The sequence below is a fragment of the Mus musculus genome, chromosome X, assembly GCF_000001635.26.
Source record: "Mus musculus strain C57BL/6J chromosome X, GRCm38.p6 C57BL/6J".
Classification (NCBI taxonomy): domain Eukaryota; kingdom Metazoa; phylum Chordata; class Mammalia; order Rodentia; family Muridae; genus Mus; species Mus musculus.
The window spans coordinates 116,815,984-116,888,072 of NC_000086.7; the positions used below are offsets into that span (position 1 = coordinate 116,815,984).

At 36.1% G+C, this 72,089-nt stretch overlaps 3 pseudogenes; 2 read left to right on the forward strand and 1 right to left on the reverse strand.

Annotated features, from left to right (window-relative positions):
* Gm19152 (predicted gene, 19152) lies at positions 13,664–14,350 on the reverse strand (annotated as a pseudogene).
* Gm52475 lies at positions 55,837–56,011 on the forward strand (annotated as a pseudogene).
* Gm16373 (predicted pseudogene 16373) lies at positions 70,889–71,384 on the forward strand (annotated as a pseudogene).

A 72,089-nucleotide genomic window follows, 5' to 3' on the forward strand; every position in this document is an offset into this window, starting at 1 on the left:
ATGAGGCTACATTCATGCTGATGCCTAAATCACACAAAGACTCAATGAAAAAGATAATTTCAGACCAATTTCCCTTATGAATATTCATGCAAAAATAGTTAATAAAATACTTGCAAACTGAATACAAGAACACATCAAAATCATCATCCACCATAATCAAGTAGGCTTCATTATAGGAATTCAGGGATGCTTCAATGTCAGAAAATCCATCAACATAATCCACCATACAAACAAACAGAAAGAAAGTGAACACATCCTACTAGATGTTGAAAAATGTTAGACAAAATCCAATACCCCTTCATGATAAAAGGCTTGGAGAGAGCAAGGAAACAAAGGGCATAACTAAACACAGTAAAGTGAATATACTGCAAGTCAATAGCAATCGTGACATGAAATGGAGAGAAGCTTAAAGCATTTCCCCTAAAATTGGAAACAAGACAAAGCTATCCACTCTCCTCATATCTCTTTAACATAGTACTTGAAGTTCTACTAGAGCAATAAGAACACGAAAGGAGATCAAGGAAATACACATTGGGAAAGAAGTCAAGGTATCACTATTCACAGCTGATATGATAGTATTCATAATGGATACCAAAAATTCTTCCAGGATAAATTCTACAGGAGATAAACACCTTTAGCAAAGTGGCAGGATACAAAATTAACTCAAATAGATCAGTAGTCTTCCTTTACACAAGTGATAAACAAGCTGAGACAGAAGTTAGGGAAATAGTACCCTTCCCAATAGTTACAAATGACCTAAGATACCTTGTTGTAGCTCTAACCAAGTAAGTGAAATACCAATATGACAAGAATTTCATATCCCCAAAGGAAAAAAAAAGTGAGGAAGATATCAGAAGCAAACACCTCCCTTGCTCATGAATTGGTAGAATTAACATAGTGAGAATGGCTATCTTACTAAAAGAAATCAATAGATTCAATACAATTCCTTCAAAATTGCAACAGAATTCTTCAAAGGTCTAGAAATAACAGTTCTCAATTTCATATAGAAAAACAATAACCCAGCATAGCCAAAATGATCCTGAACTGTGAAAGAATTTCTCAGTTATCACAATCCCTGGCCTAAGGCTATACTACAGAGCAACAGTAATAGAAACTGCATGGTATTGTTATAGAAAGAGACAGGGGATCAATGGAATTGAATCAACTGGATCGAATCAGAAATAAATCTACACACCTATAGACACTTGATGTTTGGCAAAGAAGCTAAAACAATACAATTGTGGTACAGGGAGAAATTTTCAATAAATGGCTCTGGACTAACTACAGGTCTGCATGTAGAAGAAAACAAATAGATCCATATTTATCACTTAGCATAAAATTCAAGTCCAAATGGATCAAAGATCTTCACATAAAACCAGACACATTGAATCTAATAGAACAGAAAGTAGGAAACATCATTGAACACTTGACACAGGTGAAAATTTCTTAAACACAACACCAACATCTCAGGCACTAGGATCAAGGATTATTAAATTGGACCTCATGAAATTGAAAAGCTTCTGTAAGGCAGAGGACATTGTTAACAGGACAAAATGGAATCCTACAGATTGTGAAAAGACCTTCACTCACCCTTCATCTGAAAGAGGGCTTGTTGCAAAATATATAAAGAACTAAAGAAGAAGTAGTCAATTTCGAAGATAGACTTCAAAAACCAAAAACCAAACCAAAAGAAAACAAACTAAACCAACTAACCAAAAGCAAAATAATGCAATCAAACAATTGAGTACCAAACTAAAGAGATAATTCCCAACAGATGAATCTTGAACAGTCTAGAAACACAGTCACTTAAAGAAACATTCAACATATTTAGTCTTCAGGGAAATACAAATCCAAACAACATTGGGATTCCACCTTATACCACTAAGAATGGCTAGGATCCCAAACTCAAGGGACAGCACATGCTGGCAAGGATGTGGAACAAGGAGAAAATTCTTCCGTTGCTGGTGGGATTGCAAAATTGTATCACGACTCTGGAAATCAATCGTGTGGTTTCACAGAAAATTGGAAATGGCTATAGCTGAAGACCAAGCTATATCACTCCTGGACATATACCTAAAAGATATTCCATTAACCCCCCAAGGAAACATGTTCCACAATGTTCATAATAGGTTTATTCATAATATCTGATAGCAATGCAGATCTCTCATCTGAAAAATGGATACAGAAAATGTGGTTTATTTATATAATGGAATACTATTCATCTATTAAAAATAAGGACATTATTAATTTTTCAGGTAAATGCAAGGAACTAGTGTGAGGTATCCCAGACTCAAAAGTACATACATGGTATATATTCACTGATAAGTGGATGTTAGCTAAAATGTTCTGAATACCTATGAAGCATGCCAGAGGAGGAAGGCCTGTGATGGTTTGTATATCCTTGGACCAGGGACTGGCACCATCTGGAGGTGTGGCATTGTTGGAATAGGTGTGACCTGGTTGGAATGGGTGTGTCACTGTGGGTGTGGGTATAAGATCTTCACCCTAGTTGCCTGGAAGTCAGTCTTCCACTAGCAGCCTTTGGATGAAAACATAGAACTCTCAGCTCCTCCTGTGCCATGCCTGCCTGGATACTGCCATGCTCCCACCTTGATGATAATGGACTGAACCTCTGAAACTGTAATCTAGCCCCAAGTAAATGTTTTTGTTTGTTTGTTTGTTTGTTTTATATATAAGACTTGCCTTGGTCATGATGTCTGTTCACAGCAGTAAATCACTAAGACAGAGGCCCAAGTGAGGATGCTCGAATCCCACTTAGAAGCAAGGATAATGTAATCATGGGAGAAAGAGGGAAGGAGGGACTTGGGTGGGAGAGGAGATTGTGAGGGGGCCAGATCAGGCTTCTGGAGAGACAGAGAAGAATCTCAGAGTGTCAGGAAAATGAATGTATTTATGTAGCTGTTGGGAGTGGGATATGTTTGGGTTTTCTAGGAAGTCTCAGAGACCCGGGTTGAAGGAGGCTCCCTGTAGTCAATGTAGATGATAATAGCCAAAAGGCAGAGCACTGGGAATATGGAACCTGAAGAGGTCACCTCAAGTAGCCAGGCAAGACCCCTGACCTGCACAGGATTAGATTCATTAATATTTCTATATGGGTTGGAAAGTATTTATGAAGTCCTGCCATTTCATGAAGAGCAGACAGTCTATGGTTTTAGAGCTTTATTGTAGAAAGGCAGGGGAAAAGAGAAAAGGTAGAGAGAGACCAGCCATGGCTAAGAGGAGAGAATAAAGGCTAGAGTAAGATGGAGAGTAAGAGGAAGAGTAAGGAAAGTAAAAGCTTTAGAGAGTGAGGAGGGGCCAAGCAGCCCCTCTTATAGTGGGCTCTGTTATATTGCTGTTGCTGGGTAACTGGGAGGAGTCTAGCCTGAAGGTCAGAAGCTTGGGATATTGTCTACATGACCACTAGCCACATGCTTCTCCTGTGGAGGCTGTGGGGACGGTAACTTTGGCAGGAGCCAGGGGTTCAGAAGACTTGAGGGAACGCCTTCCATCCCATTTAGGTGAAAATTAACACCACTGGGTTTCACCGGGGTTCACTCAACTGGCGACCAAGCTATTTGTGCATAGCCCATTGACCCACTAGTTGGGTATACATGATAGAGGGAGAGAGAATGCCTTTTATGACAAAGTTCCCAGACTAATCTACTATAGTCATAATGTCATTAAGTCATTCACCAGTTAGAATAAGACATTTTGAGACATTTGCTATAACACTTATCTGCTTCATATTAATTTTTGTCTCCTTTAGTAAATACTGATAAACTATATTTGTAGGAGTAATTTTAAGCCTCCACATTTGAATGCAAGCAAAATTTGTAAATACTTAACCACTAATTTTATTTCTAGAGTTTTAAAAGTGCTGAGAGTTTTTGTCAACACCAAGTGAGTATTATCAAACTAAATGTTGGTGCTTGTAAACTTTAAACAGTGAAATTGCAAATAAAAAAGCAATATCATTATATAACATGCTGCAGATACACAAGTAATATACAATTATGGAATTTTATTCCAGAGCATAATATAATGTTCTTTCTCCCTACTTTCCAAAAATAGATTTTGTAATGGCTATGCTTTATCCAGAAACCTGCTGTTATATTTCCAAAGTCATTTTCTTTAAAAAGCTATAATCCAGCTTGTGCATAATATTTCCAATATAGAAACATTTCACTACAGAAGTTTACAATGGTAAAATAATAGATCAAAGCTAACATTCTTGTAACTTTCAAACTGCCACAGAAACACCAAAATGGGAATGAATTTAATTATTAAAGAAATAGGCAAAAAGCAATGTTGACATGCTGGGTATGAATTCCTAATGTTTGAGAAATAATCAGAAATTTTTTTTTAGAAATATATTCTTTAAATTAAATAATCTTTTCATGTTGTCTAAAAGGAACTGTTTTGTATCACTGTAATTTCTTTTAATTGCTCTTGCAATTTAAACAGTTTCATAGTGCAAACTCGTCATCTGTACTCATGTTTCAGTAACAAAACAAATAGTTATATCCCTAAACCTTCCAGTTGTATTATAATTATAATATTCTATAAGAAAACTATAAAATGAACTGGTTGAGGTCAGCTAGAAAACATGACTCTACTCAAGGCAAAATACGCTAATGATTTTCCAATAACTTTTAAACTTCAATATGAGAAGCTGCCTGAGGTTATATCAACAATATCTGATAATCTACAGGTGATTTTAGGCTTAGAGCTGTTGGTATATATCATGGGTATCCAAAAGCATTTTCAAACATTCTCAGTAATAGCTTATGTAGAATACCCAAGATATAAGATACAATTTGCAAAACACATGAAACTCAAGAAGAACGAAGACCAAAGTGTGGACACTTTGCCCCTTCTTAGAAATGGGAACAAAACACCCATGGAAGGAGTTACAGAGACTATGCTGGGGCCTAGCAAACACAGAAGTGGATGCTCATAGTCAGCTATTGGATGGATCACAGGGCCTCCAATGGAGGAGCTAGAGAGAGTAACCAAAGAGCTAAAGGGATCTGCAACCTTATACACCTATTTGCAAAACACATGAAACTCGAGAAGAACGAAGGCCAAAGTGTGGACACTTTGGAACAACAATATGAACTACCCAGTACCCCCCCTGGAGCTCGTACCCCCCTGGAGCTCGTGTCTCTAGCTGCATATGTATCAGAATATGGACTAGTCGGCCATCAGTGGAAAGAGAGGACCATTGGTCGTGCAAACTTTATCTGCCTCAGTACAGGAAGTGGGAGTGGGTAGGTGGGGGAGTGGGTGGAGAGAGGGTGGGGGACTTTTGAGATAGCATTGGAAATGTAAATGAAATAAATACCTAATTAAAAAAAACAAAATAAAAAAAAGAGAAAGTCTGAAAAGATTCCTGTTTCATGTCTCCTATTTTATCAATTTGTTATTTTACTTTTTTTTCTTTTATTAGATATTTTCTTTTATTACATTTCAAATATTATCTCCTTTCCTAGTTTCCCCTGCAAAAATTCCCCATTCCCTCCCCCTCCCCCTGCTCCCCAACCCACGCACTCCCACTACCTAGGGCTGGCATTCCCCTATACTGGGGAATAGAACTTTCACAGGATCAAATGCCTCACCTCCCATTGATGACTGACTAGGCCATCCTTTGCAACATATGCAGCTAGAGCCACAAGTCCCACCATGTGTTTTCTTTGATTGGTGGTTTAGTCCCAGGGAGCTCTGGGGGTACTGGTTAGTTCATATTGTTGTTCCTCCTATGGGGCTGCAAACCCCTTCGGCTCCTTGGGTACTTTCTCTAACTCCTTCATTGGGGACCTTGTGCTCTGTCCTATGGATGATTGTGAGGATCAACTTTTGTATTTGCAAGGCACTGGCAGAGCCTCTCAGAAGACAGCTATATCAGGATCCTGTCAGCAAGCTCTTATTGGCATCTGCAATAGTGTCTTGGTTTGGTGGTTGTTTATGGGATGGATCCCCAGGTGGGGCAGTCTCTAGATGGTCATTCCTTCAGTCTCTGTTCCACTTTGTCTCTGTAACTCCTCCCACGGGTATTTTGTTCCCCTTTCTAAGAAGGATTGAAATACCCAAACTTTGGTCTTCCTTCTTCTTGAGTTTCATGTGTTTTGCAAATTGTATCTTGGGTATTCTGAGCAACATCCTTAATCATCAGAGAAATACAAATCAAAATAACCCTGAGATTCCACTTCACACCAGTCAGAATGGCTAAGATAGAAAACTCAGGTGACAGCAGATGCTGGTGTGGATGTAGAGAAAGAGGAACACTCTTCCATTGCTGGTGGGATTGCAAGCTGGTACAACTACTTTGGAAATCAGTGTGGATGTTTCTCAGGAAATTGTACATAGTACTACCAGAAGATCCAGCAATTCAATTCCTGGGCATATATCCAGAAGATGTTCCAACTTGTAATAAGGACAACATGCTCCACTATGTTCTTAGCACCCTTATTTATAATAGCCAGAAGCTGAAAAGAAACCAGATGTCCCTAAACAGAAGAATGTATACAGAATATGTGGTACATTTGCACAGTGGAGTACTACTCAACTACTAAAAACAATGAATTTATGAAATTCTTAGACAAATGGATGGATCTGGAGGATATTATCCTGCAGATAGGTAACCCAATCACAAAAGATCAGACTCACTGATAAGTGGATATTAGCCCAGAAGCTCAGAATACCCAAAATTTTTCTGTTTTTTTTAAAAATATTTTTTATTACATATTTTCCTCAATTACATTTCCAATGCTATCCCAAAAGTCCCCCATACCCTCCCCCCCATTTCCCTACCCACCCATTCCCATTTTTTTGGCCCTGGCTTTCCCCTGTACTGGGGCATATACAGTTTGCATACCAATGGGCCTCTCTTTCCGGTGATGGCCGACTAGGTCATCTTTTGATACATATGCAGCTAGAGTCAAAAGCTCCGGAGTACTGGTAAGTTCATAATGTTGTTCCACCTATAGGGTTGTAGACCCCTTTAGCTCCTTGGGTACTTTCTCTAGCTCCTCCATTGGGAGCCCTGTTATCCATCCAATAGCTGACTGTGAGCATCCACTTCTGTGTTTGCTAGGCCCAGGCATAGTCTCACAAGAGACAGCTACATCTGGGTCCTTTCAACAAAATCTTGTTAGTGTATGCAATGGTGTCAGCGTTTGGAAGCTGATTATGGGGTGGATCCCTGGATATGGCAGTCTCTAGATGGTCCATCCTTTCGCCTCAGCTCCAAACCTTGTCTCTGTAACTCCTTCCATGGGTATTTTGTTCCCAATTCTAAGGAGGGGAATAGTGTCCACACTACAGTCTTCTTGAGTTTCATGTGTTTAGCAAATTGTATCTTATATCTTGGGTATCCTAGGTTTTTGGCTAATATCCACTTATCAGTGAGTACATATTGTGTGAGTTCCTTTGTGAATGTGTTACCTCACTCAGGATGATGCCCTCCAGGTCCATACACTTGGCTAGGAATTTCATAAATTCATTCTTTTTAATAGCGGAGTAGTATTCCATTGTGTAAATGTACCACATTTTCTGTATCCATTCCTCTGTTGAGGGGCATCTGGGTTCTTTCCAGCTTCTGGCTATTATAAATAAGGCTGCTATGAACATAGTGGAGCATGTGTCCTTCTTACCAGTTGGGGCATCTTCTAGATATATGCCCAGGAGAGGTATTGCTGGATCCTCTGGTAGTACTATGTCAAATTTTCTGAGGAACCACCAGATTGATTTCCAGAGTGGTTGTACAAGCCTGCAATCCCACCAACAATGGAGGAGTGTTCCTCTTTCTCCACATCCACGCCAGCATCTGCTGTCACCTGAATTTTTGATCTTAGACATTCTGACTGGTGTGAGGTGGAATCTCAGGGTTGTTTTGATTTGCATTTCCCTGATGATTAAGGATGTTGAACATTTTTTCAGGTGCTTCTCTGCCATTCGGTATTCCTCAGGTGGGAATTCTTTATTCAGTACTGATCCCCATTTTAAATGGGGTTATTTGATTTTCTGAAGTCCACCTTCTTGAGTTCTTTATATATGTTGGATATTGGTCCCCTATCTGATTTAGGATAGGTACAGATCCTTTCCCAATCTGTTGGTGGCCTTTTTGTCTTATTGACGGTGTCTTTTGCCTTGCAGAAACTTTGGAGTTTCATTAGGTCCCATTTGTCAATTCTCGATCTTACAGCACAAGCCATTGCTGTTCTGTTCAGGAATTTTTCCCCTGTGCCCATAGCTTCAAGGCTTTCCCCCACTTTCTCCTCTATAAGTTTCAGTGTCTCTGGTTTTATGTGAAGTTCCTTGATCCACTTAGATTTGACCTTAGTACAAGGAGATAAGTATGGATCGATTAGCATTCTTCTACACAATAACAACCAGTTGTGCCAGCACCAATTGTTGAAAATGCTGTCTTTCTTCCACTGGATGGTTTTAGCTCCCTTGTCGAAGATCAAGTGACCATAGGTGTGTGGGTTCATTTCTGGGTCTTCAATTCTATTCCATTGGTCTACTTGTCTGTCTCTATACCAGTACCATGCAGTTTTTAATCACAATTGCTCTGTAGTACAGCTTTAGGTCAGGCATGGTGATTCCACCAGAGGTTCTTTTATCCTTGATAAGAGTTTTTGCTATCCTAGGTTTTTTGTTATTCCAGATGAATTTGCAGATTGCACTTTCTAATTCGTTGAAGAATTGAGTTGGAATTTTGATGGGGATTGCATTGAATCTGTGGATTGCTTTTGGCAAGATATCCATTTTTACAATGTTGATCCTGCCAATCCATGAGCATTGGAGATCTTTCCATCTTCTGAGATCTTCTTTAATTTCTTTCTTCACAAACTTGAAGTTTTTATCATACAGATCTTTCACCTCCTTAGTTAGAGTCACGCCGAGTTATTTTATATTATTTGTAACTATTGAGAAGGGTGTTCTTTCCCTAATTTCTTTCTCAGCCTGTTTATTCTTTGTGTAGAGAAAGGCCGTTGACTTGTTTGAGTTAATTCTATATCCAGCTACTTCACCGAAGCTGTTTATCAGTTTTAGGAGTTCTCTGGTGGAATTTTTAGGGTCACTTATATAAACTATCATATCATCTGCAAAAAGTGATATTTTGACTTCCTCTTTTCCAATTTGTATCCCCTTGATCTCCTTTTGTTGTCGAATTGCTCTGGCTAATACTTCAAGTACTTTGTTGAAGAGGTAGGGAGAAAGTTGGCAGCCTTGTCTAGTCCCTGATTTTAGTGGAATTGCTTCCAGCTTCTCTTCATTTACTTTGATGTTGGCTACTGGTTTGCTGTAGATTGCTTTTATCATGTTTAGGTATGGGCCTTGAATTCCTGATCTTTCCAAGACTTTTATCATGAATGGGTGTTGGATCTTATCAAATGCTTTTTCTGCATTTAACGAGAGGATCATATGGTTTTTGTCTTTGAGTTTGTTTATATAATGGATTACATTGATGGATTTCCGTACATTAAACTATCCCTGCATCCCTGGAATAAAACCTACTTGGTCAGGATGGATGATTGCATTAATGTGTTCTTGGATTCGGTTAGCAAGAACTTTATTGAGTATTTTTGCATCGATATTCATAAGAGAAATTGGTCTGAAGTTCTCTATCTTTGTTGGATATTTCTGTGGTTTAGGTATCAGAGTAATTGTGGCTTCATAAAATGAGTTGGGTATAGTACCTTCTACTTCTATTTTGTGAAATAGTTTGTGCAGAACTGGAATTAGATCTTCTTTGAAGGTCTGATAGAACTCTGCACTAAACCCGTCTGGTCCTGTGCTTTTTTTAGCTGGGAGATTATTAATAACTGCTTCTATTTCTTTAGGGTATATGGGACTGTTTAGATTGTTAACTTGATCCTGATTTAACTTTGTTACCTGGTATCTGTCCAGAAATTTGTCAATTTCGTCCAGGTTTTCCAGTTTTGTTGAGTATAGCCTTTTGTAGAAGGATCTGATGGTCTTTTGGATTTCTTCAGGATCTGTTGTTATGTCTCCCTTTTCATTTCTGATTTTGTTAATTAAGTTGTTGTCCCTGTGCCCTCTAGTGAGTCTAGCCAAGGGTTTATCTATCTTGTTTATTTTCTCAAAGAACCAACTCCTCATTTGGTTAATTCTTTGAATAGTTCTTCTTGTTTCCACTTGGTTGATTTCACCCCTGAGTTTGATTATTTCCTGCCATCTATTCCTCTTGGGTGAATTTGCTTCCTTTTTTTCTAGAGCTTTTAGATGTGTTGTCAAGGTGCTAGTGTGTGCTCTCTCCAGTTTCTTCTTGGAGTCACTCAGAGCTATGAGTTTCCCTCTTAGAAATGCTTTCATTCTGTCCCATAGTTTTGGGTATGTTGTGGCTTCATTTTCATTAAACTCTAAAAAGTCTTTAATTTTTTCTAAATTCCATCCTTGACCAAGATATCATTGAGAAGAGTATTATTCAGTTTCCACGTGAAAGTTGGCTTTCCATTATTTATATTGTTATTGAAGATCAGCCTTAGTCCATGGTGGTCTGATAGGGTGCATGGGACAATTTCAATATTTTTGTATCTGTTGAGGCCTGTTTTATGACCAATTATGTGGTCAATTTTGGAGAAGGTCCCGTGAGGTGCTGAGAAGAAGGTATATCCTTTTGTTTTAGGATAAAATGTTCTGTAGATATTTGTTAAGTCCATTTCTTTCATAACTTCTGATAGTTTCACTGTGTCCGTGTTTAGTTTCTGTTTCCACGATCTGTCTATTGATGAAAGTGGTGTGTTGAAGTCTCCCACTATTATTGTGTGAGGTGCAATGTGTGCTTTGAACTTTACTAAGGTGTTTTTAATGAATGTGGCTGCCCTTGCATTTGGGGCATAGATATTCAGAATTGAGAGTTCCTCTTGGAGGATTTTACCTTTGATGAATATGAAATGTCCCTCCTTGTTTTTTTGATAACTTTGGGTTGGAAATCGATTTTATTTGATATCAGAATGGCTACTTCAGCTTGTTTCTTTAGACCATTTGCTTGGAAAATTGTTTTCCAGCCTTTCACTCTGAGGTAGTGTCTGTCTTTTTTCCTGAGATGGGTTTACTGTAAGCAGCAGAATGTTGGGTCCGCTTTGTGTAGCCAGTCTGTTAGTCTATGTCTTTTTATTGGGGAATTTAGTCCATTGATATTAAGAGATATTAAGGAAAATAATTGTTGCTTCCTTTTATTTTTGTTGTTAGAGTTGGCATTCTTTTCTTGTGGCAGTCTTCTTTTTGGTTCGTTGAGGGATTACTTTCTTGCTTTTTCTAGGGCGTGATTTTTGCCCTTGTATTGTTTGTTTGTTCGTTTGTTTGTTTGTTTTTTCTGTTATTATCCTTTGAAGGGCTGGATTCATGGAAAGATAATGTGTGAATTTGGTTTTGTCGTGGAATTCTTTGGTTTCTCCATCTATGATAATTGAGAGTTTGGCCGGACATAGTAACCTGGGCTGGCATTTGTGATCTCTTAGTGTCTGTATAACATCTGTCCAGGCTCTTCTGGCTTTCATAGTCTCTGATGAAAAGTCTGGTGTAATTCTGATAGGCCTGCCTTTATATGTTACTTGACCTTTCTCCCTTACTGCTTTTAATATTCTATCTTTATTTAGTGCATTTGTGTTCTGATTTTTATGTTTCTGGAGGAATTTCTTTTCTGGTCCAGTCTATTTGGAGTTCTGTAGGCTTCTTGTATGACAATGGGCATCTCTTTCTTTATGTTTGGGAAGTTTTCTTCTATTATTTTGTTGAAGATATTTGCCGGTCCTTTAAGTTGAAAATCTTCATTCTCATCAACTCCTATTATCCGTAGGTTTGGTCTTCTCATTGTGTCCTGGATTTCCTGGATGTTTTCAGTTAGGATCCTTTTGCATTTTGTATTTTCTTTGATTGTTGTGCCAATGTTCTCTATGGAATCTTCTGCACCTGAGATTCTCTCTTCCATCTCCATGCATTCTGTTGCTGATGCTCGCATCTATGGTTCCAGCTCTCTTTCCTAGGGTTTCTATCTCAAGCGTTGCCTCACTTTGGGTTTTCTTTATTGTGTCTACTTCCCTTTTTAGTTCTAGTATGGTTTTGTTCATTTCCATCACCTGTTTGGATGTGTTTTCCTGTTTTTCTTTAAGGACTTCTAACTGTTTGGTTGTGTTTTCCTGTTTTTTTTTAAGGACTTGTAACTCTTTAGCAGTGCTCTACTGTATTTCTTTAAGTGAGTTATGAAAGTCCTTCTTGATGTCCTCTATCATCATCATGAGAAATGTTTTTAAATCTGGGTCTAGATTTTCGGTTGTGTTGGGGTGCCCAGGACTAGGTGGGGTGGGGGTGCTGCGTTCTGATGATGGTGAGTGGTCTTGATTTCTGTTAGTAGGATTCTTACATTTGCCTTTCTCCATCTGGTAATCTCTGAAGCTAGCTTTTATAGTTGTCTCTGGTTAGAGCTTGTTCCTCAGGTGACTCTGTTAGCCTCTATAAGCAGACCTGGGAGGCTAGCTCTCTCCTTAGTTTCAGTGTTCAGAGTATTCTCTGCAGGCAAGCTCTCTTCTTGCAGGGAAGGTGCCCAGATATCTGGTGTTTGAACCTGCCTCCTGGCAGAAGTTGTATTCCACTCACCAGAGGTCTTAGGATCCCATGGGGATTCCTGTGTGGGTCCTCGCGTGTGTCGGGAGACTCCGCTGGCAAGACACCCTGGTGCTCAAGTGGACTGGAAGGGACTTGTGCCCCAGGTCAGGTTGGGTTGTCTGCTTCCCTAGTTAATGCAGTCTCAGGTTCCTCGCGATTGGATTGGGGCAGATGCTGTGTTCCGCTCACCAGAGGTTTTAGGATCCCATGGGGAATCCTTTGTGGGTCCTTGCAGGTGTCGGGAGACTCCGCTGGCAAGGCACCCCGGTGCTCGAGTCGATTTTTCTGTTTTTTAAAGGTAGGATTTTTTAAGGTTAGACTCTTCCTTCCTAAATGGCAACCCTATTTAAATAGGGACTTGTCTCAGAGGCACAGAGTGTCTCAATGAGTGAAAGCAGTGTGTCACACCCAAAAGGAACCATTTTTTTCCTATAAAGGAAAGTCAACTGCAAAACAGAATCTCATTTTTTTCTTCCATGCTCCATGAATTGTGATAGGTGGTAAAGGTTGGAAACATCATGATGGGTGTTGTGGCAATCAAGTCTCCTTACTATCCTCTTGTACATGGCATTGGACAGTAACAAGACTTTGTTAGTGATAATTCAAAAAGTCTTCCCTTGCCCACTCAGTGTTCAAATTGCCCTGTTTTATATGCCAAGTAGCCGTATAGTTGGGTCACCAGGTAGAACTATATCCAATTTTCTGAAAAACTACCAGATTGATTTCCAGAGGGGTTGTACAAGTTTTCAATACCACAAGCAATAGAGAAGTGTTTTCCTTTCACTACATCCTTGACAGAATGGGATGTTGCTTTTGTTTTTTATCTTAGACTTTCTAATTGTTGTCAGGTAGAACCTCCTCTCATAGGAGAATGGGAGGAGTATAGGGGAGGTTCATTTTAAGGTGGGGCTGGGGGCAGTACTTCATGTTAAAAAGAATAACAAAACACAAACCAGCAAATAAACAATGAAAAATAAAAGTACTGATTTTTCCAGTTTCACCCAGGAAGGAAATTTCTGACCTGTCCATGGTTCACCTTGTCTAGCCTTGTCTACTCTCTAAATTTCCTAAAAGGATTCCCAACATCTACTTTCCTCAGATCTATGTATTTATGTGGCTATGTATTGGTCATATTCTGAGCCTCTCTGTAGTGAGCAACCACAAGACTCTTGTGAGTATTGCCTTCATATAGATCATCTTAAAGTAGTTCCTCTATTATATTCTTACTGACATTAAAAGGGTACTTCTATGCTTGCTTTGATACAAATAATCCTCTCAGTTCCCTTTGAAGTAGATGTCATAAACAAGGACCAGATGAATGGTTGGATTCACTAATTCCAGCAGCAGGAGCCACAATTCTACCTTATCTTTGGCTACCTCGGTATGTTTATTTGACTTTAAGAGTCCTCTGTCAAGCTCTTTCATGTAAGAATGAAATACTTTACATAAGAAAATATTTTAAATATAAGATGAATATACAAGTTATTTATGAAAATAACCTTTTGACCATATAAAGCATGTTTTGTGTGTCAAGCTTGTACATGTTGACAAAAAAATTCTTGATACCCTTGTGAACATATTTACCTCCATTGTCACTGCATTTACTTGAATGAAGTGGCATAGATATCAGGGTAAGACTGGTTTCTTTTGTATCTATATAGAGCATGTCCAGAACCAATTAGGTGCTCATAGATGAGAACGAGATATTTTAGGATCGTATATTGTTATATCTTCTATCATTTAAATGTCAATTTTTAGAATTGTGTCTAAAGAAATTATTTTTATTTCTTGTTATTTTTGACATCTCTTTAAGGATTCTGCTTAGGTTTCAATACTTATAATTGGTATTGAATAATTCAGAAATATATGTCCATCGTATCAATTACTATTCTTTTGGGTGATAAGACACTATGACTAAGACAACTTTATAGAAGAAAGAGTCTGAGTTAATGATCTCAAAGGAATAAGAGTCTGTCAAGGCAGGTAAGCTTGTCAGCAAGTGGTAAGTGTGGCTACAGGAACAAGAAGTTTTAAATTCACATCTTCAATGCAAGCACAAAGCAGACAGAGAATACTAGAAATGGTGTGAAACTATATGACCACAAAGCCCATCCTCAATGATGTACTTCCTCCAGCAAGGTAGTACCACCTTAACCCTCCCAAAAAACGACATCAACTAGGACCCAATCATTTAAATACTAGAGTCTGCTTGCATACATTTTCCTTTCAGTCACCACATGCATTAAATAGGGGAAACAAAAACAAAACAAAACAAAACACAAAATAATCAAAACCTAAACCCAAAACAAAAATCCCTAAAATTCAAAGTCCCAAACAGAAGAAGAAACAAAATGGTAGAATGTTTTAAATTTCATTTATAAAAGTTAAAAATAAAACAACTTTGCTATGTAAGGACGCTTTTAAAATCAACAAGTAAACTATGTGCATCCCAACAGAATATGTAGTGAAGAAATAAAAGGCCATTAATATTTGGAGAAAATGCATAGTGTAATAAGAAAACAAAGCAAAATAATTGCATTGTGTGCATCCTGTTAACAAAAGAAATACACAAAGCATACTTTTGAAAACAGGTAGCATTTACTACAAAGGTAAATGTTCCTGTGGGAGAAGAGTAGAAAATGGCAAAATGAAACATTGTATAAAGCACACTTTAAAGAGATGAGAATTTTCAAAGGTCATTGTTTATCACATTCTCAAAGGGTAATAGTAGATCAAAGGAAAGAGATCACTGTCCTTATTTACATTTTGAGAAATATTTATTCTCATTCTTAAGCCCCTAAAAGAGACAGCTCAAATTAGGGATATTTTCCTGTCCAAGTGACTGACAGGCATATCTGGATTCAATTTGTATTAAAAACAAAAAACAAAAAACAAAAAACAAAAAACAAAAACAAAAAACAAAAACAAAAACAAAAACAAAAACAAAAACAAAAACAAATACCAACACCAACAAAAAGAAGACAATGTTATGCCTTTGTGGTTTATCAGAGAGCTCCTGCCATACAATAATCAAATAAGGTAAGAACTCCTAGTAATATGTTTAGATAGTTATGAATTAATGTCCTCTGAGTAGTTTTTGATATCATGTTTCTCCTATAAGGACCATACAGATAGATTAGTTATCCCTCCAATCAGTAGTTAGAATGCAGCAGTTAGAATCTTTGCTTCTATATGTTCTTGATTATAAGGAAGAAGTCCAACTCAGATGTTCTCTAGTTTTACTAGTATTTGTTTACCTAACAATATGAGGGACTGAAAACATATGTGGAATTAAAAAGAAATTCTCATTCTTTAAAATAAACACCATAGTGACACACACACACACAAAAATGAGAACTTGAATGGGCAACAGAATGCCTAATGCATTGAAAAATTCAGTTTTGTTTTTCATGTTTGATCTCAACTACTTTATAGTGGTATGGGAAGTTTTTAGAGATCTAATATCATTAATTTTATCATATTTTAATTTTTTCAGTAAGCATTATTACACTAAAAAATCAAAGTTACTTATTGTATATTAGATAATATGTGGTTGGTTTTAAATTTTCTTTTAATATTTAAACACATTTTTATGAGGCTAAATTAACAACCTCCATTGTGACCTCAGGGGCTTCAATTCTCCCTTACTGATACTGATGAGACATTTTACATGTCAGTTCTAGCCTAATGTATTTGACAATGAATGTACATGCTTATATTAAAGGCAAGTCGATATTACCTATCCTCAATGCTATTGCATACAATAAATCTTTATCTTCATAACATCTCAAATGCATTTTCTTTCTTTCTTTCTTTTTTTATTAGATATTTTCTTCATTTACATTTCAAATGCTATCCCCTTTCCTAGTTTCCTCTCTGAAAGTCCCCTATACCCTCCCCCACTCTGCTCCCCAACCCACCCACTCCTGCTTCCTGGTCCTGGCATTCCCTTCTACTGGGGCATATAATTTTCACAAGACCAATTGCCTCTCCTCCCATTGATGGCCGACTAGGCCATTCTCTGCTACATATGCAACTAGAGACACAAGCTCGGGGTGGGGGGGGGGGAGGTACTGGTTAGTTCATATTGCTATTCCTCCTTTAGGGTTGCAGGCCCCTTTAGTTACTTGAGTACTATTTCTATCTCCTTCATTGGGTGCCCTGTGTTCCATCCAATAAATGACTGTGAGCATCCACTTCGGTATTTGCCGGGCACTGGCATAGTCTTATAAGAGATAGCTATTTCAGGGTTCTGTCATCAAAATCTTGCTGGCATATTTCTCAAGAAGAAAAGCAAGCTTAGATATTTTGCTACACCACAGCTGTTAAAGGCTTTCATACTTGTGTGTGCTGAACAATTCAAAGATTGTTAGGTTTTGTTCAGGAAAGTTGAAAGCTGAATGCCTTTCTTTCATAACAGTAGCTTTTACTAATCAGAACTCTGTGTTCTACTCATAGCAGGTAATATTCCTCTTCCTGATTGTTTTGATAACTTACCTATCCCTTTCCCTCTGCAACTGCTTCTTCATAACATATAGTAGTAGCAAACAAGAAACAAACAAACAAAATTGTTTCTTCATGTTGCCTGCTAAGGATTTCTTATGCCATTCAAACCCATTCTTGGAAGAGTAGTAGGGAAGTCACCTATAAGCAAATAGATATTCATTACTTTCTATTCTTTGCTTTTCAATTCTTTTATTTTTTAAAAAAAGTGTCAACTAATCTGGACCCTTGATGCTATAGAGACTAAACCACAAAGCAAAGGGCATATACAGGCTGGACCAAGACCTCCCCATTCATATGTAGCAGATGTGTAGCTTGGTCCTCATGTAGTCCCCGAAAAACTGGAACAGGAGCTATCCCAAAAGCTTTTGCCTGTCTGTGGGATATGGTTTCTGGCTGGGCTGCCTTGCTTAGACTCAGTGGAAGTGGATGTTCCTAGCCCTTCCTTGATGTGCCAAGGTGGGGAGATGGGTGAGTGGGGTGATCCAAACTCTGAGAAGAGAAGGAGAGGGAGGATGGACTCTGGGAAGGGTGGACTGTAAGGCAGTCAGCGATCAGATTGTAAAGTGAATAAAATTAGTTGAGAATATAGGAATGTATATGTATGTGTGTGTGTGTATATATATATATATATATATATATATATGTATATATATATATATATATATATATAATAAGTCAGGAAATATTTTCAAAGTGGAATGTGATACTTTTCTTGAACCTCTAAAGTGTTTTGAATCAGGTAGAATTCTGACATAAAGCTAGTAGCAAATTAGATTTGAAAGCCTTTGATTTGCTGTAGTTTAGACAGAATGAGGTCTTCCTCTGTATCTAATTCATTCAGTGTTTACACTTTCTGAGATGACATCCATACAGGTTAGCATGAAAATGTCATAATCAATAATAAAATATTAACAAAAAAGTAGACACTTTAAAATGAAAGATGAAAAATAATGGGAAACAGTAAAACTGTCAGAAATTCACACTCTGGATAACAGTCTTAGATTTTTCTTTGAATAAAGAAACAATTCATTTTCTTTAAACCCTGTACTTACTAATCATTAGCCTTTTTATACATTAAACTCTTGCTAATGTTCTTTACTGATGAAAACTATTACAAAGAGTTCTTGTCCAGGCTGGATTTTTAGCTTTACACTGGCTGTGAAATAAACTTTTGCCAAAAGTCTGAGATAGTTTTGAGGGGAATATAGTTTTAGTGAAACAGGAGTTTCCAACCTTTTAACATTGTAACATGTTGTCATCATCTTCAGATGTATCCAGTCTTCCTTATAGCTAGGTATGTGGTTCATAAGCCCCATGATTCATACAACTGGGAGGATTATTGTTTTTTAACAACTCAGAACTTTAATTATTTATAATAGGCCTACTGATTAATTAAAAATGACATTTTATTTTATTTTATATTTTGAGATCATGATATAACAGGCAACTAAGGAATGCTGAGACCTAGATAAATAGTCTTCCCCAGGGAAGAGGAAACCAATTGGTTGTTATCTAGTGCAAATTACTTTTTACTGCTTAGCTGAAGAAAACATGACACCACTCTCACCTCTTAATTATTTGAAATTTGGAATGCCTTAGTCTTTATTCAGATCAAATTGTTCTCTAATTATATTATAGAAACTTGATATTTTCGTTGTGTAGAAAGCAGAAACTTTTCCTTCTAGAATTTTATGACTTTCCAACTTAACAAAGCACAGAAATACTGTTAAATACTGTTGTTACATTCACCAGTAACTTAACAAACACTATGTTACTGTGCTGGTTAGTTTTCTGTCAACTTAACACAACCTAGAGTCATCTAGAAAGAGATAAATTCAACTGGGGGAGTGCCTCCTTCTGATTGCCTGTAGGCATATCTCTTGGGCATTTACTTGATTAATGATTGATGTGTGAAGGGTCCCTCCTGGGCAGGTGGTCTTGGATTATTTAAGAAAGCAAGCTAAACAAGCCATGGGGAACAAGCCTGTAAGCAGCATGCAATATCTATGTTTGCCACTAGGTTACTAATTCTGTTACCATGAATTCCTTCTAAGCCTCACTGTGATTAGAATCACATAAGCCAAGTAAACACCTTCTTTTGTTGTTTTTGTTCATTGCCTTTATTAGAGCAATATAAAGCTAACCAAGGAAGTTACTCTAATAAATACTGCAAGAGGTCCTGGTAAGTTTTAGTTTTCTGCTCTTAAAATGTTAGAAGTGAGTTAAGTGAAGAAATATTAGACTCATATTATATTATTATATGAGACCAAATATTTATATTTATTTAACTAGTTTATACATTGGCTCCTAAAAATAATGTTACCTGATGTTTAGTGAGAATTATACCATGGACAGTTTGAAATTATATTATAGATGTTATTACCATTTCAATATAAATAATTTAAAACTAAAGTATAGTATTATGTTACTTATATTTCATAATAAGAAAATACATGGAATGAAAAGGTTAGCAATATAAAATTATTTATTCTATATGTAAAACTCACTGATTGGTGAGGTATTGAGATATTTATCAAATATTATTCTTCATGTTCCTTCCATGAAGGGAATGACTACTGCAAGAATTAAATTAGCCTCTCATAGGGATGAGTTTCTTATTGTTTGTACAGCGCAGAATAGATAATCGTGAAACTAGTACACACAGCTACAACACAAGTAGTGAAAACAGGTTATATTTACATATATTTGTGCATGCACATATACACAGTTATGTATGTAATAATAATAATGTAAAAATGAGGCTATCAATTTAAGTGGTGGCGGGCATGGAAAGAGACTAAGGGGAGGTATCTGGTAAGATATGGAGGGAGAAAAAGGAAGAAGAGAAAGTCATATAATTTTATTTGAATTAAAATATTAAAATGAATTCAAATTAAATAATAAAATAAGTATATAATTCAGAGTATTAATAAATTACAGTGCTTTTTCTAAGGTTAGTCAACCCAGTTCAATCTCTTAAAAGCCTGAATGGAACAAAGTGATGAATGTGTACTAAATAAGAAAAAAATATTTTGTCTTATGGTATTCACACTAGAGTATCTTTTTAATTGTGCAATCAAATTTGACTCCAACTTGGGTATGGGTTTTGAAATATTTTCATTGCTCAATTTCTGTAAGGATATACTTTAATTTTGTATTTTTTTCTGTTATTAGATATTTTCTTTATTTACATTTCAAATGCCATCCCCCTTCCTGGCTTTCCCTCTGAAAGCCCCCTATCCTATTCCCCCTGCCCCTGCTCACCAACCCACACACTCCTGCTTCCCTGTGCTGATGTTCCCCTACACTGGGGCATCGAGCCTTCTCAGGACCAAGGGCCTCTTCTCCCATTGATGTCCAACAATATATGTATTTTTATCTATCTATATCTATCTATCTATCTATCTATCTATCTATCTATCTATCTATCTATCTATCACCTATCTATCTATCTATATCAGTTTTTCTATTTATCTATCAATCATCAATAAAGATATATGTATATGTCCAAAAATGTGTCTATTGCCCTGAAGAATTATCATAGGTTTCATATCAAACAGAGAATAAAGAAGAAGGTTGACAAAGAACATACATAGACTGGACCTAGGCCTCCTTGCACATATGTAGGAGATGTGCAGCTTGGTCTTTATGTGGGCCCTGAACAACTGGAACAAGGAGTATCCCAAAAGCTGTTGCCTGTCTCCTTTGTCTGGCCTCAGTGGGAAAGTATGCATCTAGCCTCACAGAGACTTGATGTGCCAAGGTGTGGGGGAGGTATCCAGGGAGGCCTTCACTCCATCAGAAGAGAAATGAGGGAGTGGGGGAAGGAATGTGAGAGAGGGTGCCCAGAAGGGGGCAGTTAGTGGGATTTTAAGCAAATAAGTAAAAATAAATAAATACATAAATAAACAAACAAACAAACAAACATAAATAAAGTTAAAAATAAGGTTGCACTTTAAATTTAAGGTGTATGTTCACTTTCTTAGACATGGTTTTATATTCTTTTGAAAATATGCAAAATAATTTTATTTCAGTATCATTTAACACACTTAGTTTCTTATAGTGATCATATTTTACATCTATCCTTATTCCAAATGAGAATATGGGGGAATCTAATTTGCATTCTGCTTTCTCAGAGGGCTACAGTCCCCTATTACCCAGAAGAGATGTGTTTCACAGTTTATATAAAAGTATAAGTAACACTAGATCCTATACATTATATGTTGCTTTATGCAGATATTCCTATAAATTAAGCATACTTTGTAAATTAACTTGTAGACTAGACAAGTATGATTTTAATATCATAGCATAATAAAATAGACATATTATGGCATGCTGAATGATATGGATATAGCTTGCTTTTCTTTCAGGATCTTTCCCTGAATTGAATTCACCTTTCCTCTTTGTACTTCCACGTGATACAAATCCATGGTTGACAACAGATAACTACAATTGTGATAAGCAGAACACAGATAAAAGGAGTAATTTATCCCCCTTTTTGTTCTTGCATGAACATACCTATATGTGTACTTACATAGTAAGTCTTAATACCCATTATAGAATGAGCTCCCATTCATACATTAAAGTTCTATGTAACAATTTAAATGAATTTCAAGTTCAGTCTTTGAAAAGGATACATAACTATTTACAAAGTCAAAAGTATAGAGAACTATTTCAGAATAATGACCTAAGGATGTCACTTCAGAATTCTCTTTTTACTCAGGGGATAAACACAAGAAAGAACAAGTGAAATATAGTAAGTTAGCTGTCTGCAAAATAGGAAGGAAAGAGCATCGAGACTAACTTTGTCATTTAGAACGGAGTCCACTACTTGAAAACCCAACTATCTACTAAGAGTATCAGGAGAGTGGATGGGGAATTTCAGGTCAGCTTGGGATACGTTGTAGGACTTTATCTCCAAAATAAATGAATAAAGCTTTCTCAGAAATTTATGTCATACATGAAAAGTATGGAAAACAAGCTTTACCTTTTTTCTTTTTTGCATTTTTATTGGTTATTTTATTTATTTACATTTCTAACGTTATCCCCCTTCCCAGTTTCCCCTCCACAAGATCCCTATCCCCTCTACCCCTACCACTATGAGGGTGCTCCCTCACCCACCAATGCACTCCCGCCTCAGCGCCCAAGCATTCTCCCACACTGGGTCATCAAGCCTTCTCATGACTAAAGGGCTCCCCTACCATTGATGCCAGATTAGACAACCCTCTGCTACATATCCAGCCAAAGCCATTGGTGCTCTTTTGTTGTGTACTCTGTGGATTCTTTTGTTGGTGGTTTAGTCCTTAGGGGCTTTAGGTGGTCTGGTTGGTTGATATTGTTCTTCCCATGGGGTTGCCAAACCCTTCAGACCCTTCAGTCCTTCCCCTAACTTCTCCATTGGGGTGCATGTGCTCAGTCCAATATTTGGGGGCATGCATACCCTTCTGTATTAGTCAGGCTCTGTTAGAGCCTCACAGGGACAGCTAAACCAGTCTCCTGTCAGAGGCACTTCTTGGCATCAGTAATAGTGTCTGGTTTTGGTATCTGTCGATGGGATGGATCTCTAGGTGGAGTAGTCACTGGATGCCTTTCCTTCAGTCTCTGCTCCACTCTCTGTCCCTGCATTTCCTTTTGACAGGAGGCATTCTGGATTAATATTTTTGAGATGGGTGGGTGGCCCTATTCCTCAACTGGAGGCCATGCCTATTTACTGTATATTGTCTCTACAGGTTCTATCTCCCCTTTGTTGGTTACTTCATCTAATGTCCACTCTATTGGGTCCTGGAAACCTCTTGGGTCCCTGGCATCTCGGACTTTCTAGTGGCTACTCCCAGTTCCACCTCCCCCATTGCTACACACCTCCTTTCAAATTAGTACTCTCTACTTCTCAGCAATCTCCTCACATATCTGAACTGGCTCTCCATTTACCTCACCCTCTTCTCTCCCTTGCAGACCCCTCTCCCTCTACTTCCCAACATTATTCCTACCCCTTCTGAGTAGGAATGAGCCATCCACAAGTTGGTCTTTCGTCTTTGTGATTTTCATAGGGTCTGTGAGTTGTATATTGGTTATTGAAAGCTTTTTCTGGCTAATATCCACTTATCGGTGAGTACATACCATGTGTGTTCTTTTGTGGCTGAGTTACCTCTCTCTGGATGATTTTCAAGTTCCATCCATTTGCTTGCAAATTTCATGAACTCACTGTTTTCAATAGCTGAGTTGTATTCCATTGTGTAAATATACCACATTTTCTGTATTCATTCCTCTCTTGAGGTATATCTGGATTCTTTCAGGCTTATGATTGCTATGAACATAGTGCAGCATGTGCCTTTGTTATAAGGTATATGCCCAGGAGTGGTATAGCTAGGTCCACAGGTAGAGCCATTTCCATTTTTTTTTTATGAACCACCAGACTGATTTCCATAGTGATTGTATCAACTTGGAATTCTACCAGGGATGGAGGAGTATTCTTCAATCTACACATCATGGCTAGCATCTGCTGTCACCTGAGTTTTGATCTTGGTCATTCTGACTGGTATGAAGTAGAATCTCAGGGTCATTTTGATTTGCATTTCCCTGGTGACAAAGGATATTGAACATTTCTTTAAGTTCTTAGCAGCCATTTGTGATTCCTTAGTTCAGAATTCTCTATTTAGCTCTATACCCCACTTTTAATAGGGTTATTTGATTCTCTGGATTCTAACTTCTTGAGTTGTTTGTATATATTCAATTAACTCATTATATATTAGCCCATTATCTGATATAGGTTTGGTAAAGGTTTCTTCCCAATCTGTGGGTGGCTGTTTTGTACTATGGACAGTGCCTTGTGCCTTACAGAAACTTTTCAGTTTTCTGAGGTCCTATTGTCAATTGTTGATCTTAGAGCCTGAGCCATTGTGTTCTGTTCAGGAAATGTTCCCCTGTGACAATCTGTTCAAGACTCTCTTCCACATTTTCTCCTATTAGAGTCAGCATATCTGGTTTTATGTGGAGGTCCTTGAGCCACTTGGACTTGAGCTTTGTACAAGGAGATAAGAACGGATCAATTTCCATTCTGCTACATGCCTACCAACAGCTGAACCAGCACCATCTTTTGAAAATGCTCCCCCTCCCCCCACGCCACTGGATGTTTTCACATTCTTTTCCAAAGATTAACTGGCCATAGGTGTGTGAGTTCATTTCTAGGTCTTCAATTATATTTCATTGATCTCCTACCTGTTTATGTACAAATACCATCAGTTTTTAATCACTATTGCTCTGTAGTATAGCTTGAGGTCTGGAATAGTAAGTAATTCCACAGAAGTTCTTTTATTGGTGAGAATAGCTTTTGCTATCCTGGGAATTTTATTATCATATATAAATTTGAGAATTGTTCTTTCTATCTCTGTGAAGACTTGCATTGGGATTTTGATGGAGATTGCATTGAATCTGTAGATTGCTTTTGGTAAGATAGCCACTATTACTATGTCAATCCTGCTGATCCATGAGCATGGGAGATCTTTCCATCTTCTGAGATCTTTCATTTTTTTCTTCAGAGACTTGAAGTTCTTGTCATACCAATTTTTCACTTGCTTGTTTAGAGTCACACCAAGATATTTTATATTATTTGTGACTGCTGTGAAGAGTATCATTTCTCTAATTTCTTTCTCATTCCCTGTATCCTTTTAGTAGAGGAAATCTACTGATTTGTTTGAATTATTTTATATCCAGCCACTTTGATGATGTTGTTTATCAGCTGTAGTTTTCTTGTAGATTTTTTTTTCTTTTGGTCACTTATATTTACTATCATACCATCAACAAATAGTTATATCTTAATTTGTTAATTTCTAATTTTAATCATTTTGACCTCCTTTGGTTGCCTAATTGGTCTTGCTAGAACTTTGAGTAGTAGAGTGAATAGATAGGGTGAGAGTAGGCAACCTTTCCTTGTCTCTGATTTTAATGGGATTGCTTCGAGTTTCTCTCTATTTAGTTTGATGTTGGCTGCTGGTTTACTGTACATTGCTTTGATTATGTTAAGGTATAGGCCTTGAATTCCTGATCTTTCCAATACTTTTAACATGAAGGGGTGCTGTATTTTGTTAAAGTCTTTTTCAGCATCTAATGAGATGATCATTTTTTTCCTTTGAATTTGTTTATATCGTGGATTAAGTTGATGGATTTCCATATATTGAACCCACACTTCTTCCAGCTTTTTCCTAATAGAACCTCAGGGATCACCAGCTTTTGTCCATTGGTTGGGTGTAAATATCTGCCTCTGCCTCAGTTATTCATTGGGCAGTCATGATAGACCCATGTTTGTAAACACACCAAAGTATTAGTAGTAGTGTCAGGCTTTGGGGCCTCCTCCTGAGCTGGATACCAATTTGGGCTATAGATTTACAGTGAAAAAATAGAGCTACATTTATTGATTTTAATCATCAGTATTCTATAAAACAAAAGCAGAACATTGTGGTGAAATGCAGGCATATAACATAATTACAAACATTTATAAGTTTCACTAGCCTCCAAATGTTGGTTAAATTTTCTTATGAGTAAGTTATTCCCTCAGTCTAGGAAGAAATATAGTCATTCTCTATATTATCCAATTCATTTATTATTCAATCAATTTTGAGGTAGTAACTAAATACATTTTGAAAGCATTTTAAAATCAACCTTATTATAGTGGTACATACCTACAATGGCCCTATTTTGGAAGTAGAGCTAAAGGATCATATCTTTAAAGCCATTTTCATCCCTACAATCTTATGAGCATAAAGGCCCTTGTACTCACAGATAAGCATTAGGGAAACCAGGAATGTTAAATATTTAGGATTATCTCTTTCTGAGAGCAATATTTAACCTGCATTTCCACAAAAGGAGATGGTTAATAGCTTGCTTATTTTTGCCTATCTCTAGGGCCAGGCTATTCCAAGCTCCACAAGCAGAACAGGAGGTGACAAATAGCCTCAGTGACCTTTCCGTTATCAGCATGGCCAGGCACTATCCCAATCTCCCACAACTAAGACCAAAGGTGGCTAATAGCCCAAATGATCTCTACACTATCTGCATAACCTAGACCACACTAGTTCCTTTACTAGGCCCTATAGATTATACATGTGATATATCTCTAGAACCCATTTTCATGGAGGAAGTATCATGAACACTGAAAAGAATTTTGATGTAATTAGGTCTCCTTGTGCACAGGGGATTGTATTATACTGGGGGATTTTTTTTTTCCAAATTGTACTTACTTTACTAAAATATGTCTATAATTGTTAGGGTTCAGGAAATTGCCACATAAACCATAGGTACACCAATCTCAGTTAAGAAAGAGTAGTTTTTTGAATGCACTCTGAACATCCAGGACCATAAAAATGACTGCAGGCCTAGTGTGTTCTCAGGGTAGACTTTTTATAAGAAAAACAAGGCTTAAAAATTTAAAGGGCAAGGATGGAGCGTTGGCTTACTAGACAAAGTATTATCAGCTAACCTTTAAGCTGATTTGTCCTGAGTAAAGTAAGGTGGGTGGTGGATGAGTGGTGAACAGAGGAATTTCAGAACATTTAAATGCCAGTTCATGTGTATTATAATCATAAATTTTTAACTTATTAGTAGCAATCTTCAGTGTCAGCCACAAAACAACAACAACAACAACTACAACAACAACAACAACAAAACAAACAAACAAAAAACAAAACAAAACAAAAAACCATAGTGAACTCATATGTAGGTGCAGGAAGGGCTACCCACCTTTCAGCTCTGATTCAAGATATTTTAAACAAAACAGTTCATATTGATCTTTGATTTCATGGATCCTAAATAAAGCTTTGAGGAATTTCTAAGATTAGAAAACACCACACAGAACATTCAAACCATACAGAACAAAACAGCTTACGTGGTCAGCATGTCCTTGGGCCAAGTCACTTACCTGAGTCAATTACTGGCAGGCATACTACAGGAAAAAATAATGAAATAGCTAGCATGCATTGAACAAAATGACTACAGCTTTTCTAGAGTGGCAGGTGTCATACCCTAAACTGTTCAGTGTCAGACTCTAGAGGTTTGAACCAACATGGCTAACTAAGTCATGTTTAAATAGCTTTTCTTCTTCCCTCATTTGGAACATTCTTCTGCTGGCCGTGGATTTTGTAGAGAAAAAAAAATTCCTTAGTAAGAAAACAAACTATACCCATCTAGACATTAACTTTGTGATGGGTCTTCCAAGTGTACCTTAAATATTTTTACGTCATTTTCAATGAAAGAAATATCTACTACGGGGTGTTCTCAAGATATTTGGAAGAAGCTAGTCCTTTTCCCCAAGAGCAAGGAAAATTGTGGAACAAAAAGGATGAACATAAAAATTCATTCTAATAATTTCTTCTTTGAACATCAGTAGGTTTACAAACAAGGATTGGAATTGTTTTGACCACATTATTGAATAAATAAAATGCCCTTTCCCTATTTTCAGATTTTGTTTCGTTTTGTTTTATCTACTTTGCATTATACTAGCTATTTTAGTAGTTTTGCCCTGCTGTTTGAATTATGGCATGTTCTTGGTGGGTAACAATTTTGAATGACTCATCTTTGGATTTCTACATGCACAGGCTATGCATAATCTCATAAACTTGTACACATACATAAATACTGATGAAAGATCTCAACAATTAATAAACTACAAATAGAGAGCAATTAATAAATATAGTATAATTTTGGTAATTACTATTGAAAAATGATTTTTACTTTGAAAATCTTTTAAAGCCTAAAAACAGTAAGGCTAAGAAAAATAAAATTAAATTTGTAGTTATCAAAATTACCAGAAAAGCAACATAGGCAAAAGATATGCCTAACAGCTGAATACTCTTATTTACATTTTAAATTCTTTTTATAGGAAGCCAATTATAATAGGGAACTAAATTGATAAATAGGAATTAAATAAACATAGATTTTTAATTTTTTTACTCTGCTATTAATTATATAAATAAAAATTGGGGAATATTTAAGTTTTTCTTGATTTCAAATTCATCTTTAAAGAGAGGATTATGTTTAAGAAATTTCGATTCTTTAGAGCCCTAAAATTAAAAATACTTTGTATTAAAGTTGCAAAAAATTTAAAAATATATTATGGTTATAAGAACAATTATATATCAGTTGCAGACCAGGGGTGGTGGTACACACTTTTGATCTCAGTATTAGGAGGACAGAAGGAGGTATTTCTCTGTGAATTTGAGGACATCTTGGGCAAACTAATGAGACTATCTCAAAAACAAATAACAGTAACACACATATCAATAGCAGATATCAAGCATGAAAAATACTACCTTACAAAAATAATAATTAAATTATTCAGCTATAGATCACATAAATTAAGAAAACATTATTTCTTAGAACTCAATGAATACTGTAACATTCAAAAATTTAAAATATGAGGTCAGAATATACTAAACAAATTTTATTGAAAATACTGCATTTTCAGGGTCAGATATTATAGAGTTATTTGTGACTACTTTCTTATATGTATAAAACACATGACATACTTATAATATATTAATAGTTGATCATAAAATTTTTATATAATATATATGCTTAAAGAAATATTGCTAGAGCTTTAAATAATTTACAATGTTGATCAAGTGATCTGCTATTTTTTTAGTCCTTCAAAGTTATTGACCATAAAATTTAAGTTTCTTTTCCCATGAAATTTTGGGTAATTTTATACAAAAGTCATGAGTTAATTCCTAAAAAATGTTCAAAACTAAACTATTGCACCAACAACTCTAAAAATGACCTAAGTAAATTCAATAGAACCAATTTCTTTCAAATACTTAATTTATTTTAGTTTTATGCTGTTGTATTCTTTCACACCACAGGTTTATGTTTAGAGAAAGTCTGGCTATTAAATAGATTTTATGTTGAATCACTTGCCAACTTTTATTTTGCACCATTTCTTTTTCTTTTTTTTTTTTCCTTTTGCTGCATAGATTGAAAAAACTCCATGAAGTCTTGAAATGCTATTCTTGGCTCTTACAAATTTTAACCAGAGAGACTTAATGTTAGGCCACTGCATAACGCTATATACAGAACCCTAAACAAATTGCCTCTTCAAGGAAACTGTCTGGAGACTAAATTGTTACCCACAGTGCTACATGCAAGTTAGTTCATAGTCAGGTAGTCAAAAAGACTGTATGTCTGCTACCTTTGAGTGAGTATGGAAGAATTTCAGCTGGAATTTATAGAAAATGATGACTAAGAAAATTATTTTCTCCTGGTAAGAGGAAAAATATGAGAAAATGAAAAGCAATGCTTTAAATGTTTATTTTCTGGTATGCAATATTTGCATGGTAAGGTGTGCCTTGTACTTGGAGAAATAATGCCATTGGTTATCTGCATAAAAATGCTCAGGTAGAAAAAAATGTAAAGTTCTCTAGAATTAATTTTTACTTGATTTCAGATAAAATATCATTACTTCTATGTGTTAAAACTATTGAGTACACTGTTAAAAAAATAAGAGGATGATCAGTCAGATTTACAAATGAACACTTCTTCAATGTGTACCATTGCTATGTTTTCCTATCCTCTTAGTTAGAACAAGTTATCTCAAAGTGGGTACATTTTTTAACTTCATAAATTAATCCCAGAATCCAGCTCCTAAGAAAATTATATATATATGTGTGTGTGTGTATAAATTTAATATTTATTAATATAAAAATACCAAGTTCTTATTTTCGTTAAGCAAATAAATGTTATCTTTATACTTTTGTGTCTTTTTAAACCTATGATTTTCTTGACAGTAAACTTGAGTACTAATCATCTTGGTTATTCCAGAGTCAGATTTAATTTTCAATATGTAATACATATTTTATAAATAAGAAATAATAATTTAATATATTCATATTCATGTGAAGTAAGGAGATTCTTTTTAAAAATAAGGCAGATATATATCAATAAATACCATGGTTAGCTACTATTAAAGATGCTGCTTTTTCTATATTAATTTACTATTGAAATATTATTTTGAGTGAGGTAACTCAGACTCAAAAGAATATGCATTGTATATATTCACTAATAAGTAGATATTATACAATAACATGTACAGAATACCCAGGATATAATTCATAGAACTCAAAAATGTTAACAAGCTGAAGGGCCCAAGTGAGGACGTCCTAATTCCACTGGGAGACAGAAGGAAGCAATCACAGGAAGAGGGAGGGAGTGAGTGACCTGGGTGGGAAAGGAGACAGGGAGGGAAAGAAAGGAACTTGATCAAGTATTTTGTGGGGAGAAGAGGACTGAATCCCTGAGGGCTAGCAGAAAGAATGGAAACAGGCAACCTCACTAGGTAGAAGTTGGGGGGACCCTCCAGAATGCACCAGATGCCTGAGAGGTGAGAGACTCTAGGGACACAAAGGGAGGGGACCTTAGATAAAATGCCCTCCAGTTGGGAGAGGGAACTTGCAGAGCCCACCTCTAGCAGGAAGACAGGATATCAAGGGAGGGATGGGGTTGTCATCCCACAGTCCAAAACTCTAACCCATAATTGTTCCTGTCTGAAAGAAATACAGGGATGGATATGGACAGGAGCCTGAGGAGAAGGTCCAGGGACAGGCCCAAAGTGGGATCCAGCTCAAGAGGAGGCCCTAGGCCTGACACTATTACTGAGGCTATAAAGTGCTCACAAAAAGGGGCCTATCATGACTGCCCTCTGAAAGATGCAACAAGCAACTGAAAGAGTCAGATGCAGATATTTAAACCCAACCAATTGACAGAAGCTGTTGACTACTGTGTTTGAATTAGGGAAAAGAAGGAAGAAGCTGAGGAGGGAGATGACCCTCTAGGAGGTCTAGCAGTCTCAACTAATCTGGACCCCTGAGATCTCTCAGACACTGAGCCACCAACCAAGCAGCATACACCAGCTGAGGCCCCCATACAACAGAGGACTGCCTGGTTTGGACTCAGTCAGAAAAGATGCACCTAACCCCCAAGAGACCGGAGGTCCCAAGGGTGGGGAGGTTTGGTGGGGTGAGGGCTGGGGGCTTGCAGGTGGGGATATCCTTGTGGAGACTGGGGTGGTGGTGGATATGGGATGTGGAACAGTCAGAGGGTGGACAAGGAGGAGAATAAAATCTGGATTGGAAAAAGAGATTAAATAAATTTTAAAAATAAAGGATTATTTTAAATGAACTATGGATTCTTCTAACTAGATAATTTTCTTTGAATTATGATTCAGAATTTATAATTTATAAATTATGTTTAAAATTAGTCTTCATGATCAGTTCTGCATTTTAGGGCATAGGATGATTGAACTTCATAAGTGGTCTAAAACTCATCTTTGTAGATACATTGAATGCATGAGCAAGAAATTATTTTTACAGATGTCTGATCAAAACAAATTGTATGTTTTCCTATTAATTTTGTTTTGTTTCTATATACTAATTTAAGAACCTCATAATCAGAACATATCAGTCTATCATTTTCATTTCCAGTATAGTTCAAGTTACCTTCTCTTTTCCTGAGAATATAAAGATCTGTACAATATAACTTACGAATTACTTCATCATTTGCATCATGAAAGAAGATGCAAATGCTAATTACAAATATTTCCTTTTATTCCTAAGCACAAATTTTGAACTTTTTGTATGGGAAAAGAAACACCCATTATTATTTATGTTTCATAATACTTATTAAATATAAATATGTAATATTATATACAAATATAGTGATATTAAATTAACATTTACATACCAATGTATTTTCAAATATTTTGGGCATTTTCCTTTGATATTACTTTCATGAAAAAATACAGCAGCATTTTCTCAAGTTAAAATGTGAAAAATATGAAATGTTTATTATATGAAATGTTTCAACAGACTTTTCAAGAAACTTAGATAAGTTTTGTTTCAAAACAAAAGTGATCTTTAGTGTCTAAGTAGAAAAAATATATTCAACAAATTTATAGTAACAAGCAGAAATTATTAATACCAGTTCATTCCTAATTTAATGCTTCTGACTATTTCTGCTTGAGTTGAATTTGATGCACAAAATTTTAAATTTTTAAAATATTCATTACTCATTAATCTATGAATATTATTAAGAGTGACCTATATAGTACAGTGTTTGTTCATATACAATTAGAAAGAGATCTTACAGCACGTTTGATAGATCAAAATTCATAAAGTTCTTACTTTCATGGAAATTTCAATATATTTCAAAATGCATTTTAACTTTTTGAGATATATTTTTAATGAATATTTGATGTATTATTTGTGATAGCAAATGCAATTCAGGTGACTTTTTTTGGCAGTGACAAATATATCTGTAGAAATTCAGTTTGAATTGCATTAAATTGGCTTTCATCTATCCAGTTACCTGACTATCTACATGTAAATTCTGTCATTTAGCTTGTTCATTATTGGGTTCCAGCCATCAACATTATGGTACTAGCCATTGTGCTGGGCACTTGATATTCAAAGGAAAGGGTTAATCATGTTCTTTTAGAATCTTACTGTTTATCCTGGGACATATGGGAAGAAATAAAACATAAAGTGTATGCATCATAAAAATGAAAGCTCAGAAAGAAAGAGTCCAAAAGTGGTTCTCTGAAAGTGGGTTTTGAAAGGTAAGCAGGAAGCTTGTAAATGAGAGGGGAGAAGGTAGTTACATGCTAGGGACGAAAATATCAGCTTTCCTTAGGTCATAAATATTTAGGGGAAGAAATTAAATGGACAATGAAAATTGTTTTCTAATCGTACCAGGGACTGATTTTATTGGAAACTAAACTTGAATCTTTCAGTTTTTAATTTAAAAACTAAATATCCTGAAGATTATGGCAATTTGTTTGTTACACCTAAAGATAATCCACCCCAGTGTCCAGGTTGACTCCTAACCCAAAAACCTTGCACAGACCATGGCATCAAGATACAGGATATTTACATTCATACAAAGATCTTTGTTGTCATCCTTTATAGTTATATTCAGTTCCTTTTCATCTGTCTTTAACTCCTACAAAGTACCAATTTCTTCTCCACTTCTAAAAGTTTCTCCTGTTAATAGCATTATAGGAATCATACCACTCATTATATTCTATTGTTGAACTCTTTTTACTTTATTTTTTACTCCAAAGGCTTAAGTGTAGCTCTGTTTTGAGAGTACTATTCTAATGAGAACGATGTACCAGATTGTTTAGATTTTTAAAACTAGTTCCTAATAAGATATTTTAGCTAGCATAAATGAATGGCTATACTATGCATGTACAGGTTTTTCTCGCCATGAATGTAAATTTTAATTTCCCAGTAGTAATGCCCAGAAGTGTAATGGCTATGTTGTATGCCTGTTCCATGTTTAGTTTTATAATACACTGCCAAGCTATTTTCCAGAGTGGTTATAACTTTTACATTCTCATCAACAAATGTATACATGATCCTGATACTCTGCAGCCTAACTTTCGAGAATGGTGTTACAGTATGTCATTTAAATTCATCTGATAGTTATATAGGGATATTTTGTAGTGGTCTTCATTGTCATTTACCTAGTGTTCACAAAAAGTTCAAAAAGTTGAACACTTTTCACATGTTTATGGACTAAGCATCCCCTTCGTATGGAGTAAAAGGATTTCCAATCAGATTTCACAGAGATTTGAATGAGAAATGACCCATGTAGGATCATGTATTTGAAAACTTGGTCCCTGTTTGTGGAAGGCCTTTTGTCAAGTAGAGCCTTTCTGGAGAAAAGCAAATGTCCAGATGAGCAGTGTGTTAAATTTAGCAGGCAAGAATGATGCTGAAGACAGATCTGAGAGAGTTACATTTTGATTTACAAGCAAAGAGGAGAGAGAGAGAGGGAGGGGTTGTCTTGCTGACAATTGATTTTGTTTCATGTTGCTGTTTAAGATGTGATCTCTCAGCTTTCTGCTCCTGCTGCCATGTTTCACTCCATTTCTGCCATGAAATATAGATTCTTCTGTATCCAAATTCCAGAATAACCTATTTCCTCCTTAAATCACTTTTAGTTATGATGTTGTATTACACCAATAGAAAAGCAACAAATACACAGTGCCTAGCCTCTTGTGTGGGTACTTCTTGTACCAGTGACAATTTAATTTTATGAGCTTTGTTTATTTGGTGTTAGTTGATCTACTCAGATTGTTTGGTATCTGTTAGGGGAGAGCAGTTTCCAAACCACATTGTAGAAAAATGTTTACTAGCCTGGGAAATTGTTTGGGGATTTCCTCTGTTGAACACAAACTGCTTTGAACAGTAGTTTGATTTTGGAGTGGGAATTTCCTTTGTCCATGTTACATATTGTCTTAGTTACTGTTCGAATGCTTTGAAGAGACAACATGACCAAAGTAACTCATAGAAGAAAACATTTAATTGACAATTGCTTACAGTTTAAGAGAGACTGTGCATTATTATCATGGTATGATAGCAGTCAAGCATTATGTTGAAAATATGGCTGTGAGCTTTACATCTAGATCTACAGGAAACAGAGAGCAAGAGTGAGAGAGAGAGAGAGAGAGAGAGAGAGAGAGAGAGAGAGAGAGAGAGAGAGAGAGACAGAAAGAAAGAGAGCGACAGAGATGGAGAGAGAGACAGACAGTCAGACAGACAGACAGACAGATAGACAGAGACAGGATACAGAGAGAAATAGAAATTAACAGAGAGAGCCTCAACTTGACATAGGTTTCTGGAACCTCAAAGCCCACTTTCAAAAGCAAAGCACATGAAACTGAAGAACAAAGACCAAAGTGTGGATAGACACTTTGCCTCTTCTTAGAATTGGAAACAATCACCCATGGAAGGAATACAGAGACAAAGTTTGGAGCTGAGACAAAAGGATGGACCATCTAGAGACTGCCATATCCAGGGATCCATCCCATAATTAGCCTCCAAACGATGACATCAAAAGCATACCTATTCTAACAAGGCCAGAAAGCCTTTAACAAAGCCTCACCTAGTCCAATAAGTCTAAACCTCCCAATTCTTCATAAGCAATTAGACACTCAGGTTATTAATGTTCAAATAAATGAGCACATGAAGGCCATTCTCATTCAAATCAACTCACATATCAATTTTCCTCTCACTATTTCTTTGCTTGGCAAAGTGGTGTGTCACAGTGACGATGATGATGACGACAGTGGTGATGATTGCCTTAGTTATGTCTTTATTGCTATGAAGAGATGCAAAGACCAAGGCAACTTAGAGAAAACAGAAACAAAATCTACAGCAACAACAGAATAAAAACCATTTAACTGAGGTCCTGCTTACTATTTCAGGTTTGTTCACGATCTTCATGTTGGGGAGGATGACAGAAGCAGGCATGGAACTGGTGCAGAAGCTCAGAGCTTACATCTGATCCACAGGCAGAATGCAGAGAGTGAGACAGCTAACTGGGAATGGCTTGCACTTTGGAAATAACAAAGCCCACCTTCAGTCATTCTTCCACAAGGCCATATACTGCCTAATACTTCCCCAAATCAATCATATCAACTACCACCCAGCATTCAAATATATGATCCCATGGGGAGTATTCTCAGTTAAACCAACAACATAGTGAGGAAAGGACTGCTCTTGGTGAGACTCCTGCTTAGTATGGGGGCATAATCAGTTCATCAGAGTGATCTCTTGTTTTGTTTGGTGTCTAGAAGTTATAATATATGTAATATACTTTGCTGGCTATATACAGTAGGTGCTGAATGTTAGGACCAAAGAATGTCCCAAAAATGGCAATGATGCTGGCAATGTCCTAAATGACAGTCTGCACTCAGCTTCTCCTGGACTCTGACTAGGTAAACAGGATTGCAGGTAAATAAAAACCTGAACTCAGCATTCCTCAGAAACCCTATGAAGTGGATTAAGAACAGTCATTGCATTGCTGTGTTCAACTACCTCAAGCAAGGACCTTTAGTTCCTAATTAATCCAAACATCTTGGGGTGGAGTTAGGAGGTGGCTTTAGATAAAAATCACACCGTGCAACAGGGCTCATCTGTGAGGTTTATTCAGAGAAAGGGGCAAGGGTGACACAGAGGATGCCTCTTGGGAAGGGAGGAAAGAAGAGGAAGGAAGAATAATGTGGCTCTTTTATAGGGACCATCATGCATAGGCAAGTGGAAATGTGACAGGGGCAAAACTGTATCATTCCTGGGCAGCTAATGATGGCATGTTTTGTTGGCACTTGGTTATCTCACAGCCCCATCATTACCATGTGGGGCTAGCTGTGTAGGTTGTCCAATTGCCAGTCTGTATCATTTCAAAGACTCCTTACCCTGCTGACTATCATGTAAAACCTGCTTGCTTTCCTGCTAAGCTGCTGTCATTTATTCTCTAAAATAGATTGGAAGTTTATTCCTATAAACTTTTCTTTCTGTCCATGGAGTGGTCCAGTTTAGTAGTTTCACTGAACATTCATTCATATATAAGACTTGTTCTTTGAGTATACTAGATCTTATCCAGTCAATCTTTCTATTACCAATGTTTTGAGCTCTCTTTGGTGGTGAGAACGAATACAATCTAGCCTTTAAGCTGAAACTTCTGAAAACTGATTAAAACTTAGAGACATTAAAATGTTTCAAGTCTTGACCTTATTTAAAACTAATATTCATCTCTAATCCCATTTTTCCCATTACTTTCCCATCATAGTGTCTAATCAAATATCCTAGTAAATATTATGTAAACATTTTTGAAATGTATTAATATAGCATACCCTAGTGTCCACCAACCAAAGGGACAATAAAGCTATCAGACAGTATCTGAGACTGAAGATGTGAGTTCTCCTCCCTTTCTGTAATAGATCTGATTGAGGTTACCACGAATATATTTGAAAAATGCCTTGACTTAATACATTCTTTATTTTGTTCATATAAAAAACTTCCTCAAACTGTTATATTTAAAAGTGGGATTTGGGATTTAACTCTATCTTCTCAGGTCATGGCCACTTGTAATTAGCTCCAGATAAAAACTATCTCTTACCTCCTTTGATGAGCAATTTATACTTTGTATTTACAGGCTTCTTTCTGTTATCTGAAGCCTGAATGTCCTAGTACTAGTGTTCCTTATGGAAACAAACTGGGACACAGAGACTGGCAAAGTTCTTTTTATACATACCCAAGCTTGGGAAAATGGGATACACTATATGTCTTACTGGAATGTTTTATCCATATCTGAATATTTTTATGGCATGATGGGTTGAAATTTCCCATATTTGTAGAAGTCATTTGTCATTCTGTTGAGTTCCTTGAAGAGCAGAGACTCTCTCTTTTCTTTAAAGTATATTTTCCAGTCCCAACAATGTCCAGTGTTCTTATTGACATGCAAATGGGCAAAAAGGAGATGTTTTACACCAGGTGAGAAGGATTAGTTTGGCAGGTGAATTGGAAGATAGACAGAAGGAGGAAGAGTCAGTTTGGCAGTGCTTGCTTTATTTTGCAAAGCAGTGCTCAGCTAAGGAAAGGCTGTTTCTTTCTGATAAGACACAGTTCCTTCTTTATAAACTTGTCCTTTTAATTTTTCCTCTAATATCTATGACTATTCTGTTACAGTTTTGGCAGTGTATGGGACTTTCACTTGTGCTCAGCAGAGAGAAGGATAAGAAGAGGGTTAGTTTCTATTAGCTGGAAGTCCTTTTAATTCATAAGTGTATGAAAAGCATCAAATATTTAATTTGGTCAGCAGCAAATATATGTCAAGTGACATAGTTAAATAATCGATTTGAATATTATGTTACAAACATAGTTTTTAATTTCATCTATAAAATAAGTTAGAAAAACTAATATACTAGAACTGTCATGGATCAAGATCTTTTGTTTATTATATTGGCTATTAAAGAATTTGACCAATGAAGCCTAAGAAACTAGAATTCCACAGGAATTTCATGACGAAATAAGAAAAAGCCTAAATCTTGGGCCACCCAGGGCGAAATTTTTTCTCCGTGATAGAGATTTACAACTTTCTAGAATATCTTACAGAAGAGACAAGGATGTATCAATGCTGGGCATCCCCACATACCTTGACAATGACTAATTATATATGCATTTCTTTCTACTGAACCCTGAAGCTTAACTTAGGGGATCAGTATATCTTTTTTGGTTTTGTTTTTCTTTTCAATTTGGCCTCATTTACTAAATTTCCATTTCTTCTTTATCACTATTAATTTGGCTCTGAGGACAGGGAACCAAATGTGGTTTGTTATATCAAATGCTATAACCTAAACACCAGCAGCAAAATCCTATTTGTTAAGGAGTTTACCAGAATCTGAAGTTACTCATCACTGCATCACAAAAACATAATCATCAAGGAAAAGATAAGACTTAAGAATTTTTAGGGGTGGAGAGAGGAGAAGAAAAAATATCTTCAGTTTCCCTCTGCTTTCCTAGTAGCATTGTTGCAACTCAGAAAAGAAGGAACCAAATATAGTAGATAAACGTATATAGATTTAGGAGTTATTTAAGGTACCAGAACGTTATATTACTCTTTTCCCAGGAGACACTTCTTCCTTTGAGTCTACAGCTTCAGACCCCTCCCCGTAACCTTGAGATCTTCTGCAAAATCTTTGATTCTTTAGGGTCTGCATGACACTCTGAAGAGAGTAAACGAAATAAACATTCTAAAAATGCCTGAAAGTTTTGTTTCTTTGGTTATAGAGTCTTGAATACTTTCTGCAAAAATATCATTTCCCTGTTAATGTGCAGCTCACTTGATGAAACTTTTGTTTATATCATGCTAAATGTAAATTTCAATATGAAATGGAAATCAAACTAAATTGCTTTTCAGTATAATGTTGCCATTTTGAAAATTCAGTTAACTTTCTTTGGAATTTAGAAATAAAGGATAACAGAATTTTGGGCAGAAGAGCTATGCAGTAGTGTATCCCCAGTGTGGGAACATGATTATGTTGGTTAAATCTGTACAGTTCAAAAAGAGTTGCATCCCAGCATTAAGTGTGCACTGGTTTATAATCCCTGCTAATCGGTAGAGTGAGGTAAGAAGATTTCAATTTCAAGACCTGCCCAGTTATGAGATACCATCATGGCCATCATAAGAAATTCACAGAGATAATGTCTGCTATGACCTTCATGGCTTTGGTGTTGACCTGACTGGTGTGATAGAGAATGAAGAAAAGACAGACATAGAGAAAAGCTAGAATCTATTAGGATGTGGGCTCTGATGAAGATGTACCAACAGCCTAGAAGATTATCAAGTCTGTTGTAAAACAGCTGAATGAGGAGTTAGGTTTCCTATATACAGATGAACTAGGGTCAGGTTCCGTAAATTCAGTAGTGGCTCTCTGTAGGGGAGAAGTCTTAGGTTACCATCCTCTGAGATGAAGAAGATGTGCTTGATATTTTCTTAACATATGATCAACATCTAAATTCCAATCAGATAACGGACTTCCCATTCCATTTTGTCTGAGAAGTGTAGGCCCTTAACAGGGCCCTACTAATATCATGATATTAGAATATTTATGCCAGAGTATTCTACCACCTCAGTCACATCTCAAGATAAAATATAAAACAAAACAAAAAACCAAAACAACAACAACTAAATAAATAAATGAACAAATAAAATAGGTGACTATAATCTAACTCCCCCCTACTAACAAAGACACACAAAGCCCATGGTTCTATCTGCAGTACTACATAAATAGATAGATAAGGAAGAAAAGGAAAAGAAAGCTTTAGCCAGTTTTGAAAGGACAACATAAACCCCATTTGTCTCCATTTAAGGACCCGGCCTGATTTCTAAAAGAAAGCCATAAAAGCACCAACTCCAAGAACAGACCATAAGTCCTAGAAACTAGGCCATAAGACACTATCTCAAGGAACATACCATAAAATCCACAAACAAGGTCATAAAACCCCCTCCCAAAGAACAGCTTGGGGATAATCATAAAAGTGGGGAAATATCTTATCTCACGATAGGCCAGCTGTACTGGGCAGCCTTATCTCATCCTATGTTTAAATGTTTATGACATAGAAATGCATACCACTGTCCACTTGTGACACCCTAACAACCACTAATGAAATTTTAGATTACCTAAATATTCTAGAGAGTTCCCCCAGTTTCCTATGAGAAGGCCTCAGTGCCTTTTTCTGGGGTTGCAATTTTAAAAAATGTTTGACCCCTGCATGGTTGTTGTTTCTGCAGAACAAATATTCTTTGTCATTGCACACATCTGAGTCTGGGTTTTTGGACCCTTGTACTTTCTGATTATGATGTATTTATTTTTTTAACAACCATGATCACTATGGATTTTACTAAAGAAAACTATTCAATCTCAGACTTTGCTGTAGAAATTTGAGAGGAATGTGTCAGGACACATTTGTAGTGAAGTTGTATATGGAAACCAGGTTGTAGTATGAAAATGTGGCATGAACAAGTACAGAAACTATTTTAAGTTTATAACTAACAAATTAAATAGATTTAAAGAACAGCTATGACTTCTTTGAAAGAGTCCATACATATTTCTGGAAAGAAGTCTAATTGAAAAAAAAAATACTGAGAAAAACTAAACCATAAATAAATAAAACTTGATTGTGGCAGTGTTTTGGCACAAAATAAAAGATTATTCTCAGAAGTATCAGTTATTTGTATTACATGGGTCTAAGAATGTCCATAGAATTAATAATTCATTATTATTAATTTGTAACATGTTTGATGTTGTGATTAATGCTGATAATATATTTATATCTAAAAGGATCTTACATATGATAAATTACTGTATAAGCATAAATATGTTAGTTTATATACTATAGCTAAATTCTATCAGGTACATTTGGATTGTGAGTTTTAAACTGTCTTTTAGGTAGATATTTAGTTACTGTACTAGGACAAAATGTCAGAAAGTTCAAATCACTCTCAGCACCAATGACTTCAATACTCCTACTAAGATAGCCCATTAAGCCCAACTTAAAACATTCTACTGCTTTCCAAATCCAAACTCCCCAAGTCCGCATTTCTCCAAACAAAAGTGTAATGAAGCCTATTATAGCAATACCCAGTCCCTGGTACTAACTTTTGTCTTATTTAGGGTTTCCATTGCTATGAAGAGGCACCATAACCAAGAAACTTTATAAATGATAACATTTAATTGGTACTGGTTTACAATTTCAGAAATTCAGTCCATTATCATCATGGCAAGAAACCTGACACTGTGCAGGCAGACATGATGCTTGATCCGAAGGCAACCAGGAGAAACTGGCTTTCTTCCACAGGCAGCCAAGAGGAAGCACTCTTTTATACTGGGAAGAGCTTGAGCACAGAACTTCAAAAAAGCATAGAACCTCAAAGACCACCCCCTCAATGACACATATCCACCAACAAGACTAGAAATACTCCAACATTGCCACACATCCTAACAGTGCCACTCCCTGGGCCAAGCATATTCAACCCACCACAGAGGTAGACCATTACTTTCCTAGGAGAGTAAAGTTTTATAAAATACAGATTGGAGAGCCTAATAACATATGTTTGCTTGCTAAGATTTTGTTTTTACCTAACTTTTCTTTCATTTTTTCCTTACATAATGCTTTTCTGGTCTTTTTTTGTTTGTTTGTTTATGTTTTTGTCTTTGTTTTTGTTGTTCTTGTTTGTTTTGATTTATTTTGATCTTCAGGATATTCCTATCCTGTAGCTACTTAGATTCTTCAATGGTGTTAATCTGTCAGTGAAAAGTGAATAGTGACACAGATCAATTTGCCTATCTCAGTACCCTGATGACATACTCTAGAATTTAGAAAATAAACTTTAAGAGGCCTCAAATTTGGCCAGATTGAGTTTCTTGACCTCAATGCTAAAAGGAAATAAAGGGGTAGTGAGGCAGAGTTGAAAGTTCACTTGATATTTTAATATGTGCTCAAGTATGAGGGTTAAGGGATACAGAAGTACTAGGTAGAAAGCAAACCATACTCAAGTAGGTGTGTGTGCTTCCTGAGGGATAGTAGAGGAAAGGAAAAGAGAGCTAAGTATGGGTAGTGATTTCTCCTTAGACAGAGGAAACAATTGATCATTTTAGCACTTACCGTAAATACTGTGTTGGTGACTTTCAAATTATATCTAAAATTCTGTACAGAAACTTCTTTTTTTTTTATTTCTTTCCATTTGTTGGTGAGGTATGTGAGGGTACAGCTGAGATGCCCAAGCTAGAACTATAATTTGATAAGGTAAAACCAGAAATCAGTAGGGTTATTCAAAGTATTTAGTACATGACCTTCTCCAGTTAATGGGTTTTCTGATGAGAGTCAATAAGATTTCAGACTTTAGCTGAGAATGAAGAATTGTGTTAAGCAGCTGTTAGTTGGGGTTTTCTGATGAGAGTCAATAAGATTTCAGACTTTAGCTGGGAATGAAGAATTGTGTTAAGCAGTTGTTAGTTGTTATAGAGTTCTGTTTCCATTCTGGTAAAGGCTTCAATCTGCATGGAGAGCTTCTGTGCCCTTTATCATCTTCCCACAATTTTTTTGCCTGCTATCTTGCCTCATACCTAACCAAGCAAACCTTATCATATGGAAGCTTGCTCTTCCTCATATAAGTCTCTAAAACCCACTAACACTTAAACCCATTGATTTGTTTGTTGTTTGATAATTGCTTTCAATACATAACACTGTAAAATCTATTTGGAATATGAAACTTCAGTATAAATATTTCTAATATACATCTATACTTAGTTCTTGCTTAAGGAAATATTAAATGTTTTAATTTAGTGTTATGTATTAAGGGGCAAGAGAGTTAATATTTATCAAATCTCTATTTTGTATCAAATATCAAATCAGGTTGTTTCCATTATTCTCCTTGACGTTCAAAACAGTTCATAGATTTAGGTAACTTATTGTTCAATATAATTTAGATATTTGCATTTTCTTATCTAAATGTTTGGTAAATTTTTAATAATTCAAACTTTTGTTTGGCCATCATATTCTGGATCTGGGATCATTCAGAGATTCAACAGTCTGACCATGAATTCATTTTAACAAATAAGAGACTTTACTAAACACAGTCCAGGTCCATGAATAATGACCAGGTCCACACCCAAGACTCATGATCATAGTATAACACCAAATTGTAGTAGTCTAGGGCTTATAAAGACAAAACTTTAAAGGATATTTACTTTCTGCCTTCATTCAATCAGAGGCAAGCACATACTCTGACATACTTCTTGCTTACCTGTAAACAAGCACACTTCATGTACGATAGGAGGCAACCAAATTTGCTTACAGAAGAGAAAGTATGCAGCTTGGTATACTACAATAACAACAGCTACCTGAATTGCAGGAACTTATATGTCCTTGGACAAGTGTGCTTTCAGGTTAGAGGCATTTTTATTTTGTAGCTATTTTAAGCACCAGAATTTAAATTTAAATCATAATGCTTGACATCAAAATCCCATGAATATCCTTTTCAAATTATGTCACATACACATCCATCTCAGCTCTATGTGTGTCTTAGATTTTAATTTTAAAATTAGCACATGTCTATTTTTACTACTTTCATTTCTATGCTTGCCTTTTTGTCATGCATCACCCTGCCATCTAGCTCTACTCTATAAACATATAAAATATATCTATAAAAATAAATGATGAAATGAAAGCTATTATCTACTATTTCTTGAAAGCATGAATTAATGGCTTATTCTTCATCTTGCCAGTATCTTTCATGACAAAATACAAGCCTGTGGGGGTCACCATTTTAAATTTATTCATGCTTCCTCTTGTCATTTAATAGGGACTAGCATTTATTACAGAATACATGAATTCTAAATCCTTTTGAACCACACCAGTTACACAAATGCAACCAGCTAGTTACGGTTAAAGAGATTTGTATACAGGTGTCTTGCTGAAATCAACATTCTATAGGCTAATCTTGTGTTATTTCAATATTTAAAACTTTTTTTTTCTTCCTAGAGGCTTTCTCAGATCTTTTTCAGGGGCATGATTTCTAAGTTTTACTAATGTAAATTCTCTGAAACTATATGTGTGCTAACTTACCTAGAGCTAGAAAAAAACTTTTTGTTTTCCTGACACGTTGAAAAGCTTGTTTCAAAAGTCGTATGTGATAAATCAAGTTGAATTGCAAAAGGTTAAAGAACTGAGCAAATTCATCAAAATGAGATAATAGCTGAAGTACATTTTAATTTAGCTTTGGCTTTTAAATCACACACCTTTTATTGAAAAACAATAGTTTTGAGTTTAAGCTGTATGGAAGCCCTTACAAAAGCTGCTAGGTTCATTTATAATTTTACACATTTATATTGGGCATAAGTGAATGAAATTTTCACTCCCCTGAATAAATAAGAGTATCACAAATCCAGGGTACAAGGCAATTTTGGATGTTGTAATCTACAAACTCTGAAAAGAGAATAAGTATTCTTTATAAAATGTGCAAAGAAACATTGAATCAACATTTGCTTGATCATGACCTTAGTAAGGTCTCAGTTACTAGATATTTCTTTTAGGCCAGAAAGAAGAAAATATCATCTGAGCTTGGTGGTGGAAGGACCTCTTTCTAGTATTTCCATTTCTTTGATTGGAAAATCCATTAAATTGTCATAACACAAATTAACAAGAGAAAAAATATGCGTGTATGTGTGTATATGTGTGTGTGTGTGTGTGTGTGTACAGATAAGACTTATAAAAAAATGTGATTCAAAGAAGAACCATAAGATGGAAATTTCAATATCATCTTGAACTACAGGACAGAGTAGGAGGGTGAAGCCTGTGGGTATTAGAAACAAATTTTTGCATAAATTACTGTAGAATAATGGGGTGGAGAAGAATACATGGTAAATAACGGCTATTTTACTCTGGGTGAAAATAACTAAGGTGATAATGTCTACCCCTTTTCTAATCCTGCTATAAATATCTTTACTAAAGAAAGTTTTCGTTATAAACTTCTGTGCTCTGCACAACATTAAGGACTGACCAACTAGATTGGGATGGAAATAAAGAAAGGATAGAAACATGGACAGAGAAAAGCTAGGATTAAAAGATCTATGTTCTTTAATGGAAAAGCTTGGTATGGTTATTATATAATGGTTGAATATGTAAGAAGAATTAGTACATACAACTGAATAAGAATGTAGAGGTCACTAAATACAGATAAAGTTATCAACATTATAATATACAGGTGTAAAGGGAAGTGGGTTTAACTAATCTTAATAGAATTGGTCGAGGTAGGAAAGCAAGATTCAGGCCAGAAACATCCAAGAGAAGAAAGCTAAGTTGGATATTTTCTGCAAACACTGTCAGTATTTGCATTTGCACCAGAGGAAGTCTTTAACATTACTCAGAGAAGGCATTGTTATTTTCATGTCTCCAGCATGCGCCCTTCACATAGGCACAAACATGTTCACTCCAGACTTCACCTGCTTTCTTCACTGAATGTTGACTTATCTTACTAAAGGATAGTTCTTCAAAACTAATTCTGTGCCTATAGTTTCTGAACTTAAAAGTAATCAATATACCAGAGATATATACTTTGAATAATGTAAGGCAGCTTTTGGTAGTCACATTTTGCAGGGTGCTATATTCTGATCCTTAATAGCCCCTGCACTTTGCAGGGCTTCACTCTGGATTTCTTAAGGATATTTATCTTTGTGAGAGGGGGATGATCACAAACTGAAGAGGAAATTTGCAGTGGTATTTTTTGTCACATTCTTTCTCAAGTACCCTTTATCCATTACAACAGAATTGAGAAATGCCACATCCAAACATAATATTCTGGATTGCAAAAGAACTCATACTAAGAACACATGGAAAACTCATATATAGGAAATGGTTTCTCCTGAATCTTCATCACATCCAGAAAAACTATTAAAAGTATAATCTATTACTCTAAAACTAAGCCTTCACCAAAGTCATTTATTCTCACATTAATTACCTACAACTCTTTTCTTCTCTACAATCACAATGAATAAACTCCCATAACTTAAAGATGTTTTTATTTTCTGTGAGGCCCAAATGCACACAATAAATTTGTGTCTTTTTCTCTTGTATGCTGTCAGCTTATTTTATAAATGTACATTATCAAGTAGAGAGAAATTGTTTCTTTCTTCACAACTTAGATCTTTGACATCCTTTGTTTAAATATTTCTGAAGGAATATGCAAACATTTCATGAGTTTTATCCTGGTGGTTTATTTAGCTAGGATATGACAAATATGTCCCTTTCTGTCTGATAACAATTCTTATAATGTTTATTACATACACAGATGAAGCCAAGGTCAAAGTTATGGACAGACTTGAGACATTTAAGCTGTCATGTACATAGCCATTCATGCAAGACTTCGTTGGGTGAACTATTAACAAAGGTTTTTAGGCATAGAATACTAAGGAATCTGAAAATTGTATATCAGAATCTGTCCAATTTTTTGTTTTGTTTTGGTTTGGTTTTGTCCTCCTAGATTACTTTTGTCCTTCTAGATCTTTAATAAAATATGTTTTCTCACAAGGAATATATCTTAATATGCAGTCAACTTGATTGTTAAATGCTTAAATATTCAGATATGTGACACATGGATCGCCATAAAATGATGAAATCCCTCACACTTTAGATTTCCATGCCTGCAATATTAAATACTGATGCATAAGTGACATAAAAATGAAAAAGATAGAAGAATATAAAAACCCTGATAAATTTTTGATGTCCTTTCTGTGTAGTAGAAGTATCCTGTTCAAGTTATGGTCGAAATGTCTAAACTATAGATAATGAAGCTAAAACCAAATTTCCTTTGTCATAATGGTATACTCTAGTCAACACAGACTACAACCAGTTCTATACAAGTCTGGATTGAAATATTTACTCTGCCACTAACTAGGTGTCTGATTTTAATTAGTTATAGGGACATTGAAGTTCTATTTTCTCACTGTACTATCGTAAAATGAATGCTCTCTCTCCCTATAGGAGAGTAATTGATTTTAAGAGTGCTGTTTATAAGTATTAGAAACTTTATTGTTCAGTGTAATTTATGTCACATCTACAAGGTTTTAATTAATTAGAAAGTGAACTCAAGCATCAAGCGACTAATAGGCTGTAATATGCATTCATAATTGGATTGCATGCAAAACTGTAGTATCAGCCATTATACTAATAAACAGTATCTAAATTTCAGCACATGTTTGGAAGCTGGATAATAATTTTGAAAACCATTTGTGAATAAAATAAAGTTGACATTTTATCAAAGAAAACAATTTAAATTTTAAGGAAAAAAAGTGAAATTGCACTAAATCAAATGCGTGTTTGAGAAGAGTGTTTGAACTAGCATCTGTTTGGCATTTGCTATGTTTCTTAATAGGCAATGGGTAAATACTTCTCTTTCCTCTGTTGAGACTTGGTGTTTTCACTTGTTGAAAGATGACACGATATTAACTTAGAATTCAAGTCATAAGAGGCAAAGTAAGAGGATTTTTCAATTAAGGGCAGGTTGGTCTATATAGTCCATGCAGTGTCAGGACTACCCATGTCAGTTACAGCAGCCTGAGGAGTTCATTTAATCAATAAAGAGTTTAATACGTCTACTAATCATTATGTATGCAAATACAATAATGAGTTACATAATATGATTGGACATAATTGGGATGATGTAGAGAATAACAGAAATGAAACTGGAGCAATGGCCAGCAGTACATTTGTAAAATAGTTCATTGGCAACTACATGCCACAGTTGAGGAAATCTTTCTATGAAATCTCTGGAGAGATGAGGAGCTCACATTTAAAATTAGTATTTACAGGATTTAGGGTTTCTTTTGCTGAGGGTGGGGGGATTTGTAGCTTTCTAAAGCAAAGATTATGAGAAATCAAGTAGGTTGTAGGTGAATAGATGATTGGTTGTTTGACAATTTTTAATGTTGTGATAAAATTATTGTGAAAATAAAATTTGAAATGTACAATGATGCCTGCACTGTGAAGATAACCACTTAAAGTGTTTGAGAAATGAAAGAGTATAAAGATAAGTTGCTCTATCATTGATGACATTTATTAAATTAATATTGAGAAAGCATCAAAGTTTGACAAGTTTTCTTCATGAACAATTCTTTTTTTGGTATAAAAATTTCTTTTTTTATGAGATATTTTCTTTACATACATTTCAAATGCTATCTTGAAAGTTCCCTATACCCTCCCTCTACCCTGCTCCTCTACCCACACACTCCCGCTTCTTGGCCCTGGCATTCCTCTGTACTGGGGCATATAAAGTTTGCAATACCAAGGGGCCTCTCTTCCCTGTGATGGCCAACTAAGCCATCTTCTGTTATGTTTGCAGCTAGAGATATGAGCTCTGGGGGTACTGGTTAGTTCATATTGTTGTTCCACCAGAGATCTCTTACTCTGATGAGAATCAAATGTAGGTTTGTTAAAAACAGCAAGGTAATTTTAAAAACTTTGTAAAACATTTGATAATGGAAAAAAGCGAAGAGGAGAATTTGAAATTGATAAATAATCAGGTTTTCCCCCTTAGGCAAGTTAATTCTCCTGCAGTGTAATAACATAAGAATTTCAAAACTCAAGGTTGGTAATAATTTAGAATATCTTGCTCATGTGGTCCCAACTTAACTCCTAATTCTAAATATGCTATGACACTTTAACATTATCAATACTCCCTTAGTAATTTCCTTCAGAATTTGTTCTTTCAAGTCAGTTAACAACATAACTTTTATAATCTTTCTTTTTCTATTCTGGTTTATTGGATATCCTATACAAAATTAATATTCACTAAAAATGAGTTATTCTAAGACATTATTATAACAATGAAAATGATTCTTTCAAACATCAGAAACAAAAGAATATCACTTTATAAAGGAGCAGCCACACATAGTATCTTCACTATTTTCACCACTTTCCTGCAAATTTATCCATCATTTTTCTTTCCTACTATTCTTGGCTGAAATATCTTTTGACTTTTTTCTCCTATACAAATTTTGCCTACATGCTAAGGTTTACTTTAAAGTTCAGCTTCTTTGTAAACCTTGCTGTGACAATGTCAGTCTACATGGCTCATTCTCTGATCAATAAAAATCACATATTCTACAAAATAACCTGGCTTATAATCATGTGTTTTGTACACTTTGCTCAGCTTAATTTGTATGTATGACATTTTTCACCATGTGTCTTGGTAACTCTACAGCAATCAGACACATATTTTTAGGTCTGTGCTAAGTACCTATTTCATATCATCCACTTGATGTTCAGAGCAAAAAGTGGAGAGATATAAACTGTTTTGTTTTGTTTTGATAATCTGAAATTTCAACTTGATGATAACTAAAGTGACCTAGAGAATGAGAAACTAGGCATATAACTAGGCATATAACTTGATTAGGTTAACCGAAATGAGAACCCCTGACCATTGTGCACAATTCCATTCCTTGGGTAGTCTGGGATAGGTAAAAAGGAGAAAACTCAGCAAGTAAAATCATGTATATTTCCCTGCTTCTTGACAGTAGATTCAAGTGTAAAGGGATGCTTTAAGTTTCCCCTGCTAAGACTTCTCCTAAGTGATGAGTTGTATTTTTGAAATGTGAGCCAATATACATCCTTCTTCCTTAAATAGCTTTTGTACAAGTATCCTAGCAACAAACACAAGTCCGGCATTTTCATTTAGGGCAACTAATAGCAAACAAACAAAAAAAAACAAATAAACAAACAAAATAACAACAACTAAACTAGATATTGGAGATACTGTATTTTTGAGTTAACTGTTTTTGTGTTTAAATGGGTGAGAAGCCATGTCTTCTGGTGTGGAGCTGGGCATGGAATGAGAGTGCCCAAGTGTGAATTTATTTGTGAATTCATAAAGATTTAATTGTACCTTGATAAACAGAAAGAGGGAATAAGATTAGGTAAAACATACTGGGTTGTAGAAAAGATGACACAGAAAGGTCATTAGGGGCTCAAACAAACCTGCTGAAGAAGGACAAATCATTAATAAGATTGGGAGACTAGAAAACCTTGATGCTTTTTTGCTGAAGGATGGATGATCAGGACTGCAGTTATGAAGGATCATTGCATCAGTGGATTTTCATAACATTTGATTAGGTTTACGGGATTGATAAATGTTTCTATTATAACAATTAAACTGTGTATGTGGCGGGGGGAGGGGGAGTTAGCTTAAACAGAAGGAATAAAGAGGAGTTTAAATCCAGCAACATGGCTGCTCTGGCTAAGAATCATATTCAAAAACCTTCTAGGTCTATGTGATCTTGCTAGAATACAAACATGCCCTTAGTAAACACACACACACACACACACACACACACACACACACACACACACACACACCCTCAGTACACACCTTTATTCCCAAACAGTGAAAATAAAGTTAGTTTTTAGAAGCAAGTAGCCATGTTTAAAAGTCATACTTAATTGAGAGCAGAGAAAGTGACAAATGAAGAGAACAATATGACAGAATGAGACAGAGATAGGATACCTCAGAAAAGAACAGACATGAAAGAAAGGCAACTTAAGAGAGAAGGGAGGGAGAGTCAGTTCAGTTTCATAGAGCTGAGTTTGGTGCAGTTCTGTTGAGTGAGTACAGTACAGTGAAGGGTGAGTTTGTTTGTGAGTTTTCTTGCAGCTTAGTGAAGGTCAGAAGAGTCAATTGAAGCCAAAGAACAAGAAGGAGTCAGAAGATTGGAACCAATTGCTAGTTTAAGGCCAACCAGAGCAATTCAGTAAAAAGCTGAGAGAATAGATAAATCAACTTGGAAAGGAGTTTGATCCACAACAACTTAGTTGACCTATCCAGCTAGAGTTCAGAAAGAACTAGAAAGGGTGAATTTATTCAGCAGTAAGCCTCCCAGTCAACAATTACATCTGTCAAATAAAAGATACCTTTACTAACCCAGAAATCAGTGATTAATTTTTATACCTGAAACAAAATATCAAGTATTCACATATAATGTACCACACAGGTAATTTTCTCTTCCAATACCATGGAATTTTTAAAAATCATAACTGACAGGGTCCAAAAGAATAAGGATCTATTCCTCCTGGTGGAGACACATCTTTCCTCCAGACAAAAACTCTGCCTGTGGCAGGTACTGTGCTCCAGACCCCATCTCACACCCAGAGACAGCCTGACTCAAGGAGGTCTGCCATAACCAGGCTCACAAGAGGGACCGGTTCCAGTCAGAGATAGCAAGGCCGGTTAACACCAGAGCTAAGCAGAAGATTAGAGGAAAGTGCAAAAACATAAGCAACAGAAACCAATGCCAGTTAGGATAATTAGTATTCATAATACTGAAAGCCTTAAACACCTACAAAAGCAAGATTTTGACCTAAATTTCCATGTCATGAAAATTATAGAGGACATTATGGGGGGTATAAATAACTCCCTTAAAGAAATAAAGGAGAACACAAATGAACAGGTAGAAGTCCTTAAAGAGAAACATAATTCCATTAAAGAAATATAGGAAACACAACCAAACCAGTGAAGGAATCGAACAAAACATTTCAGTATCTAAACATTGAAATAGAAACAATAAAGAAATAATAAAGGGAGTCAATTCTAGAGATGGAAATCCTAGGAAAGAGATCATAAGTTACAGATGTAAGCATCACTAACAGAATACAAGAGATAGAAGAGAGAATCTCAGGTATAGAAGATACAGTAGAAGATATTGACACAACAGTCAAAGAAAATACAAAGTGCAAAAAGCTACTAATCCAATGTCCAGGAAATTCAAGACACAATGAAAAGATCAAACATAAGAATAATCGGAATAGAAGAGGGTGAAGATTCCCAACTCAAATAGCCAGAAAATACCTTTCACAAAATTATAGAAGAAAACTTCCTTAACCTAAAAAAGAAAAGAGAGAGAGAGAGAGAGAGAGAGAGAGAGAGAGAGAGAGAGAGAGAGACAGATGGGCATAAACACACAGGAAGTCTACAAAACATCAAATAGATTGGACCAGAAAAGATATTTTTCCCATCAATGAATAATCAAAAGACTAAATATGTAATAAAGAAAGAATATTGAAAGCAGTAAGGGAAAAGGGCCAAGTAGCATATAAAGGCAGAACTATCAGGATTACACCAGAATTTTCAACAGAGACACTAAAAGCCAGAACATCTTGGACAAATATCATGCTGACCCTAACAGAATACAAATGCCAGACTAGGCTACTATAGCCAAGCAAAACTTGCACTTACCATTGATGGAGAAAGCAAGATATTCTACTACAAAACCAAATTTAAACAATATCTTTCCACTACTCCAGCCCTTCAGAGGAAAGTAGAAGAAAAATTTCAACACAAGGAGGGAAATTATGCCAACAAAAACCCAAGACATTAATCATCTCACAACAAACACAAAAGAAGAGAATTATATGTAGTACCACCTCTAAGAACAACAACAACAACAACAACAATAACAACAAAATAACAGGAATCAACAATCATTGGTCTTTAATATCTCTCAACATCAATGAACTCAATTTCCCAATAAAAAGACATAGGTTAGAAGACTGGATAAATAAACAAGACCCAGCATTTTGCTGCTTAAAGGAAATACATCTCGGTGACAATGACAAACATTACCTCAGAATAAAGGCTAGAAAAAATTTCTATGCAAATATTCTCAAGAAACAAGCTGGTGCAGCCATTTCAATACCCAATAAAACAGACATTCAACCAAAAGTTATCCAAAGAAATGGAGAAGGACACTTTATAGTCATCATCCACCAAGATGACATCTAAATTCTGAATAAGTATGTCCCCCAAAATAGTGATGCCTTAACTTCTTACATTCCAATTTGTATCCTTTGACACCCCTTTGTTTTATTATTACTTTAGATAGAACTTTGGGTACTATATTGAATAAATACAGAGAGAGTGGGCAGCCTTGTCTTGTCCATGATTTTAAAGGGATTGCTTCCAATTATTCTCCATATAATTTGATGTTGTCTGATGGATTGTTATAAATTGCTTATTTTATTTTATTTCATTTTATTTTTAATTCACTCTTTATACTCCATAATCCATTCCCTGGCCACCCCCCACCCCCGACTGCTCCATATCCCAGACCTCCTCCTCATCCTGCCCATCTCCAGGTGAATGCCCCCACCCCTCCACTGGTGCATCATCTCTGAATGAACACAGACCCAGAAGTGCTCTACTGTATGAGTGTTGGGGGCCTAATCTCAGTTGGTGTATGCTGCCTGTTTTGTGGTCCAATGTTTGAGAGATCTCGGACTTAGTACTACCTGTGAACCCAGCTCTACCACTCCTAGGCATATAACCAGAAGATGCTCCAACCTATAACAAGGACACATGCTCCACTATGTTCATAGAAGCCTTATTTATAATAGCCAGAAGCTGGAAACAAATCTTATGCTCCTCAAAGGAAGAATGGATACAGAAAATGTGGTACATTTACACAAAGGGATACTATTTAGCTATTAGTAATGAGGACATCATGAGTTTTGCAGGCAAATGAGTGGAACTAGAAAATATCATCCTGACTGAAGTAGCTCAGACCCAAAATGACACACATGGTATGTACTTATTGCTAAGTGGATATTAGTCCAAATGCTCAGAGCTCCCACACTACTAATCACAGACCATATAAAGTGTAACAAGAAACAAAGTTAAAGTGTGGATGCTTCAATCTCATTTAGTTGTTGTAACAAAGTTATCAAGGTATGCAGAGGAAAGGAGGAAAGGACCTGGGTGGGGGATGGGAGAGGAGGTAAAAGGAGGGGCGGTCAGGATCAGGTATGGGAAGAGACAAGAAGGAAGCCAGGTGGGCCAGGAGAATCAATAGAAATATGTAAAAGGGGGGAACCAATGGGAAGTCCCAGAAGTCAGGGATATGAGAAGGCTTTCAGAACCCAATAGGGATGATATTAGCCAAAATACTCAACAGTGGAAAGATAAAACCACATGACACCCAGTGAACAGGGGCCATCCATTCATATCAAAATTGTTAACCCAGAATTGTTCCTGTCTAAAGGAAACACAGCGGGAAAAATGAAGCAGAGTCTGAAGGGAAGTGTATTCAGAGACTGCCCCACTTTCAGATCCATCACATCTGCAGAAACCAAATCCTGACACTATTGCTGATGCCAAGAATTTCTTGCAGACAGGAGCCTGATAGGTTGTGAGGCTATGCCAGCATCTAAAACAGATGCAAATACTCACAGCTAACCATTGGACTAAGACCAGCGTTCCCCAAGAAAGGGTTACAGGAAGGCCTGAAGGAGATGAAGGGGATTGCAACCCCTTAGGAAGAAAAACAATTTCAACTAACAGGACCCCATAGAGATCCCAGGGACCAAACCAGCAACCATGAGTGTGTCCATGGTTCCTGCTACATATGTAGCAGATGATTGCCTTACTTTGCATTAATGGGAGGAGAGGCAGTTGGTCCTGTGGAGGTTTGTTTTCACAGTGAAAGGGGATGCTAGAAGGGTGAGGAGTACCTTAGAGGCAAAGGGGATGTGCAATGGTCTTGGGGTGTGCAGAGGAGAGAATGAGGAGGGGAACAACATGTGAACTGTTAATAAATTAATAAAAATAATAATAGATTTCAAAATCCATTTTTGTGTGTTGGCTTGACTTTTTTATTTATGTAATGTATTTGTCTTTGTCATATTTGAGTTGTTTTACCATAGGTATAATCATTCTGCTAAGTATGTTGAAAGCTCTATTTCTTTTTTGGTAGGGACCATTGTTATGACATTTTTTATTTTAGATACTGTTTTTATGTCTATGTTGGTATTTAAAAATCTGGAGTTACATTTATTAGTTCAGTTTCTCTTCCCTTTTTCTTTCAGCACTGTGTTTACAATGTTCATCAGGGGTAAATTCATAGACATACTGGGATACTGATATATTTTGTTTTTCTGGTATATGGTAGCTACTACAATGTCTTCCCCTCATTTTCTGTTTATTGGCTATAGTCTAGTACCTTTAGAGCCTTGGCCAAGAAGTTTGAAATTCAGTTCCATTTGCAATGAAGACTGATTCTTCATAATAAGGTCTTGTAGGTCAATGGCACCATCCCTATCAAATAGTTTCTCTGGGTGTGGTGATTCCTGAAGGGAGAGAGTTTTCTAGGTTACCTAGGGACAAGTAATAGTAGCTCAAAATTCACTCCTGGAGTGCATATTGAAAACATATTAGGGATGGAGGAAGGCTCTCAGGATGTCATAGGTTCCTGAGAAGTTGCAGAGATGACCACTATATAAGGAACTTATGAAGGAGTATAAAAGTAGCTTACCTGTCACTCCATGCTAAGTTGTTGAGTGACAGTGTCTTTGGTAAGTAAATATCTATGACTAGTCCCATAAGCAGGTGAGAGGCCAGGAGGAGTTGTAATCCTCAATGGTCAGCAGAATGCATGGGTGCTGTATAGGGGAGTGCAGATATATTATTACACTATTTAAAACCTAGGGTATACAGTTATAGTGCAAGAATATGTTTTAAATTTTATTTTAAATTTAAATTATGTGTGTGTATGTGTGTGTTTGTATGCTTTTGGTCAGTGTGTGGATTTGTGCATATGAGTGTAGGATCAAAGAATCCTGGAATATTCTATCTGATTCACTGAAATTGGAGTTACTGGCAGTGGTAACAAGCCAATTATGAGTACATTCCAATAGCTAGTGTCATCTGGAAGAATAATATATAGTCCTAACTACTGAGACATCTCTCTAGCTCCCACACATTTTTTTTTCAAATTTACACATTCTGAAAGTCTGATGAGTGTTGCTGGGATTTAGAACAAGAGTATCAATCGCTTCTCGGCCTTTTGGCTAAGATCAAGTGTAGAACAAGAGTATCTTTCACCCAATCTATCCTCATTATCCAGGTTTTTTTTTTTTTTTCTATTGCTACAATAAAACATCATGATCTTAAGCAACTTGAGTAGAAATGGATTTATTTGGCTTACATATCCTAATTACACACCATTCTGAAGAGAATTCATGGCAACAAAGGAGACAACGATTAGAAAGAACATTGTATACCGGTTTGCTCTCAATGACTTGATCAGTTTGCTTTCTTAAACAACTCAGAACCTACAAACCTAGGGGTGTCACTGCCCATAGTATGTTAGAAAGTCCCACACCAATCACTAATCAAGTTCATAACCTACAACCCAATCTGATGGAAATGTTATCTCATTTGGGGTTTTCTTTTTCCAGTTGAGGCTATGCTTTCTAAAATTTATAAAAATTATCCAGCACAATTTTTCTTTGAATCATCTATGTATTTCATATCTATCTATCTATCTATCTATCTATCTATCTATCTATCTATCTATCTGTCATCTATCTATCTATCTATCTATCTATCTATCTATCTATCTATCATATATATACCTAATTATTCATCTTTTTGAATATAATTTTGATATAGTCAATATGAGGAATATATTAATATAAACTGCATAGAATAACAATAATAAAGTTATGTATGCATGGCCTAATATATATTTTCTATTATGTCTTCTATGTTTCTCAAATATGATAATAGTTGAATCAACTACTAATCTTGTTTAGTTTGAAGAGATGTCTTCAGATTTGATTAACCTCATTTAATGAATTTGTTTTGTCATACACACACACACACACACACACACACACACACACACACACACAGAGCAACAAAATAGTGTTTTGAGGAGCTTCAGCTCCTTTCAAAATGTTTGTTTTGAAAAAAGTAATTTGGAAACACCCATCAAAAAGCCATAAGTAAATTTTGGATTAGCTCTCCAAATGATTTTGAAAAGACACTATGAAGAACTAAACCAAATCAAATATATGTTTTCTATGAATAATTAATTTTCATTCATGTCAACATTCAAAGTGTGTGAGAATTCTGTGCACTGATATTTAAACAGAATTCTTGGGCAGCCCAATCTTACTATTGAAAATTTCACATTCCAGATGTGCTCAGGATGCACTTAGAAAAATGGTTCACAGTAAGCTGTTTAATATAATTGATTTTGTTATTTATTATTTCCAGTCAGTAAAGGTGGCTGGTAAATCAACATTCTAGAGATTATAAAGGTACTTAAGTTGGTGATATTCAGTATATTGAAGATATTGAGTAAGTGGTTCAGATAGATAGGTAGATAGATTAGATAGATAGATAATGTATGTATGTATGTATGTATGTATGTATGTATGTATGTATGTATTGTGAGTTATCACTATACTATATTGTTTTCCCACGGATAGAAACCAAAGATTAAGAATATAAGAAATTGTGTATGGCTTCTTTTTGTTAGAAATAATTACAGAGAAATACTGTAGAAATGAATTCTAGAGAACTAATGTAGAAACAATGAACTAGGTAAGAAAGGTGAGGCAGTAATACGATGTAATCTTAAGGTAGTGATTGCTGTGGGCTAACAGATCATATCAAGTTAGGGATGTCTGAGAAACTGAGTAGACTGAATCTAAAAATGTTCTACCTGAAAGATAAGACAGAGTACTTATCTTGTATGTACAACTCAATAGGGTTCTCTGGGCCTCCCATATACTAGCTTTTGTTGAAACCCCAGAGCAGAATGTAAGAAATATAAGACTTAGACAATAAGAGATGCTATCCACTTACACTTGGATAAAACTGGTTTATATAAGTACTAAGTCTTGAAAAGGCAAGTAGAGAGTATCTGAGCAAAGAAATAATTTTATAATATTTCTCATACTTCTACCCATGGCATATAAAATTTAGTCATCTGACAGTTTGTATCATTAAAACAACATTTGTACCTTTGATAGCTAAGTGGTCCTGTGTTTACATATTGACTTCTGAGAGTGCTTGTTGCCTGCAATGGTTACATTTATGTGTTAATAGGAGTAAGGGTTTGCTAGATAACTGCTAAAACATTTGTACTATATGTGTAGGTTTGTTTTGTTTTGTATGGGAGAAAGTTAAGTGCACAGAACACATATGAATGTGAGAGGACAATCTTAGGAGTCTATTTTCGCTTTCTAGTTTTATCTTGTGTATTGAACATATGACTTCAGGCTATGCTGCAAATGTTTTTACTCACTAAGCCAAATTGTTGGTCCTTGAGTATCATTTTTGATACGGTCTGAATGTGTTACAAACAAGTGGGCCCATGTGTTAACATTATTCTGAGAGCTGTGAAACTCTTAAAAACTGGGGCCTCTCTAGCAGAGGATGGTTGCTAGGAGTGGGGCTTTGAAATTTTAACCCAATTTTGCTTTTTATTGTTTCCCATTTCCTGGTCTACCTACACTTGAAAAGCTGCAGACTCTGCCTGCAATGCTTCTTCATACCCTCTGAGACAAGGAGCCAAAGGAAAAATTTTCTTCTCTAGGAAGTTTTCATCAAGAATTTCATCAAGATAATAAGAAAAGTAAAAAACATGCTACTTCTAGAAGATGGTATTTGAATCTGTGTATTAAACAGGTAAGAGCCACCTTCTTCCAGAATAGAGTGTAACCATGGATGTAGATGAAGTGATAATTGAAAGGACAGAGGAAATTAATCCATTTTCTCTATCTTCTGTAGCTTTGATAAAATTCCTCTGCTACTGACATAAAAATTTCAGGTTGGAGCCTTTGGGGGTTGAAGATTTATCTCAATGCTCACTTGGTTCTTGGTATTTAAGCCTCATATCAAGAATAATACTATCGACTTTCTTGCTTCCATGTACCAGGCAAAGAATGAATGATTTTACTAGTATCCCTGGATCTTCAGGTAGTGGATGGTCTGCCAAAGAAAATTTAAACCTCTTCAAGCACATAAGCCTACTCTCCTAATGGAGCATATATATCATCTATCATGCACCTATAATTCTCTCTTGTATTCATGTACAAATCTCTCTACAAATACATCCTAGTAATGATTGATCTATCTATTGATTAATCTGTCTGCCTGTGTGCCTAGTTGTCTTTCGCTTTTATCCATGATCTCTGACTTGTTTTCAATAACAGTGTCAATGATCCAAATAGACACGTTTACAATTTTATGTAAGGAAGTGTCAAATGAACTAAAATGGTAGAGCTGTGATTTCATATCTGTAGAATCTGTGCGCTTATTATTACCTGTACATATGACAAAACCTTTTATTTTCTACTACTAAGATGACAAGAATGTGAGAAAAAAATCTTTTGTCCTCATCAACTTGTAATTCTAATAAACTTCAAATAAAAACGGATATTTCTAGAAACAAACAAACAAAAAACCCTAATGTTGAGTGTGTATTATATTTTATTCACGTCTTTTGTTTTTCAGTATAACTCTTTAAATTTTTCTTTTTAAAAAATTGGACATTTTATTTATTTACATTTCAAATATTATCCCCTTTCCAGGTTTCCCCTCTGCAAACTCCCTATCCCATCGTCCTTTACCCTACTTCTATGAGGGTGCTCCCTCACCCACCTACCCACACTTGCCTCACTGCCCTAGCTTTTCTCTACACTGGAGCATCAAGCTTTTACAGGACCTCCTCTCCTCCCATTGATAAGGCCCCTTCAACTCCTTCAGTCCTTCCCCTAAGTCCGTTATTGGGGTTCCTGTGCTCAGTCCAATGGCTGACTACAAGTATCTGCGTCTGTATTGCTCACGATCTGGCAGAGCCTCATAGGACAGTGGTGTATCAGGCTACTGTCAGAAAGTACTTCTTGGCATCTGCAATATTGTCTCTGTTTGGTATCTGTATATGGAATGTATCCTCACGTGGGACAGTCTCTGGATAGCCTTTCCTTCAGTGTCTGCTCCACTCTTCATCCCTGTAATTCCTTTAGACAGGAGCAATTCTGGGTTAAATTTTTGGAGAAGGGGGTTGAGTAGCCCCATCCCTCAAATGGGGGGCCATGCCTAACGTCTGCATATGGTCTTGACAGGTTCTCCCACCCCTTTGTTGGGTATTTCAGCTAATGTGATTCCTGTGGAATCCTGTGAGGCTCTTGCTTTCCTGGCATCTGGGACTTTCTGGTTACTACCTCCAGTTCCCCATCTCCCATTGCAACACACCTCTGTTCAATTTCCTGACCATCTGTACATCTCCTCCATCTCCTCTCATATGAGATTCTTCCCCTATTTTCCCCTCCCCCTCTTTTTTCCCAAATTCCTCCCACACTTTGCTTCCCTTGATTATTTTGTTCCCTCTTCTAAGGACTGAAGCATCCACTCTTTGGACTTCCTTCCTTTTGAGCTTCATGGGGTCAGTGAGCTGTATAGTGGGTATTCGACGCTCTTTGCCTAACATCCACTATCACTGAGTACATACATATTATTTGTCCCTTTGCAGAAATATTTTCTGACACCTTTTTTTTATGTAAACATTGGTTAAATTAACACTGGTAATTTTATATTGTTTATAGATTCTCTTACATTTACTTACACTTTCTATATTGTTATTCTTCCGTAGATAAAAATAGTTCTCATTTCTGTTTCCTGTTTCTGATATATGACTACTAAAGATATCTGTGCTTAATTTCCAAATTCTTGCTTACCAACAAAAATCTTTTGATTATGTTCTTTCTTAAAAGGAATTTGATCTGAATCATTTATTCTTCTTTATTTCTATATTATTTAAATACTTCTATTAATTCAATGGCTACCCTTTAATTTTACCATGTATTCTTTTGATTTGAAAATATTTAAATTTAACTAAAAGTAATAGATTATTATTTTCCTTTGTTGAGGTTTATTTTAATATGGAATTGATCCCTTTGTCATTTTTCTTTTTCCTCATCAAGGACTCTTTTCTTGGAACATGTGAAGACTACTACAGAGTACCACAACCTATCAAAGTGCAGAGTTGTGGACCCCAATCTTATTAGATACTTCTAGAATACACAATGGCAGGAAATATGTAATTTTAAGAGTTATTCAACTTTTCTTGTTATTCTGGCTAAGAAAATTCAAGACAAACAAATGATAAAAATGACAAAGAGCATTTTTCAACTTAGCTTTCTAATAAATTTCAAAATTAAGCTAACTTTCCAAAAATGATCACACACTCACGATTGTTACTTCTTCCTCACCATCTCTACCACTAATACATGAAAAATATTGCTGAATATAAACTCCTACATCTACTATATTTCAAACATGTTTCTTACATAAGACCAATAGATATAAAGTACACAGAGTGTAAAACTGTCCTAGCAGAAAGGAATACTGTAAACTCAGGTATGTGTGTTTTTATCTTCTGTGCTATATATGTTTGTGAAAAATTGAATTCTTTTTTCTCTAGGCTACTTACCTTGGGACACTTAATCTCATTTTTTTCCTGCTTTCTACTTTTCTCATTTCATTTTTCCCTGACTGCAAAGTTTAGAGGATTTCAAAAAAAATTATGCTACTGACTATAGATAGATTTACTGAGAAAGTTCCACTGACTAAATTCTCATCTTTCCCCTGTTCTCCTTTACATCAAAGGATGAAGCAATGGAATGGTTTTTTTTTTTTTTTTTTTTTTGCTGCAAATCCTCTTTAGTTTATTCAGCTGCTAAAAAATTTACCACTTTGGTTTCTGTATAAAATCTTTTGATAGAAATGAAAGCCTCAGCAACAACGTGTGATTGCATTCTATAGCTCAAATGATCACTGGTCAGAGATGTAACATGAGAGTGATTTTGTGGAAATCACCTTGTGAAGAAAAATGGATAGTATATGAAGAATCCTATTAAGTGTGGTTTGTTGTAGCAAAAAGAAAAGCATACTATGGGTCACATCATGATCCATAACAATTTACTAGTCACGGGCAAAACATGATATCATACAGCAGGCTTCTTCCTTCAGTGCCAATGTGAAAACAAAACAAAACAAAACAAAAAACAAAAATTCCCATTCCACACATGTTATCCTCCTTGGATTAGACAGCAAAATGCCAATGAATTTACATATACCCCAGTCATTACTTATCTATATTTTCTCTGATTAAAAATTATTGCTATATTTTCTTCTAAATATTATTTATTAGTCTTTTAGGCATTCTATAAATAAAAGAGTGACCATGGAGCAAAAAGCATGGATTATCTGATTGAATTTTGTATTTTTTCATTTTGGTGCCAAAATATTTTTTACCTCTCTGCTTTAATCATTATTGTTACACACACAAACACACACACACAACTATGCACGCAATCATACACACACAAAGACACATGCACACACATTAATAAATGCAAGCTTATAAGTATGTTTAATGTTGATCATATGTGTTTAGGGCTGAGATCTTGGGATTAAATAACCTACAAGGAGATCCGTCCCTAGAGAAGATTGATTCTCATTTTTTAGCAACCATTTACTTCTTGAAGCTCTTCATCTAGGGATGAAACCTTGTGAGATTTCCTTCATCTCTGCTGACATGGTAATAGGTGTTATCCTTTTGCAGGAATTGTTTAGGTGACTATTTTTTGATATTTCATGGCTTCTGATCCCTGTCATATTAAAGGACATTATATTATAGCCCATGTCCCAACTTGGTTTTCTAGCTTTTACAGTCTTTCTTCGTCTTTGATGTTCCCTGAGCCTTAAGTGAGTTGTTCCTTAATAAAATTTTCTCTGAACATTATATTTTTGATACTTTGTCTCTATGTCAATCAATAATATCTATTGAATATCTGTGCCCTCATTTTAAAATTTTAAATCATTAATAACTTTTTTTTAAGGCTCTATGCTCCAGTGTAGGGGAATGCCAGGACAGGGAAGGGGGTGTGGGTAGGTTAGTGAGCAGGGGGAAGAGAGTTGGGATAGGGAGGTGTTGGAGAGGAAACTAGGAAAGGGGATAAAATTTGAAATGTAAATAAAATATCTAATAAAAATAAATTTTATAAAAACAGTTCTTAAATGTGAACAATTTTAATTTGTTGATATATAAGAGCATAAATATAATGCAGTCACAGCTTATACCAAAATTAACATGAAAAAATATTTACCATATTTGTGGAAAACAGTAAAATGTGGAATACAGGAGTATAGAGTAAAGAAAGCATATCTTTGAGGTAATAGGCTGTACATAAAGATGTAATGTGCAGGTGTTGGACTAACACATACCTTAATTTATAACAAATAAATGGTAGTGAAAACAAAAAATATAGAGCATGCATATGTATGTCAATCAATAATATCTCTTGAATGTCTATGTCCTCATTTGAAAATTTTAAATCACTAATAACTTTTTAAAAGGCTCTATACCCCAGTATACGGGAATGCCAGGACAGGGAAGGGGGAGTGGGTAGGTTAGTGAGCAGGGGGAACGGGGTTGGGATAGGGAGGTGTTGGAGAGGAAATTAGGAAAGGGGAAAAAATTATATGTTATAAGGCACTCTTGGTTCATGTAAGAAACTATTTAAATATTTTGAGCATAGTCATAACATGATTTTGAATATGTGGAATATTTGATGTTATTCCAAATTTAATCTTCCTGTCTCAACTTTCAGTGCTTGGATTTCAGGTGTGAACTACCACAGTCAGCTTGAATTTTATTTCTGTAAGAATATTCCAGCTACTGAAATAGGCAATTTTGTCTATTTTATGGGACAACCAAATTTCATGATGTACTAGTTATAGATGTGAAAAAGAAGAAATTTGTATGCATGCTATTGGTTGCAATAGCAAAATTCTTTAGCAATGTTTTTTAAAGGGGATAGGGGACATCAGATGTCTATACACAAAAAACATGCAATGCTATTTGCTGCCTTGCCTACTTCTCCATGTCATTTATCATTTGTGCACATGTTGGCCCAATTTCAAAGTTCAGCAGCAATGTATCTTTATTTTATTTTTAGCATTGTTTTTGGACACTAAATTGCAATCTGTTCTTACACAAAGAAAGCAGAAAGTTCTACGAATTTAATGTCACTCCCACAAGAGCAATTGTCAAACTGTCATAAATGTTGATAGATGAATATCTGAACTTTGTTCAACTTCTTTTGTGGAACAAAATAAGGTAAGCATTCCATAGTGTTCTCATAGTGTTCTATATAGGATTAAGTATCTCACACATTCCTAGTAGTGAGATCACCTTTATTACATTAATTGAGGAGGGAATTGTTGCTCACTGAATATTGACCATTTCCATGCTCTTATCTTGGCCTACGTCATAAGTAAAGAAAGTGAGATAAACAGTAGCATGCATGGATCATTCTGTACTTTCTGATTAAGAATGGCACATGCCAGCTTCTTCAAGATTCACCTGACTTGACTTTTCATCATGACCAACTGAATCTTGAATTGTGAGTCACAATAAACTGTCCTTATACTGCTTTTTCTTTCCAGAGCATTTTATCACAGCAACAAAAGAGTAACTAGTCCTGGTTCTTTCTTCTGGGGCAGACTACTAGCTAGTCTATTCCCCTGGAGACACCATATCCTGAGCCAGCCCAGAAGATCCGCTGCACTCAGAGCAGTTGGTAAAAACACTCCACAAGTCCCACAGCTGCCACTCAGAGCCCAGTGTCCTCAATACCCATGACCACCCAACAACCCTCCCCAACTCCCCGATCCCTGCCAGATATCCCTCCTCTTCTGCCTGGTCCTTTCTGCTGGAGCAGAGGACTAGCTAGTCTGTTCCCCTGGATACACAATGTCCTGAAACACCCCAAAAGATCCACTGCACTCAGAGCAGTTGGGTATCTGACATCATAGCCTGAGGCTCCCCAGGATATCTGCTGCCCACAGACCAAATGACACTACAGACTGAGACATCCAAGGAGATCTTCTGCACACAGGGCAACTGGCATCCAGGAGATTTACAACACACAAAACAACCGAACAACTGATCTCCAGCTTGTCTGCTCCCCTGAAGACACCACAGCTTGAAGGCATCCCAGGAGCTCCTCTGTACACAGGGCACCTGGGCAACAGACAGGACAGTCTGAAGACCTCCTGGGAGCTCTGTGGCATGCAGAGCAACTGACCCAACAGACTGAAAGCCTCCCTAGAATTCTGCTGCACACAGACAAACAGAAACCACAGTCACTAGAACCCCCTGGAGAGCATCTTCACATTTCAGGACAGCAGCCTGACTGATCCTCTGAAGACCCAACAGTCAGAAGGCCTCCCAGTACATCTATTGCAGCAAGGGCAGCAGATCAGCAGCATCTTTGCGCCTCTGATGAGCCCCCAGTTTGAAGACCCCACAGGTGGTCTGCCACAATCAGGGCCGCAGGCCTACCAGGAGACCTGAAGCAACCTCATGACAAAAGAGGCAGACTCCATACAGTCACCCAGAACAGCAAATACCAGGGATATCCAAATGGCAAATGACAAGTACAAGAATGTAAGAAATAGAAGCCAATATACATGCACATCATCATCAGAACCCCGTTGTCCCACCACAGCAAGCCCTGAATACACCAACACACCTGAAAATCAAAAATTTGTCCTAAAATCCTAACTCATGAAGATAATAGAGTCCTTTAAGGAGGATATAAATAACTCACTGAAAAACCTACAGGATAATACAATCAAACAGGTGAAGGAATTGAATAAAGCAGCCCAACACCTAAAATTAGAAGGAGAAACAATAAAGAAAACAAAAATGGAGGCAAACCTGGAAAGGAAAATCTAAGAAAGTGGTCAGGAATTACAGATGTAAGTATTACCAACAAAATGCAAGAGATAGAAGAGAGAATCTCAGGTGTAGAAAATACGGTAGAAGAAATTGACACAACTGTCAAAGAAAATTCAAAACATAAAAAAAAAAATACTCCTAACCCAAAGCATCCAGGAAATTCAAGACACAATGATTAGACCAAATATAAGAATAACCAGAAGAGTGAAGAATGAAGATTCCCAGCTCAAAGGACCTGAAAATTTCTTCAAAAAAATCATAGAAGAAATCTTCCCCAACCTAAAAACTGAGATGTTCATAAAGGTACAAGAAAAGAAGCCTATAGCACACCAACTAAATGGGGACAGAAAATAAAATCCTGTCACCACATAATAATTAAAACACTAAACCTACAAAGCAAAGAAAGAATACTAAAAGCTGCAAGAGAAAAGGGCCAAGTAAAATACAAAGATAGAACTATCAGAATTACACGAGACTTCTCAACAGCGACTATGAAATCCAGAAGAGTCTGGTCAAAGGTCATGTAGAATCTAAGAAACACAAATGCCAGCCCAGTCTATTGTACCCAGAAAAACTCTCAATAAATGTGGAAAAACAAAACATTTCAGGACAAAACCAAATTCAAACAGTATCTATCTACCAATAAAGCCTTACTGAGGAACCAAGAAGGAAAATTCCAACATAAGAAAGGTACCTACTCCAAAAAAAGACAAGTTAATAAGCATCTCACAACAAAGCCAAATAAAGAGACCCACAAGCACATAAAGCCATCTACAAAAACAAACATATCAGGAACCAACAGTCATCTGTCTTTAATATCTCTCAATATTAATGGACTCAACTCATTCATAAAAAGATATAAGCTAACAGACTGGATACACGAGATCCAGCATTTTGCTGCATACAAGAAATAAACTTCAATAACAAAGACAGGCACTATCTCAGAGTAAAAGGATTTAGGTTTTCCAAGCAAATGGTAGCAAGAAACAAGCTGGAGTTGCCATCCAAATATCCTATAAAATAGACTTTCAACCAAAAGTTATCAAGTGTGGTGAGGAAGGACACTTCATATTCATCGAAGGGAAAAACCACCAAGAGAAAGTCTGAATTCTAAACATCTATGCTCCAAATGTAAGGGCACCGACATTCATAAAAGAAACTTTACTACAGCTCAAAGCACACATTGAACTTCACACAATAATAGTGGGATACTTCAATAAACAACTATCACCAAAAGACAAGTCATTGAAAGAGAAAGTAAACAGAGACACAGTGAAACTAATAGAGGTTATGAACCAAATGGATTTAAGAGATATCTACAGAACATTTCATCCTAAAACAAAAGAATACAACTTCTTCTCAGTACCTCATGGTACTTTCTCCAAAACTGATCATATAATTGGTCACAAAATAACCCTCAACAGATATAAGAAGATTGAAATAATTCCACTCATCCTATTAGATAACCATGGCCTAACACTGATCTTCAGTAACAGCAAAAGCAACATAAATCCCACATATATGTGGAATCTGAACAAATCTCTACTCAATGATAACTTGGTCAGGGAAGAAATAAAGAAATTAAAGATATCCTGCAATTTAATGAAAATATTGACGCATCATAACCAAACTTATGGGACACAATGAAAGTGGTGCTAAGAGGAAAATTCATAGCACTGAGTGCCCTGGTAACGAAACTGGAGAGACCTTACACTAGCAAATTAGCAGCACACCTGAGAGCTCTAGAACAAAAAGAAGCAAACTCACCCAAGAGAAGTAGAATGCAGGAAATACTCAAAATCAGGGCAATACTCAATATCTAAATAGTCCCATGTCCCATAAGGAAATAGAAGAAGACATTAAAAACCTCCAAACCAAAAAAAAAAAAAAAAAAAAAAGCCCAGAGCGGTATGGATTTAGTGCAGAATTCTACCAGACCATCAAGGAAGACCTAATACAAATATTCCTCAAACTACTTCATAAAATAGAAACAGAAGGAACACTACCTAATTCATTCTATGAAGCCACAATTTCTCAGATAACTGAACAACACAAGGACACAACCAAAAAAGAGAGCTCATAAAATTAAATAATAATAAAAAAAATTCAGTAGCCTTTTTTTATACACATGATAAACAGGCTGAGCAAGAAACTAGGGAAACAACTCCGTTCACAATAGTCACAAATAATACAAAATACCTTGGGGTTAACTCTAACCAAAAAAGTGAAAAATCTATACAACAACTTCAAATCTCCCAAGAAAGAAGTCAAAGAAGATCTCAGAAAATGGCAAGATCTCCCACAGTCACGGATTGGCAGAATTAATATAGTAAAAATGGCAATCCTACCAAAGCCATCTAAAGATTCAATGCAGTATCCCAACAGAAAATCCCACCACAGTTCTTCAAAGACATGGAAAGAGCAAGTTGGGTTTTTTTTTTTTTTTTCGTTTTGTTTTTGTTGTTGTGCTTTTTTGTTTTTGTTTTTGTTTTTTGTTTGTTTGTTTGTTTGGTTTTGAGGCAGGGTTTCTCAGTGTAGTCCTGGCTGTCCTGGAATTCACTTTATAGACCAGGCTTTCCTCAAACTCAGAAATCTGCCTGACTCTACCTGCTAAGTGCTGGGATTAAAGGTGTGCACCACCACTGCCCTGCAGAAAGAGCAATTCTAAAATTCATCTGGAAAGACATAAAACCCAGAATAGTGAAAACAACACTTAACAATAAAAGAATGGCTGGGGGAAATCACCATCCCTGATCTCAAGCTTTACTACAGAGCGATAGTGATAAAAACTGCATGGTATTGGTACAGAGACAGAAAAGTTAATCAATGGAATAGAATTGAAGACCCAGAAATAAAATCACTCATTTCTGGTCACTTGATCTTTGACAAAGAAGCCAACCATATAAAATGGGAGAAAGAAAAGCATCGTCAACAAATGGTGCTGGTCTAAGTGGCTGTCAATGTGTAGAAAAATGAAAATAGACCTATATTTGTCACCTGGCACAAAGCTCAAGTCCAAGTGGATCAAAGACATCAACATAAAACCTGATACACTGAATCTATGAGAAGAGAAAGTGGGAAAAATCATTGAAATCACTGACACAGGGGGGGAATTTCCTAAACAGAACTCCAATGGAGCATGCTCAAGGACCAGGAATTAATAAATGGGAACTCATGAAACTGGAAAGCTTCTGTGAGGTGAAATATATAGCCAATAAGACAAATTGGCAAACTATAGATTGGGGAAAAAATTCTTCATTAACCCCATAGAAGCTAACCACAAACACACACACACACACACACACACACACACACACACACACACACACAAAGAAAAAAAAAAGAAAAAGAAAAAAAAAAAAAAGAAAAAGAAAACCCAAACAAACAAACAAACAAACAAGGCAAAACAACCCAATCAAAAAATGAGGTATAGAACTAAACAGAGAATTCACAACAGAGGAATCTTGAATGGCTGAAAAATACCTAAAGAAATGTTCAAAGTTCTTAGTGTTCAGATAAATGCAAATCAAACAACCTCGAGATTCCACTTTACACCAGTCAGAAAGGGCAAGATCAAAACCTCAGGTGACAGCACATGTTGGCAAGGACGTGGAGAAAGAGGAACATTCCTTCATTGCTGGTTGGATTGCAAACTGGTAGAACCACTCTGGAAATCATTCTGAGGTTTCCTCAGAAAGTTGGAAATAAATACTTGAAGAACCAGCAATACCAGTCTTGGGAACACACCGCAAAGATGCCCCACCATACCACAGGGACCCATGTTCCTCTATTTTCATAGAAGCCTTGTATGTGATAGGCAAAAGCTGTAAACAACCCACATGTCCCATGACAGAAGAATGGATACAGAAAATGTGGTTCAGCTACATACACAATAGAATACTACTTGGCTATTAAGAATAAGGACATTCTCATCCTAAGGTTTGCAGACAAATGGGTGGAACTAGAAAATATCATCCTGAGTGAGATAACTCAGACCCAAAATGACATGCATGGTATACAATCACTATTACATGGATTTTAGCCAAGAAAATTGCTAATCCTGTTATGGTTATTTCTCAGAGAACAGCTAATATTGTTTTGGCAGCCTGTAGGCTCAGTCATTTTGACCACTAAAACTATGTTTTTACATTTGTTTAGTCAGCCAGCTTCTTTATCTGGCTCTGTACTTTGCCTGCTAATACAGTTTGGAAAGTCCTTTTCAAAGGGGGAAGGTACTGGGTGGTCTTGAATTCATTTTGGATATTACAGAACACCAACCAGGCAGCATACACCAGCTGATATGAAGCCCCCAACACATATACAGCAGAGGACTGCCGGGTCTGTCTGGGTTTAATCCAAGAAGATGCACCTAACCTCAAGAGCTTGGAGGCCCCAGGGAGTTTAGAGGTCTGGTGGTGTGGTGGTTGGGATGGGTGGGTACATCCTCATGGATACAGGGCAGAAGGAGGTATGGGATGTGGAACAGTTGGAGGGTGGAGCTGGAGGGGAATAAAGTCTGGAGCTTAAAATTTAAAACAAACAAACAAACAACAACAACAAAAACCCAGAGTAACTAAAGTAGTGATGAGCCTAAGCAGTGATTAGCATCTGAGTTAACATCACTGCTATTCAGAAAAGATGAAAATGAAGCATCATTATTATAATTAATATCAAAGTCATTGGAGGTCTTAGAAATTCCATTGAAGAAAAAAATAATTGAAATGTGTTAAAGGAAATGGAATAAATAGGAGGTCAGATAGCATTTTTTCACTGTTTTCTGTAAGCAGAATGATTAGAAATATGACAACCTACAGATCTAGAGTCAAAATCCTGTGAATCTCATTTGTTTTATTGTATTAAATAAAGGGAACTGAATAGTGTTTGCCTGTTCGTAGAGATGATCTATTCCAGTGCAAGTATTTCTCATGTTGGATCCATAGTTCAAGACAATCTTGAAATTGGCAATGTCACTCTTCTGATATGAATTTATGTAGGCCCATTACTATCATTTACTGTTTTTAAGGTCAGTTGACTTAATAATTTCATTATATCTACTATTTTTTTTCATATAGCATAACAACAAGACTGTTATCAGGTGTCAGAGATCTTGTTCACATGATTTCTTCCTACTCTTCATTCAAAAATAAATTTACTGTCTTCTAAGTCCCTTATCTTTTGATCTCATCACACTATTTACTTGTTAGTTATGTGACTCATATCTAGGCCAAAATATGCAACAAAAGCAGCTTAAAGAAGGATGGTTCAAAGTCCAGGCTGCCAAAGAGTGTGGCTAGCAAGATGAACAAAGATGCACAGATGAGAGCAGCAATTAACCAAAAGTTAATAGAAACTGGAGAAAAAGAACGCCTCAAAGAGTTGCTGAGAGCTAAATTAATTGAGTGCAGCTGGAAGGATCAGCTAAAGGAACATGGTAAAGAGGTAATTAAAGAAAAAGGACTAGAACATGTTACTGTTGATGACTTGGTGGCTGAAATCACTTCAAAAGGCAGAGCCCTGGTACCTGACAGTGTAAAGAAGGAACTCCTACAAAGAATAAGAACATTCCTTGCTCAGCATGCCAGCCTTTAAGGGTGAATTAGAATGTGTTGGTCTGTGGATTCATTTCTGAAACTAAAACTTGCCATAGTTAGAAATTGATTTGCCCAAATAAAGTCCTTCTTTATATGATGGTATACAGTTTTCAGTAATGTATACATTGTATTGATTTTTTCCTTAAATGTATGATTTTAATAAATATCTCATGAATAAGTTTCTTTTTTTTTTAAATTTTGGAATTAAAAGAAAAGAAAGATGGTTCACTTTGGTACACAAATTGTGAGTATAGCCTGTCATGGTGAGGAATCATGGTGACAGGAACTTGAAGGTGCAGGTCTCCTGGCCTTCACAATATAGAGCGATGAATGCTGGCACACAGCTTGCTTTCTGCTTTTTACTCAGTCTAGGATTCCATCCTATGGAATGGTGCTGCACACAGTTAAAAGGGGACTTCTTCATTCAAATTTATTACCTAATCAGGATAGTTTCTTAGAAGCACAGCTGAAGCTTGTTTCCTACGCTATCTTTAGATCTTCTCAATTTAACAGGCAACATAAACCATTTATGTCCAAAATATCACATTTGAAGTATAAATGCTATTATCTAAATTAACATAAGCTAAAATCTTCCTTATTTTCTCTTGTTACAATTGTCAAAGTTTCAGCCCCTAATTCATGGGAGGAAAAAAAGTACACAGGACTAGAATTTCCCCATCTAAGAACATATAAAATGAGAGAGGTTAGTAAGTTTTCCCTGCTACCTTCAATACACAGTGTTAAAATATGTATTAGCAAATGAGTATAGCAGAGATTTGAATCATAGAATGCAAGCATGGAGGAAACAGAAAATGAGAAATCACAGACTCAAGCACTTTGGAAACAAGAAAATGTTGGATATTTTTCAGAGTATAATCCACAGTCTT